Source organism: Erigeron canadensis, chromosome 6 (genome assembly GCF_010389155.1).
Source record: "Erigeron canadensis isolate Cc75 chromosome 6, C_canadensis_v1, whole genome shotgun sequence".
Lineage (NCBI taxonomy): Eukaryota > Viridiplantae > Streptophyta > Magnoliopsida > Asterales > Asteraceae > Erigeron > Erigeron canadensis.
Genome location: NC_057766.1, coordinates 34472693 through 34544781, shown reverse-complemented (window position 1 = coordinate 34544781; position 72089 = coordinate 34472693). Strand labels below are relative to the sequence as shown.

Here is a 72089-nt window from a genome sequence, read left to right as displayed (position 1 = left end):
TCTTTTCCGAGATAAATGCGGTTATGCTTTGGATATTCCAATTTCCAATGTGAAAGAACTTTGCTTTTTCTTTACACTATTATCCCTCTAATCTATATCCGAATATTCCGTTTAGGATTTCTTACCGTCTAGAAAATTATTTGTTCACATTGAGGAATGCTAGCTTTTTTTGACCTTTTGGTCCTTGTATAGTTTCTTGATGAAAAATAATCACTTTTCTTGACCCACTTTAAGTTTTTTGGAAAATATATATACAGATTTTACTTATAACAACAGTATCCAATGCCAAACATAAAAATTTGAAATAAATAAATATTTTTCATTAATATAAATCAATTAATGTTGAAATAAATAAATATTTTTTTACTATTAGCCAAACAATATTGAAAACTCAATCTTGTACAGCAATTTATTGAGCCCGAGATCAAGCTATATATAGGATAATAACTTAACCAAAGTAAAACTAATTTTTTTCATAAACAAACAAAATAATATTAGTTGAAAGTTAAACGTTTATGAATTAAAATTGGTACAATTACTGATATATATTTATTTTCCCAATAGTCGTTGGGATCGAGTATACTCTTTTACGATTCAACATTTGTGGACCATTTGTTATTTTAACCATCAAATTGATCAATAGGTAATAAAATATTTGAATGGATAAATAAGCTTTATACTGAGTAAACATTACATTATTGACTTGTAAAAGTCAAATGTGCCTAATCAATTTGATGGATTACATTTTTTTTTTTTATTGAATTTACTAAGAAACGGGCCGGATACATTTTGAAGCTGTGCTGTTGTGCATGTGCATTCTTCACGCCATTCTACCTGACTACAAAATTTAGAGGATTGGACGGTGTATTAATTTAACAAAATCACAAAGAATCATGTTAATTGGATAGGATTGATATGATTAGATAATTTTTTTTAAAAAAAGTGACAGGTGACAACTATCGGTATGGTCAGTTGTTTTCTTTTTCTATATATCAAGACTCGAGTGCTGAATTTTAAAGCTGTAGTGTAACATTAGTAACCCAAGTATAATTGGTGAATATAAATGACATGTGGATGTAGTTATTCCTGTTGTTTGATCATCTCATATGGGTTGAATGTTGCATATATAAGGTTGACGTTCTCATAGTTTTATAAAAGAGAAGTTATGATATTTTAGCTCCATATGATAGTTGTGATTATTGTTCTTTTTTGAATAATGGAAGACCCCGATGATTTTATAAGAACACATAAATAATGTTTGGTACAAGTAACGTGACAGAGTATCATGTTAGTTTATATATGACATACCATAGTATATTACAAGCATTAAGCAAACAATAAATACTACGAGTATTACTTCCAGACTAATAAGTTACTATTAGTAGAAAGTAGGGCAACTTAGTCTCCAATTTGTGACGACACCACCACCAGAACTAAATGGCATACCATAACAATTATTGTTACTCATGAAACAAGTTTGGGTGAAGAAGAATCAAGTTTTGTATTTTTGGCTTTTTGAATGATTTTGGCTTTTTGCCTTTTGTACTGCCAAGTTCAAACTCTAGAATTCCATTGAAAAAGGGAAGAAAAATCGTTCATTCACGTTGACTAATTATTGAAAGCGTGAAAGATGTTATATGTTCTGCATGTTCTCCTACCTCAAATTTGCTGGTAATGAGAATAGGAATCCTGAGAGTCATGATGTGCTATAGACTGCTCATACATTCCAAAGACAAAAGGCGAGTCCTCAAAAGATTGATGATGACATACCTTTGAAAAATCATTAGCTCATGCATTTGCATTTAAGCATCCGAGCTCAATGAATGTGAAAAAGATTTTAGATGATGTTTAAGACTGCAGATACAAAGATTGTATGATAGGGTGATCTAAAAGACTACTAGAAGAAGATTCAGATGATTTTGAATCATATTCCTAAAGGATAGATTCTATAATAATAAATATTATGGCATTAAACTTTTATACCATTAATAGATTCTATAACTAATAGGTGACTAAAGAACAGAAATGTTACATAATATCCAACCCATCCATTTTGCCATGTTAGATTTAACCACATTAATGTATAAATTCATTTTGGAAATTCACACTTAATTAAATATTTTAGAAATAACAATTTCATGTATGTGCTTATCTATTACCAACTTGCCTACCACCTACCTACTGATGTGCATCCGGATAGATAGCGTGGCTGTATTTCTTCAATAACATATGATAACACTTAGTAAATCATAGTACCAACAATTGGGTTCCCTCATATCAAAGTAGTAACACACGGTTTCATATTTTCATCGTGTCCATATACACATTCCTCTGTCGCACAACCCCAATGAGTGGATCAATCTTCTTTCTCTATTCCCTTCCTTGCATATCCTTCCACTTTTGCTATGTTTCATCATCTTGTTATCAAAGTAGCTGAGGAAGAAGAACGAATAATGAGGATTTGACATTTTCATCTTCACATGTGGAAATTGAATTGGTTTAAACGCTATCATCGTGTTGGCCTTGTTTCTTCATTTCTATATTGTTCTCCCCAAATTTTGGCATCTGCTATGGCCTTTGCTCTCTCTTCCTTCTCTTGTTTAAACAAGTCATCTTCATCCTCCCCCGAATCTTGATTATGATCACCAACCACATGCGGATCAGACAAATATGCAACGATATCCAATGCATTGACAACTTCACTCATGTCTGGTCGATTTTCAACATCATCATTCATACACATCAATGCCACCTCCACTGCTTTTCTTACCGATCTTTGCATAAACTCCCCATTCATCTTCGGGTCTGCTAGTTTCACATATCCTTTTTTATCTATCAGCATTGGTTGCGCCTAAACAAACATCAAAACAAAATGATTAGCAAGCTGAAAACGTTGCCTAAAAATGGATTTAGGGGGTGTCTGCTGGTCTGAATTTGCATTCTTGAAGTGATTATATAATATGTTAATATTTCAGTATTAAGGATATATGCATAGTCTTATACGTAAACAAAAGTTGCACTATTTTTTATTGATCATTCAAATATTTATAAAATGATACTCCAACCCCTAATGCATTATGTATTTTTATATAAATACTAAGTGGGGTAAATAAGCAATATGATTTTACCATTATAAAACAAATTATGTTGCAAATATTATAAAACTAATTATCCAACCCCTAACGCATAATATATGTTTATACACATAGTTAGATAAATAATGTACCCATTCGATGAGATACTGCCCTCCTTCCTTTGTTTTGTCAACTGCTTGTCGACCCGTTACTAGCTCCAAAAGAACCACCCCAAAACTGTATGTATCAGATTTTATGGTCAAGTGACCCGTGAACCCATACTCGGGTGCACAATAGCCCACTGTGCCCATTACTCTGGTTGAGACGTACAACTTATCTCCTAATGGCCCGAATTTAGCCAAACCCAGGTCAGAAATCTTTGGGTGGTACCCTTCCCCCAATAAGATATTGGCTGATTTCATGTCCCTGTAGATGATGCTAGGTTCACAATGATTGTGCAAGTAATCAAGCCCTCTGGCTGTACCTACTGCTATCTTCATTCGTGTATTCCAATCGAGTGGCTTCATATGCGGTTTAGGATCTGCCCAAGAACTAGAATAAGTGAGTGCAATCCTGTCACTATAAAATAAGGGAGTCGAAAGGGCCATTTTAATGTGGGTTAGTTGGTTGCCCAAAAAACACATTTTTGTTCCCTTATTTCCCAACTCCCATACATACAAGATGCTTTAAACCAATATCACTGCAATGACAATCTAACTCTTTGGATAAAGAGTCTAAAATTGCATGCATTAATAGTATACTTTATATGATATTTGGCTCTTGCAACCCAGTAAAACATTTTCAAGTTTAACTAATTTTGTTATTTGACATGTCTTACTACTAACCAATATTGATTAGCTCTAAGGGGGTCAAAACTGCTGACACTCCAAACAAGGCGTATCCAAGTGTTCTGAAGCCTAAAACAAACTTTCTATACGGGTCTTACAAAATAGGGCGATTTCTTTAGGCCTAAAGTCTAGGGGCCTAAAAACATTCACCCTATTGGCATTAAAGTTAAGACGACCTCGTCTCCAAATAACAATATAGAAACGACGCATTACCATGTAGGTGTTGTTCTAGGGACCCCAAGGGCATGAATTCATAGACAATAAGTTGTTTATCACTTTCAGAGCAGTATCCAATCAAAGTAACAATGTTTGGGTGGCATACAAGTGAAAGCATCGAGATTTCAACTTGAAATTCCTTATTCCCTTGCAAACCATCCTGATTTAGTTTTTTAACAGCTACAACCTGATCATTTTGTTAGCAAGTTAAAATTTAAAAACATCACGTTATAGCGAACAAATCAAAGGTGTAAAGGTACAGAAAGTCAGTTACTTGGTTTGAGTCTTTTAGCTTTCCTTTATATACTTCCCCAAACCCACCTTCCCCAATAAAGTGGCCACTTTTGAAGTTATCTGTAGCCTTTACAAGTTCCTGGTAACTGAATTCCCTTTGCTTGTTTACTTTACTATTTGCAGGATCACGAATCTTCAAAGATGACGGTGTTGTTCTTGATTCTTTCTCGTTTGTTTTCGTTTCAGGCTTCTCATAATCCACTTTTTGAACTGCATTTCATATCATGTATAAGATCCAATATCAAAAAGATGGAATTCAATCCGCTTTATTGAAAACTAAAAGTTGTTGAAAGAGCGGTCACGTTTTACGTTGCTCATGCTAAACTGTTCTTAATAATTTAGCGAGATTTTGAATTTAAAATACATTGCATTCAAAACAGAAATTGAAATCCTACAATTAAACCATCATGGTACGTCATGGTGCACGCCTAAAATATTACTCGTACTATTAAGTTGGTAAAATTTTAAATCTTGATATTAATAGCTGTCCTTATAAATCAATTTCATGTGAATTAAATAGGACATATACATAGATCGAGAGAAAAATGAAGACAATAGAAAGAAAGAAATACATACGTATACATAGACACATATATTGCAAGGAGACCTGTTGGACTCTTGACGGTATGAGGTGCCTTCAAGTTATTATGTTGTTCCTTGGAAACAATGGTATTGTCGGGATTAACTTTCTGACGACCTGGAAAACACAAACATATTAATCCTCCCATCTTCTCCCACCTATCATCAATCACCCCCTTCAAACCACCCCACATTCTTAAATGCATGACCCACCAATACAAATGCAATTAGGGTTCTTATGTGGGTTTGTTAATTGAATTCATGTGGGGATTTGAAAAACTAGAAAGAAAAAGAAAGGAGAAAAAAACCTCCTATTGAACAATGGCTCTACATATATATTGCTGATTTATTTTTCATGCATGCAAAAAGGACTTTAAGATAAAGATTAATAATCACTTTGGCCAAAATTTGTACAAAATATTACTTACGGATGACATAGATTATGGTCCGGTTTGTTTAAGACTTAATGGACATAATAAAAAGGGCAGGGATAATCGTACCACAACATTTGATACATCTATTACACTGTACATATATTATAACAAACTGTACAAGTAAGTAATGCATAAAAATAGTAGATTAATTAAATTTTGTGGTACGAATATCAGTTCCCTAATAAAAAGGTATTTAACCCATCAAGTCAATCAAAGACTTAATAGATAAAAAAACGCGCCCCGTATCTCGACCACCATTTTTAGTAACTTGACCAGGCACATTTTGCAGCGAGGGTCGCTGCAATAACCCTCGCCACGTCAGCTTTCCACTCACCGCTTTAAATGTTTGACCCGACCGTTTCTCCACTTATTGCAGCGAGGGTCGCTGCAATAAGTTTACCCCGACGCCTTTTTAAAAACCGATCCACCCATCATCTATTCCATCATTTTCAGATTACACTTCCTCCACCCTTCAAATTATAACATTTTTTTACACTTTTTCTTCCTCCACCCATCTATTGCAGTACCGCCGCCAGCCACCACCACCGTCGACCGCCAGCCACCACCGTGCAGTACCGCCAGCCTTCTCTTCCTCCACCATCTATTGCATTACCGCCGCCAGCCACCAACGTCCACCGCCAGCCACCACCGTGCAGTACCGCCCGCCGCCGCCGCCGTCCACCGCCAGTGTCGGGATTATCCTCCCCCAGCCTTCTCTTCCTCCACCATCCATTGCATTACCGCCGCCAGCCACCACCGTCCACCGCCAGCCACCACCGTGCAGTACCGCCCGCCGCCGCCGTCGTCCACCGCCGCCGCAGTACCGCCAGTGTCGGGATTATCCTCCCCCAAATTCCGGTCGGTCGTCTTCCCCAAATTTTCAAGCCATTTCAAATTGTGGTATGTATTTTATATTTTTCCCAATATCCAAACCATTATTTTTTAGTATCTAGACCATTACTAATTTTTGCAGCGACCCTCGCTGCAAAAAGTGAAAAAATTCGGGCCTTTCAAATTGTGGTATGTATTTTATGTTTTTCCCAATATCCAAACCAGTATTTTTTAGTATCTAGACCATTACTAATTTTTGCAGCGACCCTCGCTGCAAAAAGTGAAAAAATCCGGGCCTCCATGGTATGTTAGTATAGTTTTTGTACATATATCAATTTTGTTAATTTGTTAGAATTATTAGTTGTTTATAGGATTTTAATAGGTTTGTTAGTATATTGGTATGTTATTATTAGTTTTGTTAGTTTTGTTAATTAGTTAGTTTTGTTAGAATATTGGTATGTTAGTATAGTTTTTGTATATTTATTAGTTTTGTTAGAATATTGGTATGTTAGTATAGTTTTTGTATATTTATTAGTTTTGTTAGTATAGTTAGTTTTGATTTATTGATAATTTAGTGATTTGTTAGGAGCCACGAATTTGTTTTGTTAGTGATTTGTTAGAATATATATCTTTAAATGCAAAATTAAGAAGATTAGAATTTGTTAAAAAATTGATTAAAATAAATAGGCAAGATTATGTAAAAATTTTGATTAAATAAACTACTTAAGACGTAATAAAATTTAGTTCAACAAAAATATACATAAAAATTAAGTTCAAAAGTATAAAAAACGTAATAAAATTTAGTTCAACAAAAATATACATAAAAATTAATTATAAAAATTAAGTTCAAAAGTATAAAAAATTAAGTTAAAAAGTTAATATATTGATTTGTTAGAATATTTTAGTCATTAGTGTTAGGTGTTTTACTTTTTGGTTAGAATATTGACAAAATAAAAATGACGTAGATTAAAATTTGTTAAAAAATTGATTAAAATAAATAGCCAAGATTATGTTAAAAATATATGTATTGAACTAAATATACAAAATTATTTAAAAATTTGAATTAAAAATTTTGATTAAATAAACTACCTTAGACGTATTAAAAATTACTATAAAGTTAAATTTAAAAGTATAAAAGTAAATTTATATTGTATAAATGGAGTTCTAAAAATTATTATCAAGTAAAAAAGATATATATAAAAGTAATTAAATTTGTGATAATTTTGTTATATGATTTGTATTTTGCAAAAAACGTATAATATGATTTGTATTTTGCAGTATAGATGGCGACTTACCATGGCGGTGATGGCGGCAATGAAGACCCACATCGACCATGGTGGAAGATTACATGGGGCTGCAAAGGCAGCGGCGGTAAGGAATTTGGTTTTTTTATAATTCATATTTTAATTTAATATTTTTTTACTAACTTGTCTTTTTAGAATTTGGTTCTTTATAATTCATATTTTAATTTAATATTTTTTTTACTAACTTGTTTTTTTAATTTTTTCTAGCCCCACGAAAGGGAAAGGGGAGGGGGCCATGTCAAAATTTAAATTTGGAGGCTGAGTTTGCGAAAAAGGGCCGCCTGTCGATCGACTTCGACACGAGCAACTTAAAAACGTTTTAAAGTCATTTGATAATATTTTCCTTGTGCAGAGTAATTATTACCTTGAGCAAATCAGCTCCCATTTTAAATATGCAATATCTAACATTTTAAATTATTTTTTTTTAACAAATTATCATTAATTTGTATACTAATAAATATCTAACATTTTAAATATGCAATATCTAACATCTTAAAATTGCAATAAATATAACAACGAAACACAAATTAAATAGTACTAAAATATAAATATTTTAATGATATTTGCCTAAATTATTTTTTTTTTAACAAATTATCATTAATTTGTATAATAATAAATATTTAACATTTTAAATATGCAATATCTAACATTTTAAAATTGCAATAAATTTAACAACGAAACACAAATTAAATAGTACTAAAATATAAATATTTTAATGATATTTGCATAGATTAGTTTTTTTTATAAAAATTATCATTAATTTGTATACTAATAAATATCTAACATTTTAAAATAGCAATAAATATAACAACGAAACACAAATTAAATAGTACTAAAATATAAATATTCTAATGATATTTCCTAAATTAGTTTTTTTTAAAAAAATTATCATTAATTTGTATACTAATAAATATCTAACATTTTAAATATGCAATAAATTTAACAAAAAACACACAAATTACTACTAAAATATAAACTAATAATGATATTTGCCTAAATTAGTTTTTTTTAAAGTTAACAAGGATACCTGATCGGTGTGAAAAACCCTAGCGTCGTAGTCAAAATGAGGGGCCGCCTCTGGTATGTCAAATTCTTCATCAGGTTCTTCTAAGTGAAGCTCAAAACCTTCCGCACCCATTTCGCCCCATATACTTTCAAAATCCATCTGAAATGATGATAAACTATAATAATAATACTAAAGATCTACAATTTATAGTATATTGAAAATCTAATGTATATCTATATATCTATATCTATATATATAAATGAAAACAATAATATATATATATATATATATATATTTAAAACTGATAATAATAATACTGAAGATTGTGAAAAAACAATGATATGGAAATAGAAAGAACAAAATAGAAAGAAATTGAAAACGATAGTTAAACTTTCGGATGAAAACAATAATATATATATAAATTTAAAACTTATAATAATAATACTGAAGATTGTGAATGAAAGAACAATGATATAGAAATAGAAGGAACAAGTAGAAAGAAATTGAAAACGATAGTGCAACTTTCGGACACTAATTGTTTCCATATATAGAACCGTGTGTTCACTGTTGAGTTGATGGTCCACAGTGTACGGTTTCGTACACTGACTTTTTGCAGCGACCCTCGCTGCAAAAAGTGTGATCATTTTACTAAAAAACTGGTAGGGTCACCAGACGCCTAAAAAAAAAACAACTTATTTAATTATTTAGTCATTCAATCTATTCAATCACTTAATGCTTAAAAAAAACAAACATGCTTTAAATCGTGGATGGGGTCTACAAACTAAAAAAGTCGCCTTTTAGCAATTAAAAACTGGACATGTGTACCCCTCAAATGAAAGTAGAGGTCGTTCTTTTTCACAAATGAAACTTAACACCAAAACAAATAAACATACAACCTTATTTTTCAAATCTAGTAAATATCGGCTCAAGTTACGTCTTACCCCCATTTATCAAAACCTTCGTCTTCAAATAACTAACAATACCCACAAAAGCTGTCATCAAAAAAGGCTTCTCGTGCCTCCAAAAGTCAGCTCATGCATCCACAAACAACACATTTTGGTGGACGTACGTCAGGTATACGAGTTGTTTTCTAATGGCGCCGTAAAACTTTTTCCGTTGATGAGAAAACATACGGTATTAATTAGGTCGTGTACATTTGAATGAAAAAGGTCATCTTTTCAGAATAAAAATATTCATATAACATAGTTTGAAATTCCGCTAGATGCACATGAAAAAGCTCGAAAACGATTTAAGTTGCGTATTAATCTCTCAATAAAAAGCGTCACTTTGTCGATAAGGTTGGACAAAAATAACCTCATCTATTTGCCCCGTTTTTAACCCGTGTTAGACCGATGATGACGTATACTGTACTAAAGAGTTTCAAGGTTTGGGTTTCGAATAACCTCCTCCTTCCAGTTTTCATTCCCCTTTTATTTTCCTCGGCTCTCAAACCCCAAAACCACAACCACGATAAAACTAAATCCTATTTCAATTTCCCCTAATTTCATTCAATTTTAAACCCTAATTTTATATTTTCCCTCCCATTTTATTTATTCTTCTTTCATGGAGAAATTTATTAATCCTTCATCAACATCGATTAATTAATAATAATAATAATAATAATAATAATAATAATAATAATAATAATAATCATATAATTATTAATAATAATCAGGTCATCCGCCGTAAAGGTAATTTTTCTTCTTTTTACTTAATTTATTTTTGTTTTTCTGTTAGCTGTTGTTAAATTGCTTTATCCTTGACATATTAATTGTTAAAATTGGCCGTAAAATTCGAATTATCTTATCTGTGCTGATAAAGTAACTGCCTTTTGTTATCTTTCTAGTTATGTGCCCAAGTAATTTTCTACGAGACTATATTTCAAATTATTATCCTTTAGGTATTTTATATGTTATGATTAATTTAATACGAGTATATTAACTTGTTGGTTACACATTCTAATGTTTAAGCATTGAAGCTACTCTTATGTATTGTTAAATAAATTTATCTACTTTGTTAATTTGCAATCTGTAGTTTTATGAAGTTTAAAATAAATTAGAATAGTAATAACCCAATGCTGTGACCTATAGATCATTTTAGGTAGTTTTGTATTTTAAATTTGGAAACAGATATGAAAAAGAGTATTACTTGACGGCTGGGTTTCCGTCGGCGGTGTAAGAAGGCCTGTTGTGTCATGTTTTTACCGGGTCGGAAAAATGAGTGCTTTGGTATGTTTGTATTGGTTTTATTAATGTTAAACATGGACGGGGTTTTGACGATTTGATCCATATTGTAGTATAGAATGTAGGTAAGTAGTCTGGAGATTTTCGCTTGCTAACTTGTAAATGAACTTGTATAATATGAGTATTGTTCAGTGAGACTAATTGTAATAGATTACGCTACTAAGATCTAAATAAGTAAGGTGGTAACTGTTGAATTGTATCTCCGTTCATCCTAACGGTATTTTTCTTTCAAAATCTGTGATGTGAAGGTTGACCGTCAGAAGTTGTATAATTTGTTAGCGGATTGGAACTCAACCAAAATAAACAATGGGAAGTGCATTTAACCCACAAATATTGGTTGAGAAGCTGGCCAAGCTCAATAGTTCACAGCAAAGCATCGAGAGTATCCTACTAAAGTATATATATATATTGTTTGACTTTTATAAGTTTTTCATCGTATTTTACAGAATTGAAGGTAGCATATTTACCAACTTAACGTGCTGTTTATATACTCTAGTAGCGAGAGTATCCTACTAAAATTTTAGGTTGGATGTTGTTCTCCTTAACAAGATATAGCTCTGTCACATTGGTGTATATTTCATATGAATAAGGCAAAACAAGTGGTGGAAACTTGGGCTAAACAATTCCACTGTTCTCCTCGTGATCAGCGCTTGGCTTTTCTGTATCTTGCAAACGACATTTTGCAGAATAGTAGGAGAAAGGGTGCAGAGTTTGTTGGTGAATTCTGGAAGGTTCTTCCAGATGCACTCCGTGATGTGATTGACCATGGGGATGAATCGGGAAGGAATTCTGCATTACGCCTGGTATGCTGTTTTAATCATTTTGCTCTTGACTAAAAAGTCCCTGGAGAAAAGCATGGACATTAAGAACTCAAACAATGTTATTTACTTCATGTGCATCTCATCTTTGGATAAGACCAGATAACTGAACTTTATATTGTGTTATTTAACACAAAGATATAACTGTAAAAATGTGTAGAAACATGCAAATGGTAAAACAGAGCAAAAGATAATACTTACAATAAGGCCAACATCTGCAACAACTCTAAGTATTAACTGCACAGTGACCTCCTCCCCAGGTTGATCAATAACCAACACAATAATACAGTATATTGGTTAATGGTAAATAATTCAATAGATTTTAGGTAAAATAAAACAACTATTAAAGTAAAACAAATAAAACAATAGGTTTTTCTTTACTGAAGATCACCGTGCATCACGGAAATCATTATGCATCAATTGCTTCGTGAATCTTCGTGCATCAATCTAACCATGATCTAATGGTCAAAATCTTGTCTTATTTGTTTTACTTTAATACTTGTTTTACAATACCCAACCCCTAATTCAATAATATATATTTGTCCTGTTCTTCTAGAGGAAGATATTTCAGCATAAAAGTTATTGTCTTTTATCATGCAAGTAGTGAAAGTATGCACTTCTGATAAGTTTACAGGCTTCTTTGAGTCTTTACAATTGTGCATGTAGTGAAAGCAAGCACTTCTGATAAGTTTACAGGCTTCTTTGAGTTTTTACAATTGTGCAAATAGAAACAGTGGCCCAGATGAAAATTAATTATACATGAATTTTATATGGTAATGATCTAGAAATTGATATGTGGTGTGATTCGGTATGTTTAATTGTACAAATATGCTATATTTTAAAGGGAATAATATTAATAGTGTTTATCTTTTATAGAGTGGGGAGATATATATAACCGTCGAAACAAATAGACTGGGCTAAAGTTTTATCATGTAAGAGATGGGAAATTTTATGGCATGGATTTAAAAATTGAATTTGTGAAATAAATGAACGTTTTTTCATATTCATGTTCCCTTTGTATGCTGTCTACATAATTCATGTATTTGTATCCCTCCTCCCCTCCTTCATTATGCTTCCTTTGTGACTTATTGACAAGCGTAGAGCTATATTATTTTCTTAATTTTCTTTCTTTGATGTTGTAAACACTGTAAAATGAATTGAACATTTCCTAAATCTAACATATGGTCTTGTCATTTCCACAGGTCAACATTTTAGACGAGAGAAAGGTTTTTGGTTCTCGAGGGCAGGTTCTGAAGGAAGAACTTGTTGGAAGGCACCGGGAAACGAGTGACAGAAATGGGAAGCAGCTAGGGACGAAACTGGTAAATCATTTGTTCTATTCCTGCATTAAATCTATTACTGTATTTGTGTTAAAGTTTCTTGCTTTATCTTGATTGGAATCAGCCTGCTGGAAATGCATTGGACAAGATAGTTTCAGGGTATCAAACTATATATGCTAGTCAAGTCAATGAAGATGCTGTGATTGGTAAATGCAGAAATGCCATTAGCTGCGTTGAGAAAGTGGACAAGGAAATTGGTGGCGATATTAAATCTGGTATATTTCGTCTTTGTGATTATCAGTTTTGTGTTTGTTATATCTAAAAGATTTTTAATAGAATATTAGGAGCATTAAACAAGTTGAAATTGTGAACAAGGAAATTGGCCGAGATATTAGATTTGGGATACTTCTTATTTGTGATAATTGTGATTGTCAATTTCTTTCTATCTATATTACATTTCGGTGATTTCTGTTTCGCAATAGTTGTCACTGTTTTGTTTCGTTGGTATATACTTATCTTACTTTTTTCTTTTCTATAATATCAATAGCAAATGGGTCAGGTGTTGTGGACGAGCTTAAGGGGCAGCATGCTGCCTTGAGGGAGTGTATACAGCAACTTACAGCTGCTGAATCATCAAGAATAAATCTCATGTCTTATTTGAGGGACGCTCTTCAAGAGCAGGTTAGTTGTTCGCATCAAAATGTGTACTTTTTTTAAGAATATTATATTCATATCTTTTTGTCCTGTATATGATGGCTTCCATTTTTGTTGTTTTCAGGAAACGAAGCTTGACTTAGTCCGTAGTCAACTCCAGGTAGGCTACTTTTGCATCTTATATTTACTTTGATCACAATTATTTGTTAGTTATTGTGTTCAGCTATTGGATTCCCTTTAGGTAGTTTGTTATGAATAACCATGGCTACTAATGTAGGTAGCAAAATTGAATTGCTGGTTAGTTATAAGGTATAGGGGTTAAAATGGGTTGAGCCAGGCTACTTTGACCTACAAACACTTACTGTCCATCATTTTGTACATTATAATTATCAACAATTTGTGTTTTCATTATTATTACAGATCAACAGAAACGATGTTGTTACTTGTTACCATTATAATATGTGATATATAAATATAAACTCTGAATAAAACAATGCAAGAAGTTATCTTCAAAAATAGACTTCACGGGGCTTTCCACCTGCGTGACATATTCCCTATTTAGCTCAATTTTTTACATTCAGCTTTTCAAGATAAATCATCAGCCAACTCAACTTATTCATCATTGATCGACTGAGATTTCCACATTTTAGTATTACAGATATCCAAGTAGACATCAATCTTTGTTTTTTTAGATCAAGTTGTGACAAATAGATTGCCTTGGAAAATCCACTGTTGGTTTCTAGTTTTCTTTTATTGTCTGTTGATCTGCTACTTATCATCGCTAGTCATCGTAATTATTATTAAAACTATTGATTCTCTAATAACACTTGCGATGTTCTTGTGTTTTCAGGCTGCACATGTGCAATCAGAAAAGGCTGATAATCTCTGCAGGCAATTGGGTAATCCTAATGGCATTCAATCCCCACCTGATCAGGCTATGAAAGAAACTCACCCACCCAACGTACAAGGTTACGTTCCTGTGACATGTGAACAGCCTGCCACTGTGATGTACACACGACAAACATCTCATCCTGATGATACTAAATCTGCGGCTGCTGCAGTGGCAGCAAAGCTCACGGCGTCAACATCTTCAGCTGAGATGCTCACCTATGTCCTCTCGTCGCTAGCATCTGAGGGCGTAATTCGCAATTCTATTAAAGAGTCGCCGTCAAATGATTATCCATCAAAGAGAAACAAGATCCAGAACGACCAACCTCAACCTTACATACCGTCACCACAAAATGCTCAACCACCAGCTCCACCTTTCCCACACCCAGAGTCTCAAGATCCACCACCACCGCCTCCATCATCTCCCCCACCTATGCCACCAATGCCACCAATGCAGCCATATCCAATGTCTCAATTCATGCAGTCTCCTGGGACGGTACCATATGCCCATGGCATGAACCAACAAACACCAACTATGTCTATGCCTGGATTTCCGCCTGCTGGCCCCCCAACCAATGGCGTTTCTTCATATCCAGATAATTACCAGAATTATCAAATAGAAGGTGGTTTCTATAGCCAACAACCAGCCATGCCGATGGCACCTAGACAGTAGGACATGTCACCAAATATGTAGAAGAAATCCGAGTGTTATGCTTCATAGATTTTTGCACATTATTTAGATGCCGTTTAAGTGTTATACAAGTATAAAGTTGATGATTATTTTAATGAATAGTTGACTAGATATTTGTGTGTTTCTGTTGCTAGTTTACGATTGCATATGCATATCCATTGATGCTACTATGTCGCTTCATACAGTGACAGATTAGGATTCTCTAAAGTTACTCTAATTTCAGGAGTAACATTAGAGAATCTCAATCCGTCCAAATATAACTTTTTACTAGTATTTTATTAGTCGTTAAATGTTAAATGGTCAATAATTTATATTCACATATGATATTTGGGATAAAGATATCATATGATACTTTTACCATCCACAATTTACTCATAAAAACAAGACTTGTGCCTTAGATTCGTGGACGGTCTAGGCCTAATTCGCTACCCACAATTACCTTTGTCGGGTGTTCTTCAAAAAGACAAAAATGATATATGTAAAAGGACGATGTCGGTCAATTCCTGGCGGTTTGTTTGAAGAGTAGACAAAGGAAAGGCGGTCAAAGATACTTATTACTATCATCACTACTACTGCACCATCTGACAACGCGTCAGAAGAAAAAACCCACCGCCCAAACTTTTTTACTTTTCCCTCCTTTTGTTTCCTTTGTTTTCCAACCTCATGTCCTCATATACACTTACTTGGATAAAAATATGGGGCTAGGCATGCCCATGCCTAACGGTAAACACCGCTACCAACGAGGCATGGGCTAGGCATGAGTGATTTCGGCATACATTGCCGCTTAGACATTGAAGAGAGAGATAATCAATTATTTAAGAAGGGATATATGAGAGAGGGTGTGATTGCAGACAAATAGTAAAGGGATGGTGAGACATGGTTGTCATAAGTTAAGCATGACTAGGCATGAGATATGAGAGAGGGTGTGATTGCAGACAAATAGTAAAGGGATGGTGAGACATGGTTGTCATAAGTTAAGCATGACTAGGCATGAATTAGACATGAAATAATGTGACAATATATTATTGGTAGATGACTGAACATAAAATAAAGTGACAGTATATTATTGGTAGATGGCTAGACATGGTTAGGCGTGAGAGTGACCATTGACATCATTCTAACAAGTTACTATTTAGTATACTTTTTTGTATATATACAAAAAGTAAAATGTTCAAAATAAAATTAAATACAATACAATATATACATCTTCCGCAAATAATGATTATATATAAGGTTTTTTGCTTATAATGATAAGTAGTAATAGTAATTGCATTTATCGTATGTATTTGGGCATCATTATTACGATCTATCCCTCGTTTTTTAGTTGTCAGCCCATAACGCCGGATGTCGTACCATTTGTTTCTATGTCCTCACTCCTGAGTATATAAATTTAAGATGATCCATCACATCATACATGTCGTTCTAGTCAAAATACAATATGTTTCATCGATAAAGTTACCACCATTTTCGTTATAATCATAATTATACAAAGCATTTTGGTTTTAGACTTTAACAGGATCATAAAAAATGAAAAAGTATTCTAAAGTAAATATAATATAAGAAAGTTTTACTTATAGAAACAAGCAAACACTTTAGATATATTTTTGACCATTTTTTTGAACCTTTTTTCCGAACTACCTCTATTTTGTGTTTTTATTTTGACCATTTTTTGGCAATGGTTTCACAAACAACCAACATTTTAAACAAAAAAAAACAATAAAAAACAAAATACTTTTTATCCTTGATTTTCTTTTCCTTTTCCAGTTAGCCCATACCTTTAACATACTGTACACACTTATTTATAAAACTATTATATACAGTATTTTTTTAAAAAGTGGAGCTCCATATTCAAACTCATCTGACCATCATCACAATAATAAAAAGCACTCACAAAAATAAAATAAAATAAATATAAAATATAAAAAAGGGGGTTTAAAATTCCACAGTGCGCCTCGAGATCGGGTCTAGGGTTCCTCATCAATTCAAGCTCACACATATACATATACGTATTATACATCTGTAAGTTTTTTCAATCATTTTATGTTGATTTATGGATTCTGTAAAAATATCCTTAATTGCTTTGATTTTAATCTGAATTGTTGTAATTTATTTTGTGCAGGTATTTGAGACATTAAATTAGTAATTATCTTTCTTTTTTTTTTTTTTTTGTAAAAAGGTGTGAATTTTAGGAGAAAAAAGAAAAAGCTATATCTATATCTATATATAATATTATAATTATAATAGATAGGTTTGTTGGTTAGAAATGCCGGAGGAAGATGTTTTAGAGCTTAAGTTTAGATTAATAGATGGATCAGATATCGGTCCATTTCGATACTCACCGGCTTCTACTGTTGCCATGCTTAAGGAGAGAATTGTTGCTGAGTGGCCTAAAGGTTTGCCAGACTTTGCTCTCTCTCTCTCTCTGTATATGTATGTTTATATATATAATATATATATATATATATATATATATGATGTTTTATTATGTTGATGTTAGTTGACACCTTGATTTTAGGCTGCATGCATTAGTAATTGTTTCACGAATTACGAATTAATGTGTTGTGGTCCAGTTAGCTACTGTAAACCAATAGTTTAGAAAGTCTGTTTTAAATGAAATTCTATCAAGTTATACGCAATTTTCTCGAGGAAGCCGTGGGTGAGGGGGTCGGTTTTTACCGGTGTCATTTTATTACCCCATCTTGATGCCGTGGGTATACCGCATGCTGTAAGAGTCGATGTTAAGACAATGAGGGTCAAAAAAAAGTTAACATTTTGAGAACATATTGGCATTTATCATTTTAGTAATAGGCTGCGAGAAAGATTAGAAGACATGTTGGGAGAATAGAACGTTTATGAAGCAATTTGCTTGTCACACAAGGATGTGCTCTCTATTATCCTAGAGAAACTTATACATATTTGGAATTTGATCTGTTGCTAAGATAGTTCCTTAATTGGTGTGATCCAAAAGGTATGATATGGGTTCTTAAGACTGTTTTGCTACATTCAAGAAGCTAAAAAGTTTGAGAGACGCTTTAACGCTTACAAAGAATTTATAATCTGGACTTTGGAGTTTTCGAGATATCTGGTTATATCGCCAAATGATTGAGTGGTGTCTCTGCACGTTAGGGTGATGCGCATGACCTAGTTCTGATGGGTAGGAAATCTGTTGGAGTAGGGATATGAAGTCTCATTTAGTTCAAAATACATGTGAAGTGATTGTTTAACTTGGCTAGTATAGTTGATGCATGATTTGTGGGTATGTATCATCTTTATTCCTCTTGCAAAATGCTCTTCTTTGCCTATATAAGAGGGGTAATTTGCATAACAGACTACTCTTGTTCAAATCTTGTTTTATGCAATATACCTTAGTTTTTGTCACAAGACATCCGAAGGATGTGCTATGATGTGTGAAAAAAATAAAGTGCATTAAATGGATGCATGTAGTAAGTGATTATTATTGGGTTTGGTAGAATAAAAGGATTGTGCTAGTTGGAGTTTACCTCTATAAGAGAAAATGTTTTCATATGTTGGTTTATGAATAAATATTTTGAAGGGGTGTTCAATGGTCCGGTCTTCGGGTTGTTTTGCTCATTTAATTTATTTTTTTTTCTTATTTTCTATTGCAAAACCAAAACTAACTCAAATTAGAAAAACGTAACTGAAAACAGAATTAGAAATCGGTTCAGTTTCGGTTTGAAGCCGAAAAATTCAAATGTGGAAAACACGAAGCTACTATTCTTTTTTATCTGGTTGTGTAGTGTTTAAGTGTCATGGTAAACAGGATGTTCACTCAGGTAAGTAGGAAAATGTTAAGAAAATCAATACTGTTATCATACTTAGTACTTACATAGTTCCATGTCAAAAGGAAATTCCCAATTTAGTTTATTTTGGAATTCAAATATATTTGGATTGAATGGTTTGTTTCTCATACTGAAAATCAGCCAAATTTGCTCTATTTTCATATTTCTTCGAAATTTATTTACTTCTTTACATGCCTCCACATTACCCTTTTTTTTATCACTATGTGAGTTCCAATCATCTCTAAACACAAGGTTTCTATTTTTCAGATAAAAAAGGTGGACCCAAATCAGCGAACGACATTAAATTAATAAATGCGGGGAAAATTTTGGAAAACAACAAAACTGTTGGCCAGTGCAGAACACCTTTTGGGGAGCTTCCGAAAGGTGTAATTACGATGCATGCTGTTGTACAGATGTCTTTAACCAAAGCAAAAACAGGTAATATCTAGTTTTTCTTATCAATGTGTATCTGCTATTAATTATCTTCTTTTTATTTGCTCTTTTATTGGACTGGAGTTTGTTTTCTTTTTTTTTAACAAAGATTATCTTGCTAAGATCCAAGAGTTCCTTCTAAACAACTATCGCTGCATGTGTTTAGCGAACCAGAAAGTAACTACCATTAATTGACTCTATTTGACGGAAGAAATGTCATAATAAGAAGTCATTGCATATAGTTTACTTTAAATTAATGGCAGGTAGAGTTTTTGATTCAAGACATGGTAGACCTAGTTTGAATAGAGCATGGAAAGAACATATAGTGGCCATAATATACAGTGGTCTTGATCATGTATTACTACTCTGCTTGTGTTTTATCACTTTATGCGTTAATGTAGCTGTAGTGATCATGTACAATTTATTGGTTATCTTCTTTGCTGTGTTCTAGAAAGAAAAAGTTGTCTGCAAAAATTTCATGGAAATATTGATTAAATGAGTTTGATACAACTCAGTTCAGAGTCAGGCTATTATGATTTTCATCAAAAGCAAGATCCCTGACACCTCCTTTTCATTGTCATATTATTCCCGAATTTGTAACCTCACATTCAACTATTTGACTTTTACTCAATCGCTTAATCTGCTTTGTGAAATTTGCATCTTTTATGAGTAATTCATAACAATGACACATAAATATAGAATAGGGATGTGAACCTTGTAAACTCAGTCCAAACTGAAAACCAGACAGATAAACTTTGTAACATCCTTTTCTCGGTAATGTAAGGTTGGTTTGCAGTCTGGTTTTGGGTTCTAGACTGTTTTTTTTTTTTATCTTTTACTTTAACAATGACGTCTTGAATTTTTTCTAGTCCAAGACAGATTAAGTTTAGAAGGCTAGAATTTGAGTTTTGTTTGGGATTGAATGGGTTGTTGGGTACTGTATGGTGCAATTCAGTGGTCCAATACTCCAATATCTTCAAATTTTTGGTTCAAGTTTGGTCTTGTCCGGTTTTGGACCGTTCCAAAGCTCTCATTTGCTAAATGTGCATTCCCTTAATAATGGAAGAGTTTTGGCGTTTTACTTCAATCCCTTCATAATGACTTAGTTATATTGCTTACTAACTGTTTCCGCTGGTAATTTACTGATCTATAAGGACAGATACTAAATTTCTGGATGAAGTCAGACAACTTCTTGTGTATGTGATATCTTATGCATTAAGAGAATATAACTTTTGTTGTTTGATGTAATATCGTAGCTTGTTTTGTAAATATCTTCTGAAAGTTATGTATCTTTTGCTCTCTGTATATAGAAAAGAAGATCGATGAAGCTCCAAAGAAGAACGTCTGTTCATGTACCATATTGTAAGAAGTTTGAGTTTGTTCAGATTTATCATCTGGTGGAAGTCCAGTATGGGGCTGTGAAACCAGGTGGTATGAGAAAAATAATGGGTAAACAGTGTGATACCACATTGTCATGTGTTGGGTGGAGGGGAAATCTCATGATGTTATTATGTGTAGTGTGTTTTTATGTATAATGTGTTGCTTTTTTGTTGTACATTTGTGGCTTCGGCTTCAGTGAATACAAGCCCTCGTAGGCTTTTCGTCTTTGCAAAAATACTTCTGTGTTTTATTTGTATTTATTGATTTGGACATGCTCTCGAAAAAATACATTTAGAAAAACAAAATTTTCATTTATTATGACACTTGCGTACTAGGTTGGAACGGGAAAACAGATTTTTAATTGCGGTAGACTTATTTCTGCCCTTGTTACGCCTTAAATGCATTCACAAAATTAAATAAGATTTTCTCCAACTTGCATTTTCATGTACAAGCATAATACCGCGGGTGGAATTTTGTTTAAGGAGTGACAATTTGGTATAAGGGTAGATATGATAATTTAGTGTTATAGTGTGTGGAGGAACATTTTAGGAATCATAAATATGGTGAAAGGGGTTTTTTAGGGAAAAAAATATGTTTAATTTTTTAAGATGTATCATAAATAATAAAAATAATAAACCAAATTCCAAAAACATTGCATTTTCTACATTCAGTTATGTTGCATATTTTCATGGTCACTTACCATCAGTTTTTGATTGATAGCGTGAGATCGTATTTTTTTTTTTTCAAGGTTCAATTTAATTGTTTAAATTGCTCTCTCATACTTCATAGTATAGTTTACCCTAGTAGATTATTTAACTTGTCTTGTTTTTATATTGTGTATCAGCTTCTCAAAATTTCTATTGTATGACTACCAAATTTTCCATTTTCTGCTATTGTATATATCCAGTATTGGTGCTGCGTGACACATGGATTTACATTTCATCGGTTTACAAGTGGTATCAGCCTATCAGGTGACATTTATATACGATATATAACAATTGAAAGTTTGAAATATAAAGTTGTAAATCAGCTTCCTTTTAAGGTAAAATGGGACAAAAATTGACATGACCAGGTTGAAGTTTGCCTCAACGTAAATCTGGGTAGTCATATTTGTGCTTTAAAAATGGCGGTCTTCAAATGAAATAAATGGAAGTGACAGCATGTGTCTCACTAAGAACATGAGAAGTGTATTAGAATCGCTGATGTTTTTACCTAACAAACATGTTTCTAAAACACTATTATTGTTACTTCCAATCTATGGACTTGGTTGTAGTCAAAACATACTATGACCAATTGACAATTATCAACATAACCAATAAAGAAAAAAGGCTAGACTCCCGAGTTGGAATGAAGGCACCATAATTTCTGCAAGCATTTACATCTTTAATGCATAAGCCCCAACTTCAAATGTTCCGCTTCTTATCTCTTCATACTCGTGATAAGTAGAATAAACGTTGCTTCAATGTTTTCTCTAGCGCGTTGAAATACTGCCTAACCACACTTGCTAAGGCAATTAACTCCCTCTTCCATATAATCCTGTTTGCTAATCCAAAATTCAGGTGCATCCTGAAAGAATCCAACATATTAATTTGGCACTTCAGTATCTCATCGAGTAGTCTACAGTCCTCACAATAAGACCATCCAGAATCCCAGATACTCCATACCGGCCAAAGATACCGGGCCCACAGAAACTTAATTAGGTATCAATTACACCTGCATTCTAAAATTGATGGATACGCTACACTCTCAAGTTTTGACAGAAAACAACAGAAATGAAGGGAAATGGAGAGAAAAAAGGGTAGTGTTTGAGTTTGAGTTCCTGAGTTAGAAAAAGAAGGAAAGAGAAGATATCAATCTTACAGAGATACTCTTATCATATGCAGTTTAATCATTAAAGAATCACAAGCATTTCCTTTCGTTCTCACAAAATAGTTCTCAAATCTGAGAGGAAAGGTTTGAAGAGAAATCACCTAAAATCAGTTCATAAAATATCCCTTTCTCCCCAATTAAATGTTGGAAAGTATTAAGTGATATCCAAAAATTGAGCACCTAACTAAACTAAGAAGGGTTATAAAAATAAAAGGCTATGACAGGATCTTAAAGCTAAAAAATATACCCTGGAAAGGTTCTCGAATCCATAGAATTATAAAGTGAAGTAATGGAAAAGAGGAAACAAGAATAACTATTGTGCCAGTTTCTCAAACATAATTGGGATCAATGGAAAGAGAAAGCTTTACCTTCATGATTCCTGCAAGTACCGCGCCCCCGAGATACACCATATGCTTCCTTCGAGGAGGATCTTCAATGCGAAGCCGCAATTTCTACATAACAAATGAACAGAAAAAATGAGACTGTCAAAATAATACAGAATGAATGAAAGGCATACGTTTTTGTGAGCTTAATGACTGCCCAGTACGTCTTGGATTCCATGGAGGATGGATGCATGATACATTACATTTCCTGCACTCATATCTATTGATAAACACTGATAGATACACAATTAAATGATGTATTGTATCATGTAATTGAATCAGATACTGATCTCGTGGTGCGGTGGTTTTTCTAAATAACCTGGTGACTTGTCTTGATGAACCTGCTTTAAAGTTCATTCCAGTCCGGATCTCATAATTTGTTTTCTAGTTACACATGTGATATTTAACTACCAACTCAAATTCTGATATTTGAATCTACTTTAGTATATAATGGAACAACAATATGTTCTCTTGAACTTAGGCTTGTCTTTCAGGGTTTGGTCACTGACAAGAAAATACGTGCCACATTTTATTCAGGTTCTTTCCATTTTAGAGATTTATGCTAACATAGAAAGAAATAAAACATCAGGATATCTTCCATTTAGAGTCCAAAAGTGCAACTATAGACGTCGATGGACTAAATTTCAAGTTGTACAAAAATCCATCTTATAATTTGCATTAGTGCTTTCTACATCCCAGAAAAAAATGTTAGCTGCCAAGTTTACATATACCTCCTAACATCTCTGTGTCACAAAACTAAAAAAGAGGGCCACTCTTGGGAGAAGTATACTTGTCTACGTAAAATTTAATATCCTTTCAATTGAACAACGTCCACATTTTAAAAGTAAATGCTTTAAGTTTCCAACTTTACATGCTTTTTTGGTGTATAGATGAACATTTATAGAACGACTTTGAGACGGATGGAAGAGATCCCGTTCAAAGATAGATAGATAGTATGGATAAATAATCATAGAACTATTGCATGTGCATATATAATCATTGAGCTTCATGTCTCACCTTCAGTCCAACTTTGTTACCCTTCAAAACGACATCAAGATAACGATCCAAGATTTCTTTCTCTAGCCTGTAAAGAAAAATAGTTCCAGAAAGGCCAAGGATGAAACAACTAAAACTGAGTTCTAAATAAGAGGCAAAAAATGTTGCGATGGTATGTGATAGGATGCATGTTGTTGTGTTAACAAAAGTAAGGATATATAACACGTAACATGTAAAAGGTCCATTGATAATGACACTTGCGACTATTGGATTAGGAAATGAGAATTGAAGGGAAAACCACAACCGGGAAAAAAAATTCTTCCAAAGCAAAGATGATGCTGATATACTACCTACTAGGTAATCCTGGATACATTGTGCTTCCTCCGCTCAAAACTATATGCTGGTAAAGCTGCAAAACACAAAAATAAAAGTCAAGCTATTTTTCATTATAATATGAAGATGGCTCAGGCAAGCAGAATCTTAAGGGTGGGTCATCAGCGCACCACCAACTTGATTGCTAAAACATATCCATTGGCGCAGATAGTATAAATAGTGATAAGCAGATCAATATAAAGATAGAAGTCTTTATCATGGCGTCAAACGATCTAACAACTTTCTGTAAATAATCATAGGTGATTTGATCAGCGTAATAAAAAGTTACCATCATACGGTTGTCAATATCCATTTCCTGAATACAGTGGAATACCATGTCAGCAATTCCATCCCCTTCAATATCTATCAGTTCCTGCAGTAAGAAGCTTACATTAACATTTCATGTCACTACAAGTCTACAACTTTAAACCTACAACCGGACTACTGGTAACTGGTGGTGATGCTGGAAGTGGTGGAAATGCAATTCATGATGATGGATTGATGGTTGCCATCTTATTGGCGGTGATGGAGATGATAAGAATAACAGTATTGATGAAAACAATAATACTTTAGATATGAAGTTACATATGTAGTAAATGACAGCAGCGAGCAGTAAAATAATTGTTCCAAGTTCAAGCCATCCTAATATTCATATTTTCGTCTTACATATCCACAAGCATCGCATGTAAGAGACCACATACATGGGTATATGAATATATATGGTATATGAAGAGAATGATAACAAAACCATATACCATTGACTTAGGGTTTGAGTCAGAGTATATCAAGACTTACTGGAGTAAAAAGAGCTTCTGGGGCTTGAAAGCGTTCAGTACCAACTTTGATAACCCTCCCATCTGGCAGCTGATGCAATTTAACATTCACGAAAACATACATAAATAAGGGAAAGATTTAACAGAATGTTAAAAGAATCTAAACAGGGAGATAATTTACTGAGACGATCACACAACTGTTATAGTTATAGATGTTCAATCAGAACTTGACTGTTAAGAATTCCCTACAATTCGACCATCAGACATACATGATTTAGAGATAACTTACAGTATAATTCTTAACGAGAATGGTGGTCTCAAGTCCTAGTTGATATTCCCTTTTGTAATCATAACTGCGAGATGGCGAGTTCAACAGTTCACATTGCATACATTCATAAAAAAAAAAAAATGTAAGTTCAAGTTTGTACCTGATGTAGCAGAGCTTTTCTTTGATATCTCTTACAGTCTCAAAATCAGTGCTCTTATTCATTGCATAACTTCATACACGATAAATGAGTTCTCAAGTTTCAGTAGAAGTACATGCGTAATATCATTAACATAACAAGTTCTGGAGGAAGATATTGGGACTCACCCTCTCCTAAGCAGTAAATCAACAAGATATGATGTTATGTGACGTCCAGCAACATTCATTCGCTTTGTAAGATGAGGGAATGAGTAACCATCCACAACGGGAACCTGCAAAAGACATTAAAAGTTGGATATATCGCTTCTTATTTTTTAGTAATCTCGGTTATTGAAGTCAGCCAAATATTGAGCTACGTCTATATCAAGTATATAAACCATAAGCACATGGTAAAGATTTGTGTTTCTAAAGATGCCTAAGTGTCAAACAACATACATTGATTCTTGTCATTCGTTACTAAGATTAGATATTGATGTATCCAGACAAAAACTTCACTAAAGAATGTGTATAAATGTTTTACAAAAACAAATATTCCAGCTAAGAAATGCCAAGTGCAACATATGAGAGAAGCAATGTAATGAAATTGGTGCCAGCCCACACTATATTCCATGTCATTTTACCCTATTAAGTATTATGTTCATCAATGGGGTATATTGGAAGAAAGAAAAAGATTGTGCTACATGCATTTCCTATCATCTAGACGAGATTAGCAGATTTGTTTGGTTTCCATAGTAAAAGTTTGATCTAACATAACACACGTCGTGCTTGGTATGTTGGAAATACTAAACGAGAACGCTGAAAACAATACTTACAACATGAGTTACACCATCGCCAGCGTCAATGACTAATCCAGTAAGTAAACCTGTTTTGACATCATATTAAGAACTGATGAGTATAGTACACTTAATTCTCAATTTCTTTTAATGTATTTAACTAAATTCAAAAGGTGTCCAATATACAAATAAGAAATAAAGATCACTATAAACACGTATCTCAATGAAGAAAAATCATGGTATACAAAGTGTCAAAGAAAGTTGCAGTTTAAGTAAAATCCACATCATTTCAGTTACAGGAAACAATTCAAGTATTATAACCTTTACCCTATAAGCACCTTGAGCATACAATGTTAAAACAGCTTGTATCTGGATGAATACGCCAGCAAAATTGTACTTCTCAAACATAGTCTCGACCTAAAATCAAAGTTAATTCCAAATTAAATCGTAATGCAAAGTGAAATCCGATTTTCACAAGTATATCGTTGGAACAGACCATCTTCTCCCTGTTTCTGGAAGGATTAAGAGGCGGATCTGTGAGCAAAATGTTACATTCTGATGGATTCACCTGCCAAACGGATTTAGAATATGAACGACCTTTCTATAACACTACGAAGCAGGTTCTATTCTAAAACATCGACTTCTAAGACAACGTATCAAAATACAACAGTCACACCTTGAGTTCATTATAGAAGGCGTGATCCCAAACATGACCCATATCGTCCCACTTTTGCACAATGCCATTGTTGACGGGATAAGATATGTCTAGTTGATGCCTTAAGTTCAAACAAGCTTCACCGACAACAATATCCTGTATGAACCACACACAATATAAACGTTTCCATAATCGTCTATCAATCCATATGCTACAAACATCCATATCGTTAAAAAAAAAAACTCACTAGCATATATCAAAGTTATCAAAACACGCATATATTCATCAAAAAGATATTCATATATTCATCAGATAATATAGTACCTTCAACTCGTGTTCCATAAGCGTTTCTTCGTATCTCAACATCGGCCTACCTACTACAGACGGAAATACCGATGTAGGGAAATTCTCCCCCGCAAAACCGCACTTGACATACTGCATTCAAATTCACCAATCATATTATCACAAAAAAATTATTTGTGTATATATGTACGTACGTGTGTGCGCGTTGTGTGTGTATACATATAGATATATGTGTGTGTAAATATGTATATGTATGTATGTATCGAGATATATGTATGTGTAGCGATTAATAATATATGTGTGTTAACAATCTAGATCATTCGCATTCGAACAATTAATTCTTTTGGACACTGAATGATAATTAAACTCAATTTAGAAAATGAGAATAATAAAAGCAGATCAATGAAGCAATTAATCGAATTGGAAAAAAAAACGAGATTACAAGAGATTTATAATAACAGATTGAATTAAGAAGAGGAGATGATTAGAGCTTACACCGGTGCCATTGTCGCAAACGATGACATTTTTACTGTCCATTTTTAACCGCAGGCGCCTTAAATGAAAAGGAGCGACGGTGAAGATGGAGGGATCCTTTTTGTTTGTTCTTCAGAGTATTGGATGGATTTTTTATTAGAAGTTAAAAATGGAGATTGTATAGTAAAAGTTATATTAAAATAATGATGATGATGATAACTAAGTTTGTAACTAATTTGGTTTACTTTGCGTGTAATTGAGTCTAACTTTGTTTGGGTCTTTGGGTAACGGACCGGGTATATAAAGAAACCGGTTTAAATTAAAAAATTCCAATGACCGGAGGAAGAATGGGTTTATCATTAATGGGTTTTTTGGGTGGACGGGTTTCTTCGGAACGTAGAGTTAAATGGGTTAGATGTTTTGTGTGTTTAGATTGGATCAACTGGTTTTTGTACACTCAACTATGGGAGATTTACATATATATATATATATATATATACGAGACGGGTACCCGCGCAATGCGGCGGTGGCGGCAACGGGCGGTGCTAGTGTTGGTGGTGTTAACGATGTGATTATTAATCTTAAAGTAATAGATGTAAGTGGTAATGTAGTTATTTTATGGTTAAAAGATGTATATTTTGTAAATAACTTTATTAGAAATATAATATAGATATTAGGTGGAAATATTTATATTAATTAATAAATGAGATAGATAGTTTGGAAAAATATGGGTGTAAAATATGTTAAGAATATATTGGATAAATTTTGTTTGTGAGTTAAAAATGTGTTGAAAATTAAGGTTAGTTTGTTTATTAATATAGTATAGATATAGATTTAGGAATAAAGAGTTTGGTGGTAGTGTAAATTAAAAGGGTAAAATAAAGATTTTAAAGGTAGAATGTTTAATTTGTGAAGGGGTAGTTTGTTTATATAGGAAGTATAAATATATATACCTATACCTATTTTTAAAACATAATAATTACATATTTTTAAAAATTTGTACTGTATATAAATATATAATTATGTCTCTTAAGTAAGATATATATGTAAAATTTTCATTTAACTAAATATTGAGATTTTGTGTATGAACTATAAAGTATTCGGTATTGTTTTACTTTGGATAATTCTCTTGTCATGTATTAATATAAAAATGACAAATTAAAGTAGGAATTAAAGTTTTTTTTAAAAAAAAAAAAAAAACACACGTACTTAAAAATGCAAACAAAAATTTTTGTATCAACAAAACATCTCAATTACGCTATGTATCTTTAAGGAAACTTTAAAATTGAAAATGAATGATGAAGCAACTCCACATATTGATTCCTATGAGCTTTAACGTACAATCGTACATAGACATATTGCTTAATGTAGGGCGGTTAATTTCGACCCAACCCGAAAAAAATCAGGTTAGGGTTGAGTATTTTCGACCCACCAACCCGTCAACTCACCAACCTGATTTTTATTGGGTTGGGTCCGGGTTGGGTTGTTGGGTTGTCAGGTCGACCCGCCAAGACGCCAACCCAATATCTTTAAAATAATTGAATTATATATAATAGTTCATACTTCACATTATACTAATTCATACGTCCTATTCTCATTTTTTATATTTCTAACCTAAAGTAACTTCAAATATGAAATAAAAGGAGGATTCAAAATTATGTGAGATGATAAGTGATGTAGGATGAGGCGGTAAGTTTGTTAACTTTGTGCCAAGTATTAACAATACCCTCGTATTTCTTTCTTTTTTGTACCATTCGTTTTCGGCTTACACCATCAATGATAAAGCTTTATATTGGTTGATTTATTCCATTTTAAATTTATATATATTTGCTTCTCGGGTCACATGGGTTGGGTCATGGGTTGGCGGGTTGTGGTTGAAATTTCTGACCTGAAACTTTTAGTGAGTTAGGTTAGGGTCGGAGTTTTTCAATTTATCAACCCGCCAACCCGAACCCGAACCTATTGACAACCCTAGCTTAATGTATATCGTATTATTGCGAACCATATTGCATGCATCCAAGACTCAGCTTGACATTGTATGAACTAAAAGTGATAATGGGTTATGTGACACAAGCATCATCAACCATTATATGGGACTATAAGTTTATGCAACCACCCATCCCATAACAAACTGACCCACTAAGGCCTGTGCTTATAAGGCTGGACGGAGTGGAGTAGGCACTGGACCGGTGTCGGGCCGGTACCGGATGACACACCGCCCCGACCCCCCGGTACCGGTTGGGTGGGGAGGATACTGGGCACAATGGTGCCGGTTTGGGTGCCCAAGTATTTGAACGTTACAAAAAAAAAAAAAAAAGGTCGTGGGTCCCACATGAACGGTTGAAACAAAAAAAAAATTATCTCTTTCTCTTTTCGTCTTCACTTTTCCTCTTTTTTTTTTTCTGGCCGACGCCCTGCTCCTTTCTTTCTTCCTTTATTTTTTTTTTTCAATCAAATCATCCATCTAAACCCACAAAAATGAATAGGGGGAAGAAACCAAAAGAACCCAGTTACTCAAATCTACCCAAAAAACGCAGAAACGCGCCACCGCCAAACAATCGCGATATTATGCCACCTCCTCCTTCGCAAAAAAATACGGCCGAAGATGTGTATAGGCCACAACGTGTTGAAGATTTCTTGAATAGTATGGATCCATTGTTTTTCGAATCTGTCCCATCAAGTGTCCAACCGAATGCCGGGTTTTCGGGTTTTGTGAATGAAACTCAACCCGGGTTTTCGGGTTTCACGGGTGGTTCATCATCACACTTCGCGAGTCAACAGGTTCAAGATGAAGAAGAAGAAGAAGAAGAAGAAGAGGTGGTGGAAGCAATACCCAAGACCCAAGTCTCGGTTAAAGGTAAAAGAGAGTGTCGAAATTGGGGGAAGGATGAAGAGGCGTGTTTGGCAAAAGCTTGGTTTCCGAGGATCCATACGTCGGAAACGCCCAAACGGCGGGTTCGTTTTGGAAGAAGGTGAAGTTTCAGTTGGACTCACACTTGAACCGTGAGTCAGGACGTACCCCAGAAATGTGTCGGTCGAAATGGAAGGATTTGAAGCATAAGGTGTCGGGTTTTTGTGGTATTTACAATGTGAAGAAAAGTAAGATGTCGAGGGGCCAAAGTGACGAGGATGTGTTTAAGTCAGCCGTGGCATTGTATATGCGGAAATACAATAACAAGTCCGGGTTTCCGCATGTAGAGGCGTGACAGGTTTTGAGGAGAGGACCGAAATGGTCGGAGGTTCTTACTTTGGAGGGGATTTGTGAGGAGTCGGGTAGCAAAAGGGCAAGAACGGAAGGGTCTGTCCATGTACGTTCATCAGGGGAGCCGTCGGTCCATATTGACTTGAATGAGGACCATTTGGAGCAAGAAGAGGAGGGAGGGAACGACATGGATGATGCACTGGTACATCATGCTAAACCCGTGCCACCCCGCCGTAAAGCTAAGGGTAAGCAGGCTGCTCCTTCCGCCTCTACTACATCTGAGGAGTTCTTGAAGATGGTCGCGGAGTTGAAATGCGACAATGAGGATAAAAAACGAGCTCGGGAGGAGAAGATGCAGATGTAGAAGGCGATGATGGATAGCTATATGGCGGTGGAGGAGGCTAGGAAGAAACGGGAGGAGGAGATGACACGGATGGTCCAGAGTCAGCAGCGACAGAATGATATGGACTTCGTGATCAGGCCACACGATCACCTCAGCGGGCCGATGTTGGAGATGGTTTTGGCGCAGAAACGCGCCATTTGTGAGCAGTACGGATGGTCGGCGCCTTAATTGTATGTTTTACTTGTTTCTGTGTGTTAGAATAAAATTATGTGTTTTAATTGTGTTTTAAGTTGTATTAGTTTTAATTTATTAAATAAAATATTTTAGTTTTAAAAATAAATAGAAATTAAATTAAATAGAAAAGGGTGGGGAGGGGTGGCGAGGTGCTCCTAGCAATCGGGGAGGGGAGGGGAGGAGAAGAAAAATCAGGGAGGGCAGAGGAGGAGTGGGCAAGCCCTCCCCCCACCCTAAGGGCCAACTTCTTGGAGTTTCTTCACTGCCACATCAGCATCACATAATTCAGGACTCTCCTCAGGACTCTCACTGCCTATAAGGACAACTTCTTCAGAACTTATTCGTCATATCATCAATACTTTTATAATTTCTTATTACTTAAACATTAAATTAAATAACTATTTATATTAATTACAAAAAATACAAATAGATTAATAAAATCTAAAAAGTATAAAGTAAAAATAATAAATTAAATTTAGGGGCTAAATTGATAATTTTTAAAACTCAGATTAATATTTTATACATGTATTATATTTTAGGGGTAGAATTGAAAATTGTTTAACTATTATACAATATATGCAAATGTTTGTCTTCTTTAATCCACCTGCAATGACCACATACAGAAAACTATATCTATACTTCATATACATATATATGTATTAAAACAAAAAAAAAATTAAAAAAAATAGAAGAAACCAACCGTTGGCCCCACAAGCAGAACGTCTTCCAACTTCTTGGTGGAGAACAACCACAAGGACGCAAACGCAAGGATGATTGATGTTTATAACTCGTCCGCGTCTTCGCCATTTTGGACGCTCGCAAAACGGTGCTATAAGCACGGGCCTAAATATAGCTTCATTCTTGCCATATTGAGTATCAAGGCAAACTCATGTATTTAGAAAATGAAGTTTTTTTTCCTAAATCACGGGTCAATGATTTATCAAAGTTGGTGTAGATATCATAACAAATTTTTTTATTTTTTAAAAAGGAGTTTATATCCATGGAAAGAAAGATTTTTTATACCATTTAACCCTGTAGCACAATAGCAGATAAACAAGTTGTAAATTGTAATGTTAAATTGGATTTGAGTGGTGATTTAATTGTTTTTTTTTTTAAATGATAAAAATAGCCTGGGTTATGTTTAACACGTTATTATGTGTATAATTTTATAAACGATGTGTATGTTAAATTGAACTTGAGTAGTGATTTAAAGTTATACAACTTTTTATGCATATAATGAAATCTTAAACATAGCTCAATTTCCATATTTAATTATTCAATTATTTGTTCTTGACTTGTTTGATTCATGAGCATGGAATACATTTTATTTTAGAGTGAACATAATGTAAACTTTTTTAATCTTAAAAACATAAAATAAAGTAATGATCTATTGTAGTGTCACCCCCTTATTTCCTGAATACACCCCCAAAAGGGGTAACTTGTTGCCTTTATTATCTTACGTCATCCCAATAACTTGTTGCCTTTATTAACTTGTTGCCTCTTTTAATTAATAGAATCGTGACATGTAAAAAATCAAAGGGTGTAATTAGGAAAAAAAATTAGTAGATTACATGTGTTAGCAAGTGGATATATTAATTAATAGAATCGTGACATGTAAAAAATCAAAGGGTGTAATTAGGAAAGAAAATTAATAGATTACATGTGTTAGCAAGTGGATATATTAAAAGGATTTTGAAGAGAATCGGTTACAATGATTTATTATTTTCCAATTACTTTACCATTGAAACCAAACCCACTACCACTCAAATCAATTGGACTACTAGCCTACTACTGTCACAATAAGTCATCTGGAAATCGAGGTGGCAAAGACATTGTGGTGATGGCATGCTATCGCTATAGTGTATTGTAATCATTGGCCTGCCCAACAAGTTTATAGACTCTGTTTGTTTTAAAAAAAAAAATTAAATACCTTAAATTAACAATGAATTGAAACAGTTTTTATATCACAAATAAAAAAAAGTGTACAAATGCATCATAAATGTGTGAAATTTGTCCAATATGACAATATCCTAGCTAGTAATGATTAATTAATTTGAATTCTTCCTCAAAGTTGCATAAAATTAAACTAACAGTCGATCTACTCTATTTAGGTTGTAATATAAATCTTTGGAAACAACGGTAAAAGGTCGTTAACTTTCTATATACGATAAAAATACTTGTGTGTTGCGACGGTGAGATGGTAGGGGTGATATGTCATAAAGTGTGATAGTCAAATGTCTTAACCGTACGGGTTCCGCCATCGGATTTAAAAATTCGTCAAAAGTATATCGAATGACATCTCTAATGAAAGAGCATGAAATTTTAAGAACACCCATATAATTTTTATAATTTATGGAGTAATAGATGATTTATGGAGGAGAGAGAAAAAATATGATTGGTTGAGATTTAAAAAGAGGAAAAAAAAATAGGTGATTGAGATTTAAGGGTATTATAGGTATATTAGGTAAAAATGTTTACGTTAGTGAATAAAGAAGAGGGTTAATTTAGGTAGTTCAAATCCTTAATTAAGAATTTGAAAAAGAGCAAAATGTTTTATAAGATATTATAAGATAGTATAGATGATGTTTTCTCATTGAAAATGACAAAAAGACCAAATTAACATAGCTATAATATCACTTATGAAAACTAAATTAATACCCCTCATGTGCTATAAAATGGCAGAAGGACCAAATTAATACCCTTCATGTGCTACTAACATGAAAACTTAACGACACTAATTAATGATTCTGTTAGCGAGGGACCGCCGTTGCAACTGAAGCATATCTTCAGGGACCACGGTTGCAAAAAAATCAAGAGAGGGACTGCCGTTGTAAAAAGTGACAAACCACGGGGACCATTCTTGCATTTAACTCTAAGATATTATAAAATAGTATAGATGATGTTTTCCCCTTGAGAATGATAGAAAGACCAAATTAACATAGCTATAATATCACTTTTTTTTTTCTTCCTGTTAACAAATACTGAAAAGGTCTTGTACTCTTGTTCAATAGAGAGAATTGATGAAAAGGGACTCTCTGTGACACGATGTTGGGTTGAATATATGCAACCATCATCAATCAACTAAAGCTTGCTAAACCGGCCTGGATAAGTCATAAAACGCAATACTAAGCCTACGGGTTGCTATTTATGCCTATTCTTAGGACCTAACTTCAACGTATATGGTTTTGATTTTAATTTAGTCTAATCATCTTTGAGACAAGTATTTATATACATCATGTTGGGTGTGAAGTTGATAACTTTAGGGTCGGGCAGATGGGCTCGACGAGTAGAAGTTACCTTAAACACCGATATACTCTTTAAGTATACTAGTACAATAAGCACATCTGAAAGCGAACAAGAAAATAAGTCTTATTCCACTGGCCTGGCCCTTCATTTTAGACTACAACTCTACAAGCAGTATATGTATGGTATAAAAAAATATGCATCTAAATGGAAAGAAAGCAAGCTAAACAGCTTAATTATCTTGTTGCTAAATTAGTTAGTTTGAAATAATATACCATGTTGTTATTAACGGCCTAAATTTGTATAAAACTTATGACCAATACCCAAAAAGTGTAATTACCAAAATGGGAAACAAAGATTTTATCATATACAGAAAGAAAAAAGAAAAAAGATAGGTGTCAGAAATTGGGACACCCCAAAAGCACCTGTAGAATATACAACACAAACATCATAGAAACCCCAAAATCCCATAAACTTACAAGATTTGGGCTTCATTCTGTTTTGATCATTTATTCAAAATCAATTCATCTAATAATTCTACTGACCATCTGAACCTTGAGAATCATCATCTTTTGAAGATTGTTGTTGCTGATTCATCCGAGCTTGACCTATTTGGTAGATATGGTTCAATGCTTGTTGATTCAAAACCCCAATATTAGCATCTTGGGAAAGCCCAAGCTCTAACCCGGGAAGCGCCTGTTGACTTTGATCATTATGATTATGATTACCCAGAATCGACGAAAAACTCATCTGGTTCAAATTTGAACCAGGTAAGTCAAACCCCGGGAACGTAATTTTCTGCAAGTAATTCGACCCTTCTGGTCCCAAACCGTTGACAGCCGGACCAGAAGATGACACTGATGATTGGTAACCAAATCCACCTACAGGTACAGCGGGCCATAAACCCGCCATACCTGACATATGGTTTGGATTGGGGTTTGGGGGTCTACTGACCCCCAAATTACCAACTAATGGCCAACTTGACCTACTACTATTTTCATCAATTTTTTGTTGTAACCCAGCCGAAAAAGTAAGTCCTTGTGAAGCTGCGGATCCAACTGCAGTCATAGCTGAAGCCGGGATAGTCCCGGTTCCAGTGGCAGCAATAATTGATGGTTCAGATTGTTGTAACAACCATTGAATAGTTTCACCATCAGATTTATGGCCTAATTCTCTAGTCAACTGAAATATTCTAGCAGCACAAAGTGCAGGCATCCTTATCCTACGACCACGACCTTCAACTTTGGTATGTCGATCTTTATTCGAACTTCTTTTAACTGATAACTGTTGTTTTTTTGTCCCACTGACTTCTTCTTTATCAGTTTGAAAATCTTTGATCACTAAGGAAGACTTGTTATTGTTGTTATCAGCCATGTTTAAAAAAACATGAAAAATATTAAAAGATGGCTGAAGGTGATGATGATTGATGATTCTGGGTCTTGTTTATAAGGTATTGGGATCCATGAAAACTGTGTTGTGTGTTGTGTGTTGTTTAATGTTTATCGATATTATTATTAATTTATGGCAGCACAACACTTGATTGATTTGAAGAATGGTCTTGATGTGTGTATGTTTTTTTTGGCTTTTTGGTTTTATCTTTTTTGCCAAGTATTTGCAAAGACAAAAGTGCAATAGGTGAAGGGGGTATTATAGTAGTTTCATGTTTAATCAATCAATGTTTCTGACTTTCATTAATAGTATTTTTATTTAATATATCTTTTTTTGAAAAAGATGATAAATTCCATGTCGATTTAGAGAAAATTAACACTTCTACTAGATATGCAATACGATTAATTCGTTAATGTCTTTTTATTAGATTAGTGAAGGAGGTATATGCTTTTAATGTTTTTTTATTATATTATTTTTCTTTCTATTAGCTTAATATTTTTGGCAGTTGAATTGAATACTTAACATCCACTTATATCTTCAACTTTGAATTCATAAGGTTTTATGAGTTACATGTATTAATATCTAATATTGGGAATGTGGTAAGTCTCGTGTCTAATGTTGGACACGGGTTTAAAATCTAGTATATACTATACTAAATCAATAGGATGTGCATACTAACTTGTCTGCGTGGCGAGTTACTATTCGTCCATGCTATAACCTGCACCATTATTCAGATATTGCCAAATCGTATTTCGTTCGGATTTCTAATACGAGTTACTTCTTTGTTTTTTCCATATATTTTTCTTTTCGGGTTTTCAAATAATTATATCGAAAACGTTTATTTTTTTTTTTTAACAATATTCAGATTATACCACATTGAATCCCCTTCAAGTTCAAAATTACGTGTTACTTCTTGATTTTTAACATAGTTTGTTTTCATTTGGATTTTCAAATAGTATATCAAAACTATTTTTTTGTGGTATTGTTTTTGAATAAATATCTATTTCATATGTCAAAAATTTTAACAAACATATATAACGACACATCATCAATAACAAAACATAATCGTTTTGAGGTTTCAAACAATATATAAAAAACTTTTATTATTATTATTATTTTTTGTATTGTCTTTGAATAAGTATACATTTTATATGTCAAAGTTTTTATTAATAACAAACAGTAAGCGAACTAATTGAAGTCGTGCAACGCGCAGACAGAAACTATTGTGGTTTTGCCCTTAAATAATATATATTTTATATAATAAACTTTTAAACAAACCTATCAATGACAAAATGTTTGTTAATTCAACGCAAATATACAAAATAACACGATCATTTCAATACGACAATTGATGTCCCGCCACACAGGGTCGGAAATTTGTTAGTTCACAATAAGTAATAAAGGTATATGATGTCGAATTAAAGGGATGTCTGATTATCTATTTTTCATCCTTTTTTTTTTAAACAAACTCTATTTTACATTTGATGTAACATAATTTTCGCAGCATCAAAATATGTATATAAAAAAAAAGGGAAGAAGCATGTAAAAGAATGATGCATCACATACTGACATACATATAGATCAAATTTTAAAATTTATATTTTATATTTTTTTACTTGTGACTAACCCTCATGTATTTACACTCGATGGTAGCTATTAGAGGAAACGATTTGTAATTATTGTAATTATTTTATTTCCTCTTTATTTTGATTGACTCTCCATAATTATAGGAGATGTAGTTGTAATTCTATATTATAAATATATATATTGATCCCTCAATCATCATTGAGGTTGAACTCTAATACTTCTACATGGTATCAACCTAACCAAATTAAAACCCTACACGCCTCTTTTTTCTTCTCTTCATTTTCTTTCCTGGTATCCTCATGGCCTCCCCTTCCGATTCACTCACCACTATGAACAATGTTTCTCACCTCTCTCCCATCAAACTTTCTGCCACAAACTATTTAGTGTGGCGCAATCATATGCGCCTCTTGGTCGCCATTCATAACCTCTCTGCTCATATTGATGGTACCAAACCACCATCCGAGACACTCCTCGACCGATAACCAAACCATCCCTAATCCAGAATTTGTTTCCTGGACCACTGCTGATCAAAAAGTCGCACTTCTTCTTCTCTCTTCTTTAACCGAGGAGGCTGCCGCAGGTCCTCGGATTAACCAGTGCGCAACAAATTTGAACAGCTCTTGAAAAAGCATACAGCAATGCCTCTATTGAGCGGGTTCAATCTCTACGTGATTCTCTTCGATCACTTACAAAAGGTACCTCCTCTGTTACTGATTTTTCACGCAGATTTAAAAATCTTTGTAAACAGCTTGCTGCGATTGGTCACCTAGTTGTCGATATTGACAAACTTCACTGGTTTCTTTGTGGCCTTGGCCCCTCTTATGAGGTTTTCTCTACTGCTATCCATGCCACAAAACCGGCACCATCATTCTGTGATCTTGTTGCTCAAGCTGAGAGTCATGAATTGTTCCTACAATCTCTCCATGGAACTGTCACACCTCCAGCCGCGTTTCACGTCCAAAACAGACGTGATCCCGCTAATGGTCGGGGTCGGGGATCTTCAACACGCGGCAATCATTCTCGTGGCGGTTTTACGAGGGGTCGTGGTTATAACCATAGGCGGCCTCACTGTCAACTTTGCCGCACGAATGGTCACTATGCATCGGCTTGTCCAAACCTTCATACCTATGCTTCTCAGGCGTCTCCCTTGGATAATTCTTTAGCCAAGGCGTTCCACGCACAGTGTCATGTTACTCATGACACTCCAGATTGGACAGGCGACTCTGGTGCCACTGATCACATGGCTCCAAGTAAAGAATGTCTCCATCATGCCACTCCCTATCAAGGTAATTATAACATCCCAAACTTTTTAATTAACGGTTAACTTGAGTCGTTAAGTCAACACTGTGTGTTCGTTAAGTCTCTGGGAGATTTAATGCTTAGAAGTGTTTAATGTGCTATATGTCTAAGGCTTTAATGCCTTAGTGATTGATGTACTAATGTGTTTAAAGTGTATTTATGTGCCTTTAGAGGTGCTTGAAGTGTTTAACGAGTTGTAACTATTCCCTATAGGTGTTTTGAGCTAAATATGAGTCGTTTAGAAGCTTAGGGACTAGTTTTGACATAGGGTTAAACTAAAAAACGGGATTAGGGTGTAGGAGATGGTCATTAGCCTTTAACTACTAATATTATCATCTTCTCTTTGAACCCTAACCGCCCTCTTGTGCCACAATCAATTCCTTGTTCAATTCCATCGATTTCGGGTCGATTCGGAGAGATCTAGGGCTTATATTTCGATCTTCTAATCATCTTCAAGGTATAGATTGCAATCATTACTGATTTTTGATCATTTCCATCTATTCAATTTGTTCATACCTGGTCTTGATCGATTATATGCTTTTCGTTGCTAGAATCGTTGATTTCGGGTTACCCGGTAACCGTTATTGCAATCTATTGGTGTGTTGGAGATTCCGGAAGGTATAATCTTGTTGTTACTGATATTTTTATGATATAATGGAGTCATTATGGGTGTCATATCAGATCTGGACCATAGGGTGTGTTAATCTATTGAAAATCGTCCGTTTTGTCGATTCGGTAACCTAAAACGTTTGTTATTGTGATGTAAATCAAGTATGAGTTAATCAATGATTTCATTGCATCATTAGGCCTTAAAAGAGTCTTCTTTTTGGTGTAAAACCCGTTTTTGGAAGAATAAAAATGACAAAAAAGAGACTAACTACCTTGGGTAATAGTCTAGAAATAGACAGAAAGAGACTAACTACCTGGGTAATAGTCTATAAATAGACAAAAGTTGAGAATAGACAAAAAGAGACTAACTACCTAGGATAATAGTCTCGAAGTAGACAAAAAGAGACAACTTACTAGGGGTAATAGTAAAAAAGGGACTATTATCTGGAGTGATGGTAATTACAGGGTATGTGACATGTATTTAGACTGTAGGTCAGTTTAGTCTCGGTATACTCATAAATCGGTCCTATGTTGATTATAGGTAGTCGAGAATACTTGCAAAACTCGGTAACTTACGTTATCATTTGTTGTATGCTTCTACGAGGTAAGATACACTATTTTGACACGCTGAGGGTTCAACAAAAGCATGGTTTTCGTATTATAACTTCCTTAACGGTATTTTGTTACTTATAAGTATTCGGGAGTACACGGGAGGTTATATGGGCTATGCAAATGACCAAATGAGGCCTGAAATGCAGTCCCAACGATATGTGATGTTGTCTTATGAAATGAAATGCAATGTCTTATGATGAATTGATTTATGACACTTGTTGATGAGTATTGAAATGTGCATGTTTGTATGGCTTGTTCATCTAGTTCACTAGACTCTTTAAGTTGCCATGTCACGTGCACGTTTAAGGGCCCAAACGTAAAGATGTATAAATGTGATGATTGTTTAGGTTGTGTAAACACCTAAACTATATGTGATGTGAAATCGAACTCGTAAATTTAACGTGAAAGTGTTAAGCTTAACCCGTACTTGCCCTAGCCCGGTTAAGTACGTTGATGTGGTTGCTCGGGTGGCTCCTTGCAACGAGGTATAACGTGAAGAGTAATACGGGAGGTCTTACCAGCCCCATTGTCATTGAACATACGGATTACTCCTGGAATTGGCTTGCCATTCCTTAACGACATTGATGGCCAGACGTAAGGTGTGTTCATCTAGTCGGGTGTGACTTCAGTTACACTTAAATGATGTTATGATGTGTTATGTGATGATGTTAAAGATGTTTAGGCACAATTAGGGTGACCTATTTTGTATGAAAGATGATGAATGAGATGATATGTGATGATATGTAATGATATGTATTCTAATGTCGCAAAATGATCTTTATAACGTTTTAATTGGACAAATGCTTTCTAAACCTTGTGTATTCTTACTTAGCTAATTCGTTAGCTAACACTTGTTTTTTGAAATGTGTTGTCCCCTCAGGTTTAGCAAGCTAAAGGTTGTTGATGAAATAAGGAGAGGCATGGGTAGATAGCAAGTGATGATGACATTAGTTTACCCATAGTTGCTACTCCATCTAGACTTTGATTTATGTTTTTGCAATTTTCAGATTTGGAATGTTTGATGATTGGTTGCTTAATGTTGAACAACCGATGGATTTCCATTTAGACATATTTTGATGATATGGCTAGTAACATCATTTAATGAATAAACCAAACAGATTTTGCTGGTTTGGACTTTTAAAGTTAATTCCGCATTCTTTTAACGCCGTTAGGCAAAAGTTTTTGGAAACCCTTATTTTTAAAAGGCGGGTGTTACAGTAATGATCAGGTTACTTTTGGAAATGGTAAACAACTTCCAATTACTCATAAGGGGTCCTATAAACTTTGCAAATCTATTCATCTTCGTAATGTGCTTGTTGTTCCTAACCCCACCAAGAAATTATTATCCATAAGTAAGTTGACTGTTGATCATCCTGTTGATGTGTTAATCTCTCAACATTATTTTCACATTCAGGATCGGAAAACACAACATGTACTCGCTAGAGGAACATGCATTGATGATGGACTATATGTGCTCAAGGATGGACCTAAAGATTTTGTTGCTGATGTTTCCAATAAAGCCTCTTATGAATTATGGCATTCACGTTTAGGACATGTTTCTTTTGATGTTATTTCTGTTTTGAACAAGTGTGGTGCTTTATCTGTTACTTCTTTATTGCCTAAACCAACCATTTGCACTTCATGTCAGCTTGCAAAGGGACAACGATTGCCTTTTTTTCTAATGAAAAACGTGCATCTTTTCCATTAGATTTGGTCCATTGTGATTTGTGGGGTCCTGCTCCTATTACTTCTCCAGATGGATATCGTTACTATGTGATATTTATAGATGATTATTCCAGGTTTACGTGGTTGTATCCACTCAAAACTAAAACCGGATTCTATGTGGTTTTGCCTGCCTTTATTAATCTTGTTCAAACTCAATGCTCGAGAAAGATAAAAATATTTCAGAGTGATGGTGGCACCGAGTTCGTGAATCACACAGTACGGAAAATTTTTCAAGACAATGGGACTTTCCACAGATACTCTTGCCCGTACACGCCCCAACAAAATGGTCGGGCTGAACGTAAGCATCGCCATATTGTTGAAACAAGTCTGGCCATGTTATTCACTGTTCATATCCCGGCTCTTTTTTGGGTTGATGCGTTGACCTCAGCCACTTTTATTATTAACTGAGTGCCATCTCCTCTCCTTGAGAACAAGTCTCCATTTCAACTTCTGTTTCATCAGATGCCTCAATATTACAACTTTAGAGTTTTCGGGTGTCAAGTATTTCCTTATTTACGGGACTATGCAAAGCATAAACTTGAACCTCAGAGCCTTCCTTGTGTTTTCCCTGTTTAGACCCAGCCACAAATCGGATTTTTATTTCACGCCATGCTCGTTTCAATGAATCTGTTTTTCCTTTTAAAGGCTCAAATGACAAACTGGATGTAACAACCCTCAATTTCTAATTAGGATTACTTACTTATATTTATCTAGGTATCTATCCCTAAAGGTTTATTAAGAGAATCGACCTTCTAAACATTTAAGACAAGTGGTAATTGCCTCTAGTTCAACAGAATACCAAAAGATAGCTAGTTGCTTTACAAATGCCATTAACAATAACTATAATTATACAAGACAAACTCAAAGAGATTGAGTAATAACAACCTTACAAGTATGGAAACTAAACAATCAAGCATCTAAGAAGGCAAACAAATCAACATTTCAACTAATAACAATGTGCGTTGATAAAATTTACAATTCAATTACATATGTGTATATACATACATACACGACATACATATATATACAACTTTCACATACGTCTCAAAGTTATGGGAAATACATTACAACTTAAAATATACATATATGTGTACATAAACTCTTGTAAAATTCACCAATCAATATACAACTAACCCACTTATTCTTACACTTACACATAAATATACATCACATATACATATACATACACATAAACACTAGTTAGGACTTAAACCCAACACATACCACTTGGGTTAGCCAATGAATTCACTCCTAACCCACTACACCACCCCACACAACCAATTAGCTCACTCCTAGCTTCTTTTCTTCCTCTAAATCACGTGCTCTCTTCCCCCTCTCTCTCTCAATTTCAGATTTTTCTCTCAAACCAACACACACACATGCAAGAACACTCTCTTCAAGTCTCTCAAAAATTCTGCACTTCTTCCTCTTCATTTTTGGTTTAAACAAGGTAAAATGGAGCTTGAATAAAGCTAATCTAATGCAATAATAAGTTCCCTTGATCATCCAACAACTAGAGTCATGAATGAGGGAATCATGGAGTCGATTTGGAGGCAACAAGGTCACGAAATCAGCCCTCTAAGAGGCTGATCGAACAGCAGCAGAAACAGGAGCAAAACAAGCCCAATCTTCTTCCTTTCTTTTGATTTTTGATCATCAAAGGGTACCCAACTTGTTCCTTTGTTTGTTCATCATCCTTTCTTACATTTTGTAGCTCACATTCCCTTCTTTTCAAGCTTGCTACAGCCAACAAACAACTCTTGGGCAGCCATCAAGAACAAGACCCAACAACACTCTTGATCTTCTTGTTTTGATCTTCAAAGGTTGTTAGCTTCAACTCTCTTGAATCTCACCTTACTAATCCTTGATTTCTTAAACTAAAAACACATAGATCTATGCATGAATGCACATTTAAAATACTGATTTTAAAGAAAGAATTAATAATGATAGAGATAATAATGAATTTAGTGTAAAAGTGTTAGATCATCACATGCATGTTAAGATTTGCACTAGTTTTGGTTGATTTTGATTTGACATATGAGATGGATGAATGATGACTTTGAATTTGATAAGAAATCTGTGTATTTGGTGTTAAAATCATAAGAAAAGGAGTATCAAACATGTTAGAGGTGAAATAAAGTGTAAATTAAGCAAGAAAGCCTATTGGTGAGTTGATATAATCAAGAACAATCTGACAGAAATAATCTTCTGTCTCGTAATGGGTAAACTGGGCATGTGAGGGCATTTTCAAGCAAAACTTTCAAAATAAAAGTTGTAGAGGAACGAGTTAAGAATAACCACCAACTGGAATTACTCAAAAATACTGAACCAAATGAAAGATATGATTTTTCTACTGAAACTGGTCAAACCTGTAATTTTGTCTGAATATTTTGTGAACTTTGACAATTTTTTTCTGCTAAACCAAAATGCTCCAGGAAGTCATACTTTGTGGAAAGTAATCTAAATGTGTCCATGACTTAAGATAAATTTGTGGTATTTTTCTGAAGGTCAAATCATTAAGAACTTTTATAAAACATTTCAAGTCGCACAACAGCAACTATTCTGACCAGTTTTAGTTTGGGAATTTTTAGAGGTAGCAAACAATGTCTAAAAATTAAGTAAAAATTTACAAAATTATAAGACACATATAGGTTTCTACACAAAAATCAGGAAGGTTCAAATAATTCGTCTTGACCCCAAAATAGTAGCTAACATTTCGTAAAAATAAAGTATAAAACAGAAAATTTGTAAGTAATCTTATAAATGGCATAATGGGCTATGTAATGAACTAAGAACCATAATGGGCTAACCCGGCCCAAATAATGAACCCATAAAGAACACAAATCAGTAGGCCCACTTGGTCCAATAAGCCTTATAGCCCAATAACCACTATGACCCATTATGCACCTAACCCAAATAAGGTAAAGCCCAATAACTAATGTAAGCCCAAAACATTTAAAAGCCCATGACACTTAAGGCCCAATTGATAATGACCCATAACACTTAAACGAATTTCATGAACCAAGTAATTGTAAGACAAATCGAGAAATATGCGAGTTGAAGATAAGTGCAATCAAAATAAAACAAAGATAATTAAGTGAGATTGACATAAGTAATTATGTTAACTAAGCTATATATTGATATCACAAATGCTAATTCACGCTAAAATCGGTTACACAACAAATGAGGAATAAGGATAACATAACTTAATATGGCATTTCTATATAATAACCTAATATATCAAGTGAAACCACAAATGAAGCCAAGTTGACGAAAATATAACAACTTATAACTACGCATGTAATGAAAGTAACCTTTTACACCATCAATCTCTACAACCAAAACAATGCGAGTGTTACCAATATACTTGGACCCTACAATTGATAGCAACATAATAAAAATGGCATTTCTAAGTGATGGCTTAAGATAGGAACTTACATATATTAGTCCTATCGTAAGGATAGACTTGACTTGAAATATATGATGGAGGAACATAATGGATATATGGTCAAGGAAGTTATAGATGGGAAGTACCCATTTTGGATAGATGAGTATAATATGCGGAATATCAAGGTGAGTCATAGCCCCCTTTCAAACTATTTTATGTGTTTAACTATCGGGGTGAAAAGCATGATATATAAATGAAATTGCTTTTATATACATATATATATAATGATTTTTGATAATATGATTATGAAATGAAATTATTTCGTACGTTCAATGTGATAAATGTTTTATGATGAGCTTGAGTTCTGTCAACCCGTTTTCTTTCGGTACACTACTATTTACTCCGAAAGTGGAGGCCTGTAGTTAGAGAGTTGCGCAACTAGGTTTCGTCCACCCACCCATAAGTGTAACGGTGGAAGGTTGGTTGCCTTTGTGACGACCCTCACTTCCAGTCCGACCATAGTGGTGCTCTAGCTACCTTAAACTTAAATGGTCGTCTCCATGGCACGACCCTATTATTATTAATACGACACTTGATTGACAGCTTGTGCCATGAAATGAATTATATATATTATTGGACTTGATAAAATGGTAGTAGTAGTGGTCAAGCATTTACTCATCAAAATTATGTAAATTATGCCTTTGTGGCTAAATGAAATTGATATTAAATTATGCCCTTGTGGCTAAGTGAAATTGATATTAATATTGTTGATGATTGGAAATTGTTTGAACATACGGATTGGGTATCGTCCCTCATATGATATCTTGAAAGACGTTGAAATTGGTGATATTGAAATGATTTTGGTAACCGAATGATTTTGGTATGGTATACGATTAATCGATTTATATACTTTTTCTCTCATGATGATTTGACAAATGAGAACCTGAAATTTTATTATGGATTTTTCCAAGTCTTGATATGACATTGTGGTATTTGGGAAAAACTCGATAATATGATATGAGAATTTTTGTCGGTCATATGGTTTGGGTATTTCGAAATGTAATAGTAATCGGTTTTCTAAGTATTAAAACGGTGATGTACCAAGATTTATATAAAAACCTATGCACTCACCAACTACGTTTTTGTAGTTGACACTTTTTCTTCATGCTTTTCAGGAATTAGCATAAGCTTTGAGGAGTTATATGCATCATGATTGTTTGCATTGCACTTTGGAGTCGAATATCAAACCTTGTGATGGGCAAAGGAATCCGCCTTGATCATTGTAGTATACTATTCATGTGCTTGATATATGTTTCGTGAACTTAATATTCAAGTATGGTGGACGCATTTGTACTTGGAAATTGGTTCACATGCTTGTACATTTGTAAATTCCTTTTTATCAAATAAAGCTATGGTGAATGTTATTTATAATCCTTGTTTTGAATACTCGACTTTCTGTACATCTCATCATTCCGCCTTAGTTGGGGTGTTACACTGGATCTCCAAAGCTTGGCACTTACAACCTTTTCTGATGATACTGCCTACACTACTTCATTGCCCACTGTACCTAATTACCCATCACAATCCAACCCAATACCACCCACACACCCTAGCCCATCAACCTTTTGTCCACTTTGTGCTACCTCAAACAACCCAATTCCACCCCACATCGACCCTGGACCAAACCCACCTACTGCATCCTCACCAACTCCAAACCCTGAACCCGACTCGACTACCGACCTAAACCCTCAGCCTACTATATCATCTACAAACCATCCTTAGCTCACTGTATCATCTACACACCAACCTCAGTCCAATACCATTCTTGAACCCGATCCAGTTTCTCTTGCTGAACTTGAACCTGTCAGTCAACCATCCTCATCAGCACCTAACATTTCAACCAATAATCACCCTATGACAACACGAGCAAAGGCAGGTATTTTTAAGCCCAAGTACCAAGCAGATCTTGCATCTCTCAACTCTTATGCTTTGCATTTTGCCTTGTCATTTATTACTACACCACGTGGTTTTAAATCTGCTGCTAAAGACCCAAAATGGATGGCAGAATGGTTGAGGAAATTGAGGCTTTACAACATAATCAAACTTGGACATTAGTACCACGTCCATCATAACAAATATCGTGGGCTCCAAATGGGTTTTTAGAATTAAATATCACTCGGATGGTTCCATTGAGCGTTATAAAGCGCGTTTGGTAGCTCAAGGTTTTACACAAGTACCGGGCTTGGATTATTCACACACTTTTAGTCCAGTGGTAAAAACTTCAACCGCCCGAATTGTGCTTTCTCTGGCAGTGCTTAATAACTGGAAGTTACATCAACTTGATGTCAAAAACGCCTTTCTGAATGGTAATTTGAATGAAACTGTCTTTATGGAGCAACCTCCAGGATTTGTAAGTTCTCAATATCCAAATCATGTTTGTAAATTATCCAAGGCGCTCTATGGTCTCAAGCAGGCTCCACGTTCTTGGTTTCAACGGTTAAGCACATTTCTTCTCTCTTATGGGTTTACATGTAGTCGTGCCGATACATCTCTTTTTGTTTTTCGCAAAGACTCTCATATCATGTATCTACTTGTCTATGTGGACGATCTTATACTTACATGTAATGATGAAGCTATTATCTCTACCTTTATTTCTCGTCTTCATCTAGAGTTTGCAATTAAAGATCTTAGGGATCTCACTTATTTTCTGGGTTTAGAAGTTATTTACAATAACCCGTTAGCACTCCTCTTCCCTCTTATGAGTCTTTTTCAACTTATGGTGTCGCTCATCCTGATCCTACTTTGTATCGTTCGTTGGTCGACGCCTTGCAATATTTGACCATTACTAGACCCGACTTATCTTATGCGGTGAATCAACTTTCCCAGTTTCTTCACCATATCCAACTACTGACCATTTTTGTGTTGTGAAACGTGTTCTACGGTATGTCAAAGGAACTCTTTCCTTTGGTCTAACCTACAGTCGTCCGCACATACCTTCAGTCATTGGTTATTCAGATGCAGACTGGGCTCGGTGTTTTGATACACGCCGCTCTACGTATGGCTATTCTATTTTTCTGGGTGGAAATTTAGTATCTTGGAGTGCTAAGAAACAACCGACTGTCTATAGGTCAAGTTGTGAATCTGAGTATCGGGCTATGGCAAACACGACTGCTGAACTTGTTTGGATTACTCATCTTCTATGGGAGTTGCATGCTCTCCCACCTAATCATCCTACTTTGCTTTGTGATAATAAAAGTGCTTTGTTTATGACTCAAAACTTGGTATCTCACAAACGTGCAAAACATATTGACTTGGATTATCACTTCGTTCGTGAGCTGGTATCTTCTGGTAAACTCTACACCAAATTTGTTCCAACCAATCTTCAGGTGGCTGACATTTTTACAAAGAGTCTTCCACGCGCCCAGTTTGAAATCTTTTGAAATATGCTTCGTCTTGGACCGCCACCGTCTCGATTGAAGGGGGTATTAGAGGAAACGATTTGCAATTATTGTAATTATTTTATTTCCTTTTTATTTTGATTGACTCTCCATAATTATAGGAGATGGAGCTGTAATTCTATATTATAAATATAGGTTTTAGGTATAATAAAACAAGTATTAAAAGAAAACAAATAAAATAATAAGTTTCTCTTTACTGAAAATCACCGTGCATCATGAAAATCATCGTGTATCAATTGTTTCGTGAATCTTCGTGCATCAATCTAACCATGATCTAAGGATCAAGATCTTGTCTTATTTGTTTCACTTTAATACTTGTTTTACAATACCCAACCTCTATAAATATATACATCGATCCCTCAATCATCATTGAGGTTGAATTCTAATACTTCTACAGTAGCACTTAATTGTCAACTAAATACGTCTACTTAATTTCATCATTGATCAAGTTTATTTGAATTTTTAAATTCCATGTCACTACTTTCAAGTAACAAATGACATTAGAAGAGAAAGTTGTCGATGAGACAAATTATGACACTTTACACATGTTTTATAAGGCTGGTATTTTATTCATGGATAACAGGATAGTTTCTTACATAGTTCTTGATTTAAAAAAATGAAAATAAACATTTTCATTTTTTAGTAGAGCTTATGATCATATAAAGTGGTTTGTGACAATTATTCGTATGCGAGAGAGGAAAGACTTATGTGTCATGTTGTTAAGGGAGGGAAAGAGATACTAAGTTTAGGATCATTTAAAGCGGTTTGCGACAATTATTTGTCTCCAAAAGTGAAATAGTTAAAACAAATTCAGAAAAACAAAACAAAAAAACAAAAAAAAAAAAGGGAAAAAACCGGCAATATTTGAAAAACCGAAATATACCAATGTGAATATGGTATGATAAAAATGAGATATTACTGTTAAAATTTAACATTTATTTTGAAAGTAATTAAATTAAAGAATATATAACTATTTTGGAATGAAAAAAAGCTCGTTTGAAACTTTGAAATTATGTTACAATTTCGAGTTCTATGTATCATGCCTAAAGTGTATATATATTTGTTTTGGACGCTTCATGTTTGTGTGAATAACCTCAAGATTGAGTGGCTAAATGTAGTAATATTTGTTAGACCGCTATATTTAATTTATTTGAACATATAACATGTGATGGTGTACCACCGTCACCCAGAATAAAGCCTCGCCCTAGGTAGGCTTAAAGGTCACCCAGGATATCACATAGCCTGGGGAAAAGAAGATAAACACGAAAAGATACGATCATATTACTTCCTTAAATAAAAGAGATCGTTACTAAAGATAAAAGATGCATGAGAGACTTATTCTCCACGAAAAAGCAGCTATAAAAGGGGAAAAACCCTAATCATTATCATTATGCCTACTACGGGAAAAACCCTAAAACACATACACGATCCACGGACAAAACCCTAAAAGATCTAAACATAACTAATCCATTCTACAAACAAGTGTTTCTTAATGCCTAAAGAAAAATGTATTGTTCTTAAGTGAGTATTTTATAATTTTAGATTACAAGTATGTTCTAGGTAGTGTTACATTGTCATTTTCTTAAGGATTTTGTTAAACGCTTTAACATAAAATTCATATGTAGGCTTTTGATATAAAAAATACAAATTTTTTATACGCAACATTTCCTTTTTCTTAATATTAAAAACTCATCTTTTAAATTTATGATAATGCCTATAATTATTTGTGTAAGTTAATGATAATCCATCAATAACAACTTCTGTAAAAAAATAATTTAACATGTATCTATTACAAGTCGTTAGATATGAAATCTATCTATAAGTCAAAAGAATCTATTTAAACAAAATTTAGGAAACAATGGCCGGCCTATATTATTTCCATCGTAGTACTAGGATGAGAATAATGTTATCCTGGGATGGGATAAGATATAATTACTTATTCCTTTTTTACATCTTTTTACGTTATCCTATTATTTCACTAGTCAATGCCACTCAAATCTATCAGGCTACACGGTTTGATAATTGGGCAAAAATGCAAAAGAATTATAATCAATCATTGTGATTGATTTAAGAAAAATTTATTTAACATAGTACAAATAATTTGAATATTACAAGTCAGAAATGCTTTTGTATTACTATTGCATCAATAAATTTCATCAAGAGCTAAGTATGTATGTGATGATATGTCAGTATTATTTCACGTTATAATCGCCAAAGTTTTATTCAAACATCTTAACACTTACGGTAAAGTCTTGTGCTTATGACACCAATTAAACTTGGCCTACTCCCATACATGCGTGAAGCTCAATACTCAGCCTCTCACATCACACATTGCCGCTGTGATGGCTTGTGCAAGCCGAGCTTGCGGCTCACCTCGCGCTGGTTTGACTAATGCCTTGAATATGTTTTTTCATTATGGAAAATCAAAATTGTACAATTTCCATTTTTGGTCTAAGCCAATAGTACTAAACCTGATCGGTGGGTAAAGCCTAGCCCAGGCCCATGACATTTCATTTCTAAAGCCTATTATTTTGGCCTTGATTATTAATATGGATTTTGGCCGAACATTAATTTTCGTGAATAGCTAAGATTAATAATTATAGTAATAATAATCACAAATTCGCAAGAGCTGAACTCTGCACTCTGCAATCTGCACATTCTTGAAAAATAAAAATAAAATGGATATTCATTGGGAATAATAAAAGAAGCAAGACCGAAGTAAGAAACTAAGAATTATATATCTTGCCCAAGTGTTACAAACTTACAGCCATAGAATATGATGACGGGATGTCAACAAGTTTTTACCACTTATATATTCATGGTTTATAAATGATTACTCGACAATATCCGCTCGTAGCTTATCCGTGTCTTCTATTCAATAATATAAATACGAGTAGAGTGAAAACCGATCTAAACCGACTCATACTCAGATCCTAATAAATAGTTACAAATTTATCTTTGGTTATCATGTAAAACCACAAATTAAAAGATTGTAAACATACAATTTACAATCACTTATTATATACCTAGTATATTTGAAATATATAAAAAGAATAATTACCACATATGAGAAAACTAATTTTTATTCCCTCTAATAAGAAATCGGATTAGAACGCACTACTATTGGCATTAGCATTTTAATTTTTGAGGATACTTGTCCATATCTAGATACTTTTATAAACATGCTTACCAATTAGCATATTTTTTGCTGTGAATAAACTGGAGTACTCAGACTTTAATTTAGCACACTCTATGAAAGTCTGTGCAAAGCTACAAAACCCAAACCTAAGATAACATATATGATATGTCGTGCAACAAAACCAAACCTACGATAACATATGATACGTCGTGCAACAAAACCAAACCTACAATATTATAACGTCTGGCTGCGCACCGCTACAAATTCAGACCTAAGATATTAAAAGGCTGTGCACCTAATCTCGTACCTATATATATCAACGGTTTGGTATAGCAGTGCTATTGAACCGCTTGGTCTCAAACCATATCGATAATGGAAGTCAAATGAACTTTCGACAAATGATTTTAATTAGGTTTGCTATTTATTTAATTAAAATGATATCATGGTAACCAAAGTGGAGTTGACTATGAATAGTTTCATATTGGAATTATGCAATATACATCTACCAATATTTAGAAGACATCATTCAACTTAACTTGTACATTATATATGTAACAAACAAAGAGGCTTCGGTTTTAGACCCAAAAAACCAAAAAACAAAATGGTGAATGTTAATTAATTGTCGTAAGAGAGGTTAATATGATTCTTTAAGGGTTGGAGGATTTATGTTGTAATTTATTTCATTAAGGGTATTATAGGTAAATAGGTGAATATGTTTATATTAGTGAATAAAAAAGAGGGTAATATATACTACCCTCTTCCTTTTAAGTAATTTAGATTTTGAAATAAACATATATTCATTAAGGGTATTATATGTAAATAGGTGAATATGTTTAAATTAGTTAATAAAAAAGAGGGTCTATCCTTTTAAGTAATTAAGATTTTGAAATGACCATATATCATTTCAAAATCTAAATTACTTAAAGGGGGAAGGGTAATTTGTTTTATAAAGTAGTATAGATTTAAAGAGTAGAGATGTGACATTTAGAAAGATTAATATGAGAGATATGATTTTGTCGTCTAATAGATAACGGTTTTTTTTTTTTTAAGTTAGTTTCGATTCAGACGTGATGGATACAATTTTAATCAACAATTTGCTGAACCTCCAACTTTTTTCTTATCAAAAATATCTTGAGATGAGAAACCCAAACCCAAGATTCAAACTCGAAGACTGCGGAAAAACTCACCTCCGGGGCTCACATTAACATAATTCTATAATATTATTCTATTTTTTAATTTGATCAATTAATTTTGATAATTATCACGATCTAAGTATAATGTTATGAATTATTAGTACAATATTTTAAGAATATATATTATTTCCGTTAATACAGATCGATATCATCATTAACTCAAATTGGTAATTTACCAATTTATACTCAAATAAATAAATGGAAAGTCAAAGAAAGGTGGCCGCTAATATTTCACTTGACCCCCCACCCCACCCCACCCAAATTTGCCTTATAAATTTCCTCAAAATTAAATATATTCAAGTAACTCAAATTTATCATTTCGATGGCAGTAAAGAAGGTTTTACTAACTGTAAATGGCGATGAAGTTTCTAAAAACATCGGTTATCATTTAGCTAAACGAGGTTGCAGGTACAGTGATGAATTTTATTTCATTTGTTCTAATTAATACTATTTGATTTGTTTTAATATGTATATGTATAATGTATTTGTATTGGTATGTATGTATATATAGGTTGGTGTTGGGTGGAGATGAAAAAGTTGTTAAGAGTGTGGCTGATTGGATAAAAAATGAATTAAAAGATGTAAAGATTGAAATAGTTGGATTAGATATGGAAGAAGAGAGAGAAGTTGTTTTCGATGAAGCTGTTGAGAAATCATGGAATCTTTTGGGCCAAGTTGATGCTTTTGTTAATTGTTACGCTTATGAAGGTAAATATTACTGTATTATTTAAAGGTGTGGTCAGACTGCAAACGGTTAATAAAGTAGGATAGCGTGTGAAGGATTAGAATGATGTTACTAGAATTTTACCCTTTGGCGGGTAAATCCAAGTGTAAAAACTAGTTACTCGTATCGTACTTTAAGGAACCGTTTGCACTTGAACTGTTACCCATTTCGTGGTGATCTATCTGATATTGATTTGAGCATATTGTGATATATATAGTAGCATATTGATTGATATATGGGGTGATGTTATATTATATGTTGATTAGTAGATTTGCAAATATTTTAAACTAAAAGAAAAGATAAAGAAAAAGGTGTTGGGCTAGTGAACAGGTTATTAAGATCTTTTGATTTTACGATATAGATCAATGGAAAACATGTAGATGCTTATCTTTGGAAGTTTGGAACCATAGAAACTCTATAGGATGTTGATTCAGATAGTAGTATCTTAGGATATCGTTTTGATCCGAAATAGTGAATTAAACACAACGAGTGAGCCAACTTTTGTTTAGAAAAACACTAGTAAGCTAACCGGTTAATGATATGTGAGAGTAAATCTTATCGGTTCTTCTACTTCAATGTTTGATTACCTAAAATCCAAATCATCCACTTAATGTTTAGCAAACTAAATCCTTATTTTTTGGTATTTAGTTATGTTGTAACGTACACACCATAATTGTTTCATTGCACGCTTAGTATTGTATAAGAATTATAAAACACATAAATGGATTAGAACACCTAGGTAGGATCTTCCTATCATTCCAACAAAAGTGATCTGGATCTTGATCTTAATAATTGATATTTCAACCTTTTACCTAACTATCAAAATTTAATTATTTAGTTCTTAATTACTAAAATGATTATCAAATCTGAATTAGTTTTCTGAATACTGTAGATTCTCTGAATTTCTTGTACACAAAATGCACCTTTTGAAAAGAATTCGCTAGTATACGTAGATGATTAATGAGAAGTGTAAAGTGTCTTGTTTTCGTACAACAGGAAAGATGCAAGATATGCTGCAAATGTCTGAAGTTGAGTTCAAAAAGACAGTTAGAATAAACTTTATGGCTGCTTGGTATTTGATGAAAGCAGTTGCAAAAAGAATGAGAGATAACAAAACAGGAGGATCCATTGTATTTATGACCTCAATACTTGGTGCCGAGAGAGGAATATATCCAGGAGCAGCTGCATATGGTGCTTGTCTCGGTGGTATTCATCAATTAGTCCGGGTTAGCAACTTGGACCTCTGTTTTTCTAATCAATTTGCAAAAGTTTGACCATATGTGATGATAGTTAACTTTTTATTGATGTTATTCTAAAGAACTAAGGTTCAACTTATTTCGAAAAATCAGCATCACTTGATCTGGTTGTACGACAGGGGTCAATATGAAATGAGACCCAAAAAGGGAGACTTCTGGAAAATAGGTTACTATTCTTTGAGGAAGTCAGGGTCAATGACATTATCAGCTCCTGAATGTGGGAGTCTCATAAAGACTTTGTTGCCTGTATGCATGTGCAGAAACATAGCATGGTTTTTGTGATTGTCATATGGATAGTAGTTACTTTAGTTGTGATGACCATAATATATGGTAGTGGCAAAATGGGTGAGTAGACTAAGCGATCTAAACTTTTAATCAAAACAGCTCAGCCGGCCTGCAAACAGTTCTTTTAACTTTTAATCCTTTTTTGTTAAATCGATATACGAAGCTTCATACATTTGAATACATTATATATGACTTTTGACTTGTTTGACCCATGTAACCTATCACATTTTAGTTAAATACTTAAACCTTTAAATTTGGCCATTTCACCCCTTGAGAGATATTAAGTCACCCAAATCAACCCATACATAGGTAAATGGGCCGGAATTGCCACTTCTAGTGAACAATATATGTTATGAGTTTCTGTTATTTATGTTGTGATCATATATGGTTTTCCCTTGCTTATATTTGTTTCAACTATCTACTATTCTATTTAAAATCTCGATTTCTTTGTTATTTATGAATTTGTACTGATAGCATAAGTGACTTCCTTGATTAGACATCAGCTCTGGACATCGGCAAACACCAGATCAGGGTTAATGCAATTGCCCGTGGGCTGCATATAGATGATGAATTTCCAGTTTCAGTGGGCAAGGAAAGGGCACAAAACATGGTCAAGGATGCCGCCCCACTGAACAGATGGCTAGATCCAAAAAATGACCTGGCTTCAACCGTGCTTTATTTGGTAAGTGATGACTCTCGATACATGACTGGAACCACAATCTTTGTGGATGGTGCCCAGTCTGTGGTAAGGCCCCGCATGCGTTCTTTCATGTGAAAGTCCAAAATGTGCCACATATGTGTTGGTGCACTTTCATGTGTTTTTGCATTTAGATAATAATTATTGGTATAAGTTTGAACAAACTTATAAGTTTGATCACTCAAACTTATAAGTTTAAACGAACTTATACTCGAACTTATAAGTTTGAATAGGCACCTTAAGATTAAGGTTAATCATCAGTTTTCGTTTTGTATTAGTAGAGCTCGAGTATTAGTATTTCGACATCTACTAAATTAATACAAGGCTCCCGCCATTAATATCTTGTATTCGTGTTCTTATTTATTGTTGATTTTGATGTTTGAGGATTCCACACTTAAACATCATTGTAAACCTCGAAGATCCGTGTGGTTAGGGGATTACAATATGTTTGGTGTTGTAAGTTATGGTAGAATTGGTGTAATAATTGTGGTTGGGTTTTGGATTTCATTAGACCTGATGACTGAATATATTTTTGTAAACGACTAAACGTTGATTTCTTGGATGACATGAAATGAGATTGCGTTGAGTGCTGCTGCCCTAGCTGCAGTTTTATGTCATCAATTGTGTAAAATGAATATATGAACTAGGAAGGAATTAGGCGGGTTATAATTTGGTCACGAGCTCTAAATATAGCCTACTTGGGTTGATTTTATGGTTGATCCTATACTAGTTCTTAACTTTGTTCCTTTTAGTGTTAAAGTACATCCCAAATATTCGTAATGCAGTTATTCAGGTATTAGAACATTTATTTTTAGTTATAGAAGTCAAGCTTTGCAACTTTTAATAATTACAAACATATATACAAGTTGAACACATTTATAACTTTTCAAAGTGTAACTTGTTAATATTTCCTGTTTAGTTGCCATTGAACTCTATAGATGATCTAACAGCAATTACTAAAATAGTAATCCATTTAATTTAAATTCGTATCATTATAAAAATACGTCTGCACTTCCACCCATTTAACTGAATTACGACTTTACAGTATAAGAAATCAACTATTTGACTAAAAAATTGGCATCTTTTTGATAGAAAGAGATTTAACTATTTAAGTTACAAAATGTTAATTTCTTATTCTCTACTATATACATATCCCTCAGCGTTTTGTTAGCTGGAAACCATGCAAAATCGAACAATATGTAGAAAAGCTAAGTTGGAAAGACACCAACATAGGTTCATGATAGATGGAGGAATATTCTCAATAACATGTTTAAGAATATGAACAAGACCATAGACATATATATGAACTAATTTGTTAACCATTGCAGTAAAACCCAAAGCGATGCAATTTTTAAGTAAACCTCAAGAATAATTCTCTTATCTAAAGAAATATGAGAAATAAATAAACAGATAAGGCAATCATGAGCAGGAGTCATAAATCAGGTTCATTTAAGCAAACGGCTTCTATGATGCTCTAGTCAGGTCCAAAGCTTAAGATGGGTCAACACGGACAGAGAACTTACTCTTCATAACTTTTAAACAAGCCCGAATGGTCAGATACTAGCTCCCAGGAAAAAAATCTCCAGAGCGAAACACAGTAACGAGGCAGTGCAATTAACTTAAAACTTGGGGAGAATCGGTAAACTGAAATCCTATTTCGGCTATTGACAATCAATTAAAGATAATCATCATAACAATTATTACTAAATAACAATACTAAATTCTGCAATTTCTATAGTTTCTAAGGTCTTGTAGAGTAAAAAAGTAATTGTCCAACCCATCCCACTGGGACAACTATCTTGTCACCTCTATAAAACAAACTAAACATATCACCAACAGACAAAATTACAGAGGCATCATTCCCTACTAACCCACAAGCAGAATTCAAGACATCACAGAATCACAACTTGCATGATCACATGATTCAGACTATACCAACTAAACTTGATATGACTAGCATACTGCACACATATTCAAACAAAACAAAAGCAAAACATTTCTGGAGATCACCCAAATTGCAATAAATCATTATGAAATCTAGACAAAGTCAATACCCTTTCCAAGTATCTGACACAAAAAGGTTATTTATGAACGAAAAAATTCCATGTTTAGAGCAAATAAGAGGCACCAGATTGTTATTTGCCTCTTCTCTGTACTTGTCTTCTAAATGAGACTTATGTAAATCTAAATCACTAGAATTTCCAGAGCATCGTCTATTGTCTTGTCAAACTATAACTTTCAAGTTAGAAAAAGAAATACCTAGAATACTGAGATTGCCTAGATGAACTATAGCTTAATTATAAAATCCTGACTTAACCTCGATTTTTGTAAAAATTGCTGTGTTTTGAAGATAAAAGGGTAAACGTTTTTCGCCGTTCATGTTATTCGTGACCTAATTGGGATACTCCGGTGACGGTTTCCTAACCTTTTCATATGCCAACCCTAGGTTCAAACCTAAGACCTCATTGGGGCGCCTAACCACGTTGATCGTGGCTGATGAGTTACTAAGATACTCTATACTAGTAATCCAAACACTCCTAAAATGCTTTTCAGCTCTATCTAAATTCAAGAAAAGCCAACAACCTAACAATTAATAGAACCAAACAGCAAATTATCAAAATAAATCAAAAAAAAAACAGCTAAAACCTTTCCATGAGAAACACAAATTACTCCATTCATAAAATCTCAAACATCAAAATCAAACATAATTCATTCCCATTCCCATGTTCAAAATCCAAATAAATTAGAAAAACATTAAAAGTTAAACATAAGGTTTTCAAAACCCCATTGGTAATAAAATCAACGCAACCTCCTGGCCTCTCTTTCTGACTCAAGCAAGGTAAGCACATCACCTTCTCTAACTGGTCCTTTCACATTTCTCATAATGAACCGGTTCTGATCATCAAGAAACTTGACTCGCACCTGGGTCACCTGACCCCTTGACCCAGTTCTTCCCATTACTTTCACCACAACTGCGTGCTTGATCTGAGATTCCATCTTTCTGTTTCACCTGCAGTAATTATTAGTAATATAATATACTCCGTATATGTTACATGAGCTAAAATAGGTTGGAATTGTTAGGTATTGAGAAAATGAAAAGAGATTGAATTACCTGATAATGATGATGTAGAGCTACAAAAGTTGAGGTGCGGCTGCTCTGGGTGAAGATTTTAAAAGAAAGAACCCTACCTGGATAGTTGTAGGGTTTTATATGGCGGAATTTATTTATATTGATTATTAATTTATTACACTAAGTTGGGCTTATTATTATGTAAATGAATATAAGGCCCGGTTCTACCCATTGACAAGTCAGATGGTCAGAGTTTTACCCAAAGTCTTGCGATCGATCCTTATAGAAGACAAATTTTGCGATTTTTCTTCCGAATACTTGTAACGGCTCATGGTCAACATCTCATTGTCTAGGGTACATGCAAGGCTTCACCATTATAAGGTGAGATTTCCCTAATATCGCATACCGACTGAATGTTCGAAAAAAGAAAATTTTTAAAAATAGAAGGCCCGGTTCTAAGTTTTGGAGTGTTGATTTATATTTTCTTTAAACTTATGAATTTTTTTTTTTTTAACTTTCGTGTCACGGGACGGCTAGTCGTTACATCCATACGGGCAGACAGTCACTAGCGACCGATCCACAAAATCAGGGACCACAAGGGTGGAAAAAGCCACCAATTTAACCATTACAGAAGGCACGACGTTAAATTGAAGGTAAAACCCCGCCTACTCAGACTCGAACCATGGTCTCCCAGGATCCAAACATCATTGCAGAACTTCGGAATGACACGGGGTTTTTTAACCCATTGGCTAACTTATGAATTACTTTTGGATACGCGCGTATGTATATGTTTTAAAAAGTTATTAATTGATCACATACTATATGGTGAGATGACAATGATAATGACATTTAAAAGATGGAGCTGGTAGTTGCTATGGATATGATGTTTGATTTTACCACAATGTTTTTTCTAATGGAGTTAATGTGAAATAGAAAATGTGTCGACAACAATCAAAATGAAATATTGTTTAAGCGTGTCATGTTATATTATGGAATGTGCATCAATACTCTTCTTTCTAAGTGCTACTTTTGCACTTAAATAAATGGATAATATATTTGTTAGCTTACTTGTTACTAGCATAATAATTGTGTATAACTCTATTCATGTATTTGTTTATGTTTGGAACAATTTGGTGGTTGAGATGTGGTTGGCACGATATCGTTATTTTGTTGCTTTATTTTCACTTTTATTATTTAGTATTTTCCTTCATTTTAAAATGATGAGATTGTAAGAGGTTGTTTTTTTTTTAGTCATTAAGTACTGAATCTATTAAGAGACTGAATATATAAAAAAAAGCCTGAATGTATTAAGTAAAAAAAAAGTAATTAATAGTTATTTTTCTTTATTAAATTAAAAAAAAACATGAAATTTGACTGAATGAATTAAGTTCTTAATTATTAATTCTATTAACTATAAGAAGAACTATTTTTTTTTTTTTGATACTTGAAAAACTCATTTTCATATAACTGAAATAACCATTACTCTTTCTTAATCCCACATCAATAATTAAATCATACGAGGAATATACAAGTTTATTATTGTAATTGAAAATGTCTTACGGTTTAAGTTTCAACAAATGTTAAACGGCTTAATGTAATATGCGACAAAGTACTTGCGCATTGCGGCAATGAGATGGTGGGGTGATAGGTCATAGAGTATGATAGATGATAGGAGGTGATAGGTTATAGAGTGTGGTAGCCAAATGCCTTAGCCGTCTGGAGTCCGCCCTCGAATTTAAAAATTTGTCGAAAGTATATCGAATGACATTTCTAATGAAAGAGCATGAAATTTTAAGAACACCCATATAACTTTTATAATTTATCGATGTATAGTTTTTGAAATAAAAGATTTTGAATGAATTAAATGAATATAATGATTTTGAATGAATTAGTGGTTAAGATTTGAGGTGAGAGAAAAAAAAATGAGTGGTTAAGATTTCTTTTAAGGATATTATATGAGGGTTGAATGTTGAAAAGTTGAAAGTTCAAAAGTAAATTTATTTTATAATATAGTATAGATTAATAGAATATCTACTTAATGCTGTGATACCTTTAAATAAAAAGTGTTGTTTATGCGTGGAGGTAGCCAATCTATATAATTATTAAAACAGTAGTTAACCGAGCAAATCTAAGCACTCTTCTAAACTAAAGCTAAGCTATGTTAAAATATTGACACATAGGATTTTTCCTATGTGGCATCTTCATACTTTTTCATAATATTTTATCTTATATTTATATTAAACAAATAAATATAAATAAAAATAAAATATAGAAAATATATATATAAAAAAGTGAAAATAAACTTTTAAGCAAACTTATTAATTAAGTATTCTTTAACCAAATTTGGAATCGTTATATTTTCATTGGAAATATATTTTACGTATTTTAGTTTATTATTTATGACTTTTTGATATTCACCAAAATTTGGTTTCAACTTTAATGTGATTATATCTAATCCATACATTAAACATTTAGATTCATTAAGATATATTTTTCACTAACAAGTTTGGCTATTTATTAAAAAAAATAAAAGTCTACAATAATGGTCGATATTTAGATAACTTTTTATTGTTCTTTTTACAATTTCAAACCTTATTTCGAATGATATTTTTCTTTTTCAAAGTTTCATCTCTTTTTATATGATTGGGGTAAAATCTCAAGAGTCAAAAAGCAAGTTTTTGTGCCGAGTCAAAAAACGAGTTGACAAGTAGCAAATATTTTTTTCCATTCTAATTTAATTTTGTATTATTGTTTATTTGCAAAATTTCTTTGTGTCTAGACTTTACAATTATTCAATCATGCAGGTATCGATATTTCTGATGATGGTATAAAATGTGAAGGATAATGTATATCCTTTATACTGATATACATGGAACTCGGGAAGATATTTGACATTGTTATGATTAAAAATAACTAAAAAAGTTATAATCATACTTGGATGTAAGCGAATTTGTCTATATTTTCATTAAAAAGACATTTTTTTAGTTATTTACTTAGTTTGATTTTTGGGATTAATGAGTTTTATATTTTATGTATTTTATTTCAATAATTTAATATTTTATGAAAAAAGTTTTAAAAGTGTCAGTTTTAAGATTATGCATGTATAGTAATTATTTATGTAAAAAGAATTATAAGTATGTGGATGTGTGTCTAAAAATATTATATCCAATTAAAAATATTTAAGTATTAAAAAATTAAACATTCATGTGTTCTGTTTCTTTAATGTTGCTAAAGAGAAAATAAACAAATTAACTTTTTTTGGTTTTTTTTTACTTCGACAAACAGAGGTGAATATAATGGCTTTGAGTTTTTTTTTTCCAATGCAGCTTACAATAAAAAACGAATGTTTATATTCGTTTATATACATTTACGTTGATTATGGATATGTTTACTTATATTTTAGTTTTATATTTTTGAGAAAAAAAAAAATATACATAATAAAAGGGTTTGAAATTGTAAATTGATGATGGAAAATAAAAAAAGTGTAAATTAATTTAGGGTTATGATTTGTCAATTGAGGTTAGGTCAATTGCCTTTTAGTATGTATTAAGATAAGATTAAAATTAAGATTAAGATGGGTAAAAAGTGTAAATTTTTTATGGAAAACCAAAAAGTGTAAATTAAATTTAAAGGAGGATTTTTTTTGTATAATTATAAAAAGTATAAGTATTAATATCGTCATTTAGTAAAGATGAAATAATTAAATTTGATCTAATGGTTCTAAATCAAAGATGGAATCCATCCAAGGGTTCTTGTTTGTTTAGAGATGAATTTAGGACCTTGTTATATATATATTGGTAGATAGTTGATATTAGAATAGCTTACGTATTGTATGTAAACCATTCCATTTTCGTACACCATTAGTCAAATTCAAATAATAAAATTGGAATTTTAGAAATTATTTAGACAGTTGATACTCGGTTAACATGTATAGTTATTAAGGGGTTAATTATTGTAAAACAAATATTAAACTAAAATAAATAATACAAGATCTTGATCCCTGGATCATGATAAATTTGATGCACGGAGATTCACATATATAATGATGCACAATGATTTTCATGATGCATGGTGATTTTTAGTGAAAGAAAATTTGTTGTTTTATTTGTTTGAATTCAATACTTGTTTTATTTTACGTAGAACCTATTAAACTCTTTACGTTTTCCTACTAATACCCGTTTGACTATAAGCCGTCATGGAAACAGTTTTTTTTTAATTATGTGTAAAGTTAAAACTGTTTTATTGCACAAATATACAACTACGTAAAACATAGATTATTATGAATGACTAATTATTGTTATAGATATATCATTCCTCATTGAGTAATGTTGTTGTTGTACATTGATTTCCCAAGGTTACTTTTCATCAACACATAATGAAGTATAACCAACATTAATATAACTGCAAGTAAACGAGTGATAATAAGAGATTTTATCTTTCTTTTAACCATTAAGCATATATAACTGTTATTTTACAATCAATTATCTTATTATCTTTTTTCATATAAAGAATTCTCGTATTAATACACATGTTAATTTACCAAAATATGTTTTAATTCAAGTGTCTGGTAAGGTATTCAATGACTTCATTAATAAAATACTCATGTGTATCTCTTTATCTCAATATCTTCCTATACTATTAAAGGAAATATACCATGACATAAAAAATTTTAAGTTGTCAATTTAAGCTAATAATGTTTTTCTTATGTCATGTTGATGTAGTCACCCATTATATATATATATTGGGGTATTATTTGTGAGTATCAATCCTTCTAATTCATTAGCCTAAAAATCTTCCTAATTAATAAGATTGTGACATGTGGAAAATCATGAGGTGAGATTTGGAAAGAGAATTAGTAGATTTCATGTGTTAGCAAGTGCATATATTAGGAGGATTTTTAGGAAGATTGGTTAAGAGAATTTATCATTTTCCTATATATATATATGGTGGGTTAGATTAGGGACTCTTTATTTTAGGGACTATTAGGGACTCGATCTAGACCGTCCATTTTCATCAGATCTAATCACCACTGATCATCTCCGGCCATATTCATCTTCGGCGACATCTCCGGCGAGACTTACACATGTGTAAGTACAACTTAACATGTGTAAGTTGAATAAAAATTATGATTCGGAGCGGGCTTCGCCCTTAAGGATATTCATAAACCAAAGCTGGGGGGGGGGGGTGATAGGTCATTAAGGGTGACAGGTCATAGTGTGATAGGTCATAGAGGATGATAGGTCATAGGGGGTGACCGGTGATGGATGATCTACCTAAAAAAAAGTTGTACTTAAGACATTTGTAAGTTACTTACACATGTGTAAGTCTCGCCGGAGATGGTCGTCGTCGCCGGAAGATCATGGTGGTGGTGGCCAGAGAAGGAGGTAGAAAGAGTCCCTAACATAGTCCCTAAAATAAGGAGTCCCTAATTTAACTTTTCTATATATATATATATATATATATATTTGTTTTAAGGAAAATAAAAACTCAAAGGAGAAAAAATAAAACCTATCAGAATTTTAAAGTTTATCGACGACGTAAAATGATTGCCTGCCTAGACAATCTAAACATATCTATTTATAAAGATAATAGTACATTTTATTCAAATTTTAATTATTTCATCTTATTAAATATTTGATATATGCCCGCGCGATGCGGCGACGATGATGTTAACGACAATGGTTTAGTGACGGTGGTGCCAGAGCTAGCGCGAGAGGGCGGAGGCTTAAGGAGGAGGTATATTGTAAGGTTAGGATTTAAGATATGTTTTAGGGATAGATACACATATAGTTAGGATTAGAAAAAAAGAAAAATGTGAAGAGTGTTGAAAAAAGTAATTAGGATGTTTAATTTTTTAATCCACTTTGTTTTATAAAGAATTATAGATATTAGAAGGAAATGTTATTTTAGTACTCTTATGGAAGGGATGAGGTTAACCGATTCATATGACAGGTGGGCGTGGTTAGAGGAGAAAGATGAAGTGTTCTCGGTGAAAAGTGTTAAGAAGTTCATCTCAAGCGGCAAGGATTACAGTCAAAGATACATTTTTAAGTGGACAAAAGGAGTTCCAAAAAAGTGTAACGTGTTCATGTGGCGAGTGGCTCTTGATCGGGTACCTACCTATAAAGCTCTTCAACTACGTAATTGTAATTTTGGTTCTCTTTTATGTGGCTTATGTGATTGTTGGGATGAGACAATCGAGCATATACTCTGTTCTTGTCAAGTGGCTGTAACAATTTGGGGGAGGATTGGATGTTGGTGCAAAACCAACTCCTTCATGGTTTCATCAGTCAAAAGATTTAATTGAGGTGCACACGAAAGTTATTGGTCTAGGTAAGAAAGAGAGAAAAGTATTTAAAGTAATTACAAAGGCCTTAAGCTTTTTATGATACAAATATCGGGTTAGGAAAGGTAATTTTAGTTGAGAGAATTGGAACAATTTTAATGTAATGTAACTCCTGTACCATGATTGCTACTTCGTAATTGCGGAGTAGTTGATATATATATACAACATATATTTGTAAAAAAAAAAAAGAGAAGGAAATGTTTCTAACAAATACGCGTATTTTACATGGAATTTACATCTAGTTTCCTCCTATAGAGAAATGATCAAGTCAGCTAGCAACTTATCAAGAAATGATCAAGTAAGCTAGCTAGCAACTTATCAGTAATACTACTAATTTATCGAAAAAAATAATGATAACAATAAATAAATAATAAAAATAACAGGCTTACATTACCACAGAAAACTGTTGGGCCTAGAAACAAAAAGGGAAAAGGCGAAATGTCATTTATTTATAGGTTAGGGAGTCCCATGTTGTCGATGGTCAAGGGTCAAATACGTAAAGTACATGAAAGATAGAAAAGATATTTTGCAACCAAATTCCATACCCCAAATAAATATCCCATGTTACCCATACACACCTTTAAGACGCATTCATTTTTCCCTTCCACCCCCAAATCCCTTAACCAACAAAATTAAAGAAATCGATATGAACTGGAATTATAGCCGACACGTGGCATCCCAAAGTAGTTCACAAACTAGGTTTTCTAACCCGTACGTACTACACTCGCTACTACTATACCCGGTTATAAATATATATATAATAATAAAGACAAAAGAAAAAGAAAAAGGGAAAGGAAAAAACAAAAAAAATGGTGAGAGGAAAGGTGGAAATGAAACGCATCGAAGGAAAGGTTCGCCGTCAGGTATCGTTCTCGAAACGGCGGAGCGGAATGATGAAGAAAGCTCATGAGCTGGCTGTGTTGTGCGAGGTGGATGTCGCCGTTTTTGTCTTCTCACCCAGAGGCAAACTCTATGAGTTCTCTACTGATGAAAGGTACACGCGCCTCTGTTATCGACGGATTTCCATACGTAATTGCTTAATCATGATGCCGTTATTATTTGCGCAAGAGCTACAGCCTGATCGAATTTTATTATTATTACATATATATATATAATACTCGTATATAATTACCGTTCCATTATTTTCCGGTAGTCGTCTGAGATCTTGTAGATATTATATATGTTAGTTTCTTACTAATTGTTAAATGTCGTTATTGGACTCGATCCTGTAAATTCTCGAATTTTTATTCTAACATAGTAACAAAAAAACCTAATAAACGTATCAAATCCTGCCTGTCTTTCATGAAGTATGTATCGAGGTAATTAAGATGTAGACAGCCTTATTGTTTTTAGGTAAAGAGGCTGTTTCCAAATAAACTTGGTGTTAGTAGAGTAAGAATCTAAACATATACCTTTGTCTTCAAAGATATATAGACGATCGAGTTTTTCAAGTAGTCTACCTTATAGATTCAAGTGTGTGTCAGCCTTTATACGTACGTAGATGACTTATGACTAGATATTGGTGGAGTAGTGGACATCCAAGTATTAAGTAGATAATATACTTGCAAGTGTATGTTTTTTACATTTATGTACCGTGTCTTGTATTTCAAAAGTTCAAATTTATTCATGTGATGTATTATAAAATGTGTTGCATGTTTGATTTAACTTTCTATTGTTTTTTTTGGCATCGTATGCAATTGTCAACCTCTTAACTAATAACATAATGTTGGTTAAGCAAACGTAGCTACATGCCTACAAATATGGTTTTCACATCTTATAAAAACTACTGTAATTAATTGCATAATTAGTCGATCGGTTACGTTGGCTGAACAAACAAATGAACACAAACATACGTAAGTATTCACGAACATATGATACTTAATATAACCCTTAAAATGAGAACAACGTGACAACATTTTGATGCATTAACATAGTGTATAACTAATTATATATATTTAAATGTTTAATAACATATTGATCCATTAAAATCGGAAAAATCATGTTTTTTTGTTTTGTGCATCCATTTTGATGAATATGCATCCAAGATGAATGCACAATACAAAAACACGATTTTCTCGATTTTGACAAGTTAATGTGTTGTTAAACACTTAAATTATGATAATTAGTTATACATTATGTTAGTTTTATGTATTTTTAATGCATCAAAACGAGATTTTTTTGTGTTCTCTCTGTGTTCTCATTTTAAGGGTGTTTTCATTTGATTGACCTATATATATATATAAATTATATATATGGAAAAATTTGAATATGAAGCTATTACACATCCAACTTGGGTGAAAAACCATTCAAATATAATTTTTTAATATATAAAAAAACATAGGATCAAAACATTTATTAAATATATTAACAAATTAGTATGTGAGAAATTTTTCACCCAAGTCAAATGTGTAACAACTACTTTTCCTTTTATATATATATATGAAGAAAGTGCATATGGGGTTGTCCTACATTTAACTTGAGTGAAAACATCTCATGTTTAAATTTTTAATGTATTTTACACTAAAACGAAAATCGTTTGTTTACTTTGAAAAAAATATTAAAAATTATGATGTGAAAAGGTTATTCACTCAAGTTAGGTGTGAGACAACCCTATACTCACTTAAACTATATATATCTATATATATAAAAAGGATTTTTGACTATTGGATCATGATAAAACTGAGACACAAAGATTCATATAGTGTAAAAGTATATATACTAATGCAGAAATGTTTTCAGGATACACAACAATGTTTAGTTAGAAAAAAAGGGATTGGTTTATTTATCTATCGCTCTACATATATATAAAATGTTGTTTATTTATTTATGTTATTCATTATTTATTATTTCTTGATCATGATTGCTAACATAAACAAACAACATGTATACCGTTGTTAACAACTTAACAAACGTTCATGAATATAACGAGGGATAAGTATCTTGTAATGTAACAAACTTTGAACGAATGTCTATAGTAAGAAATAACTAAAGTTGTGTGTATTGTATGTAAACAACTCGAAAATAATGTTTATTGTATGTAAGAAAATGTATTCAACCAATTTAAATCAGACAAGTGGCACCTCTATATGGTTGACACGTATATTTTCTTATATACAATAAACTTTTTTTTAAAGTTGTTTACATACAATACACAAAACTTTAGTTATTTCCTACTATAGACATTCGTCCAAAGTTTGTTACATTTTAGGATACTTATCGCATATAATGAACAAACAATATATATATATATATAAAGAGCAAGCGATGTTCATGTTTGTTCAATTATTAAATAAACTATTATAATACAAACTTTTTACCGAACAATTTCACACATTGTTTGTCTAGAACCCTAGAGATTACTTATGGCGCTATGTTCTTGAGCTTTTTAGAATAGAAAAGAAAAAATGTGATAAAATTTCAAAATAAGTTGCGTTCTTAAGTTTTGTTTAAATGAACAAAAGAAAGGAAATAAAATCAAACGAAAGGATTGTTTAGTTATATTTTGCATAATTATTTCTTTCCAAAAATGAAATGAAATGATTGTTATTTTTAGCTTTTCTATGTTCATTTTTTATTAATTCCTTTTTAGAATAAACTTAAAACATAGTGAAGAAATCACATATATTTGTAATGACAAGATTTTTAAGTTCATAAGACATACATATAACCACTTGATAGTATCTAAGCTAAAATACTCGAAAAACAAATGGTTATATTCTATCAATAGAGTTATATAAGTGTTTTTTCAGGTAATTCATTTTATAAAACCATTTGATAGAATATGACATATAGTATTCTGAAATGATATCGAAGTTGGAATTATATTCAGTCAACAGGGTTATATAACATAAAACAAACAAATTCATAAGTAGTTAATTGGTTAAAAATTCGATTCCCGTAAAAGATGCATAATGGAAACGTGTGATCACATAAGTATATATCATATATAGAGCCTGATTTTCTATTTAGTCACCCAAGCATCAATTTCGTCCCTCTGATTACATGAAGTAATTTATCATGATGCATAAGTTGTTTAACGGCATATATGAATTTTTATCTTTTTGTGTGGAATGTCTCAGAACTCAGAAGCATCAATATATAATGCATGCGTACAAGGTACAACTAAAAATAGTTGTATGGATTGTCATGTCAACATTTTAATACGCACTATACAATCATACCAGGAAAACCGTTGTAGTTTATGTATGTAAGTTTTAGATCGAGTACGTTGCTTTAAAAAAATATAGATCTCAATTTTTTTTAATATTAAACATAACACCATTAACAAAATACGGAAGCAGAAGCGACGTTTAAAAAATCTCATTTGATTCATAACGGAATCAATAACACATAATAAATGTCTCAAAATGCGTTACTAACACGTATCGTCACAATAATCCAAATGAAATTCACAATAAAAAAGACAACCAACTTAGTAACGGTCGAATGGCTAAATAAAGGAGTCTACTTAAATAAAGGTAGCTATGAGTAACTAAAGCCGACATCTACAAGCTCCAAAAAATGCTACCCATCTCCAGGGACGGAGCCAAAACTTTTTTTGTGAGGGGGCAAATTTAAAAGTCTTTTATTATATTTATTAGAGTCATTTTTGAGGGGAAAAAAGTTTTTAAACAAAAATTAACTCTCACCGGAGAATTAGAAAAAAATGGACCTTAAAATAATTTCGTCTGTGTGCCATTTATGAGAACATCTATCTTTAATTTGAACATTGGTCTTTGCAATCTTAGAGCATGTGATAAACTTTGATACAATTACCCAAACAAATAAAACACTTTCTTCAACTTCTCTTTTTCAACTTTGTTAAAAATCAAAATAACTGAAGATTTTTACTTTACCAATAGAAGATTTTATCTCAAAACTAATGCTTACAACATAAGTAACATATTTTCAAAGAAGATGCTTATGACAACGATGGTGACATTTGTATGTATAATGTATTTTCTGTTTATTATTATTATTTAGGAACAAAACTACAAATATATCTCTAAAAAATTACATTATACCAAAATTGGAATGGAGGCCGTTGCCCACACTGCCCCATTGTAGAGCCGTCCCTGCCCATCTCATCAATGAGCTACCTAGTCGCTAATTAATGCCTAACTAGAGGGAACAACACATTTTCACAAAACAAGTGTCACCTATTAAATGTAAGTAATATAACATGTTAATTTAATAAAAGAAATTGCCAATTAAATCATTTTCTAAAGCAACTCAGGCATACATAAAGACATAAACACAATATCGATACAATCTACATAGTTAGGATTATCAAATCCTACAATGTGCTTAGCAATCCTCCAATAACATAAGCAACATAATTACACAAGCTACCCAATCCACTCAAAGGTTATGCCAAATTAAATTTGCACAAATAAATTGTGTGAGGTGGCTAACCTTATACCCAACCAGATGGGTAGAACTTTCGGTGGTCCATCATTGTTGTTATGGATAGACATAAGCAAATCCATGAGTAATCCGTTACTAGACTGGTGGTGCACTTCACCCGTAATTTCTCTACCAACGTTAATTGGGTCAAACACGAAACATGTACAATGCCCCTGAGTGATCAACACAACACAACTAGCCTTAATACGATAACTATGAGTTAAGTTTAACTCTTTCAAGGCTATGCTCGAGATTTATCAACACTAGTGGATTTCATCCACCCAACTCATCTACAGAATTAGGTTGCAACCATTCTACTCATCAAAACTTATTCAACAATAACGGAGTTTACTCATTACAATTCATCAGCATTAGGGCCTTTAACATGCATGTGACATGACTACTTAAATCATGTCTAGTGTACTATATCAACAAGACAACAAGTCCACACAAATCAATCATAATACAATTAAAATCTACATTAAGCATCAGCACAACAACTAAGCTCATAACTATTCCAATATACAACATAAACCCCATCACAGGCTAAATTAAGCATCAACATAGCAACTAAACTCATAACTACTCTAACATGCAACATAAACCCCTCTACAAGCTACATTAAGCATCAACATAGCAAATAAGCTCATAACTACTCAAACATATAACATCAACCCCATGATTAACCTCCGACCAGTATCCCATACCCCACATATGCATGAGATAGTTTAAACATCACAAAATGGGGTCAAATCTAAGTTTTGTTGTGTCCCTCATGTGCCAAAAGTAAGTTATCTTATCTTTCGAATCTTCTTAAACAATAAAAAAAATGCATTACTGTCCTTGGTATAATATGTTCCCGACAACCTAGAACGATTATATGATCAACATATAAGTAATAAACATCAAAGAACTCTTATTATTCGGTGATTATGATTATAATAGCTTCGAAACACTATGTGTTCACACAAACAACTTCTCAACAAAGTCAAGACGAAGTGAGCATTACACATCTCTCAAAAAACCACCTTTTTCACAAATCATTAGCCAAACAATTAATGAACTGTTATAACACAGTAAAGCTAACTCT

At 33.2% G+C, this 72089-nt stretch overlaps 7 protein-coding genes across 9 annotated transcripts; 3 read left to right on the top strand and 4 right to left on the bottom strand.

The window, feature by feature from the left end:
* Nucleotides 1-2509: 2509 nt before the first annotated feature.
* Nucleotides 2510-4314, bottom strand: LOC122604768 (serine/threonine-protein kinase PBS1). The gene is made up of 3 exons (XM_043777637.1): nt 4136-4314; nt 3227-3615; nt 2510-2851 (listed from the first exon to the last, which is right to left on the bottom strand). The coding sequence occupies exons 1-3, from the start codon at nt 4254-4256 to the stop codon at nt 2510-2512; spliced, it is 852 nt and encodes a 283-aa protein (XP_043633572.1). The 5' UTR covers nt 4257-4314.
* Nucleotides 4315-9931: 5617 nt separating this feature from the next.
* LOC122603650 (regulation of nuclear pre-mRNA domain-containing protein 1A) lies at nt 9932-15283 on the top strand. The gene is made up of 8 exons (XM_043776418.1): nt 9932-10277; nt 11078-11211; nt 11385-11632; nt 12850-12969; nt 13052-13202; nt 13475-13608; nt 13706-13741; nt 14432-15283. Exons 2-8 carry the CDS (start codon nt 11136-11138, stop codon nt 15140-15142), a joined length of 1476 nt encoding a protein of 491 aa, XP_043632353.1. The 5' UTR covers nt 9932-10277; nt 11078-11135; the 3' UTR covers nt 15143-15283.
* A 2000-nt stretch (nt 15284-17283) lies between these two features.
* On the top strand, nt 17284-21007 carry LOC122603898 (membrane-anchored ubiquitin-fold protein 4). The gene is made up of 3 exons (XM_043776743.1): nt 17284-17553; nt 19228-19398; nt 20703-21007. The coding sequence occupies exons 1-3, from the start codon at nt 17424-17426 to the stop codon at nt 20756-20758; spliced, it is 357 nt and encodes a 118-aa protein (XP_043632678.1). The 5' UTR covers nt 17284-17423; the 3' UTR covers nt 20759-21007.
* A 928-nt stretch (nt 21008-21935) lies between these two features.
* On the bottom strand, nt 21936-27939 carry LOC122603440 (actin-related protein 2). Its single transcript, XM_043776140.1, has 15 exons — nt 27816-27939; nt 27342-27452; nt 27039-27173; nt 26859-26930; nt 26701-26779; nt 26402-26451; nt 25758-25861; nt 25594-25662; nt 25455-25518; nt 25188-25256; nt 24682-24765; nt 24371-24429; nt 24042-24108; nt 23010-23093; nt 21936-22338 (listed from the first exon to the last, which is right to left on the bottom strand). The coding sequence occupies exons 1-15, from the start codon at nt 27855-27857 to the stop codon at nt 22264-22266; spliced, it is 1164 nt and encodes a 387-aa protein (XP_043632075.1). The 5' UTR covers nt 27858-27939; the 3' UTR covers nt 21936-22263.
* A 7156-nt stretch (nt 27940-35095) lies between these two features.
* LOC122605423 (transcription factor TCP20-like) lies at nt 35096-36416 on the bottom strand. The gene has a single exon (XM_043778374.1). The coding sequence runs from the start codon at nt 36188-36190 to the stop codon at nt 35354-35356; it is 837 nt and encodes a 278-aa protein (XP_043634309.1). The 5' UTR covers nt 36191-36416; the 3' UTR covers nt 35096-35353.
* Nucleotides 36417-53483: 17067 nt separating this feature from the next.
* Nucleotides 53484-56794, top strand: LOC122603374 (3-oxoacyl-[acyl-carrier-protein] reductase FabG). Of its 2 annotated transcripts, none has more exons than XM_043776054.1 (4): nt 53484-53623; nt 53727-53923; nt 54915-55165; nt 55977-56794. In XM_043776054.1, exons 1-4 carry the CDS (start codon nt 53538-53540, stop codon nt 56253-56255), a joined length of 813 nt encoding a protein of 270 aa, XP_043631989.1. In that variant the 5' UTR covers nt 53484-53537; the 3' UTR covers nt 56256-56794. The 2 variants fall into 2 exon arrangements, with proteins under 2 accessions (XP_043631989.1, XP_043631990.1); XM_043776055.1 differs by having other exon boundaries at nt 53486-53623; nt 54936-55165.
* A 2030-nt stretch (nt 56795-58824) lies between these two features.
* LOC122605113 (40S ribosomal protein S28-2) lies at nt 58825-59400 on the bottom strand. 2 transcript variants are annotated; one of them, XM_043777993.1, is made up of 2 exons: nt 59290-59400; nt 58825-59187 (listed from the first exon to the last, which is right to left on the bottom strand). In XM_043777993.1, the coding sequence occupies exon 2, from the start codon at nt 59172-59174 to the stop codon at nt 58977-58979; it is 198 nt and encodes a 65-aa protein (XP_043633928.1). In that variant the 5' UTR covers nt 59175-59187; nt 59290-59400; the 3' UTR covers nt 58825-58976. The 2 variants fall into 2 exon arrangements, with proteins under 2 accessions (XP_043633928.1, XP_043633929.1); XM_043777994.1 differs by having other exon boundaries at nt 58825-59178; nt 59290-59385.
* Between the last annotated feature and the right edge of the window lie 12689 nt (nt 59401-72089).

Bases quoted from the DNA above. Each gene is read 5' to 3' on its own strand.
- LOC122604768 (XM_043777637.1), bottom strand. From the start codon at position 4,256: ATGCTTTCACTTGTATGCCACCCAAACATTGTTACTTTGATTGGATAC. The intron at 3,616-4,135 runs GTAATGCGTCGT...GTTCTTGGGCAG, and splicing joins CCTAGAACAACACCTACATG to ATCCTAAACCGCATATGAAG. The intron at 2,852-3,226 runs GTACATTATTTA...ATGTTTGTTTAG, and splicing joins GGCAGTATCTCATCGAATGG to GCGCAACCAATGCTGATAGA.
- LOC122603650 (XM_043776418.1), top strand. From the start codon at position 11,136: ATGGGAAGTGCATTTAACCCACAAATATTGGTTGAGAAGCTGGCCAAG. The intron at 11,212-11,384 runs GTATCCTACTAA...AACAAGATATAG, and splicing joins TTCACAGCAAAGCATCGAGA to CTCTGTCACATTGGTGTATA. The intron at 12,970-13,051 runs GTAAATCATTTG...GATTGGAATCAG, and splicing joins AGCAGCTAGGGACGAAACTG to CCTGCTGGAAATGCATTGGA.
- LOC122603898 (XM_043776743.1), top strand. From the start codon at position 17,424: ATGCCGGAGGAAGATGTTTTAGAGCTTAAGTTTAGATTAATAGATGGA. The intron at 17,554-19,227 runs GTTTGCCAGACT...TCTATTTTTCAG, and splicing joins TGTTGCTGAGTGGCCTAAAG to ATAAAAAAGGTGGACCCAAA. The intron at 19,399-20,702 runs GTAATATCTAGT...CTCTGTATATAG, and splicing joins TTTAACCAAAGCAAAAACAG to AAAAGAAGATCGATGAAGCT.
- LOC122603440 (XM_043776140.1), bottom strand. From the start codon at position 27,857: ATGGACAGTAAAAATGTCATCGTTTGCGACAATGGCACCGGT. The intron at 24,766-25,187 runs GTAAGTCTTGAT...TTCTTACTGCAG, and splicing joins CAGAAGCTCTTTTTACTCCA to GAACTGATAGATATTGAAGG. The intron at 24,430-24,681 runs GTAACTTTTTAT...TGTGTTTTGCAG, and splicing joins ATATTGACAACCGTATGATG to CTTTACCAGCATATAGTTTT.
- LOC122605423 (XM_043778374.1), bottom strand. From the start codon at position 36,190: ATGGCTGATAACAACAATAACAAGTCTTCCTTAGTGATCAAAGATTTT.
- LOC122603374 (XM_043776054.1), top strand. From the start codon at position 53,538: ATGGCAGTAAAGAAGGTTTTACTAACTGTAAATGGCGATGAAGTTTCT. The intron at 53,924-54,914 runs GTAAATATTACT...AGAAGTGTAAAG, and splicing joins TAATTGTTACGCTTATGAAG to TGTCTTGTTTTCGTACAACA. The intron at 55,166-55,976 runs GTTAGCAACTTG...TTCCTTGATTAG, and splicing joins GTATTCATCAATTAGTCCGG to ACATCAGCTCTGGACATCGG.
- LOC122605113 (XM_043777993.1), bottom strand. From the start codon at position 59,174: ATGGAATCTCAGATCAAGCACGCAGTTGTGGTGAAAGTAATGGGAAGA.